The sequence below is a fragment of the Triticum dicoccoides genome, chromosome 6A, assembly GCF_002162155.2.
Source record: "Triticum dicoccoides isolate Atlit2015 ecotype Zavitan chromosome 6A, WEW_v2.0, whole genome shotgun sequence".
Taxonomy (NCBI): Eukaryota; Viridiplantae; Streptophyta; class Magnoliopsida; order Poales; family Poaceae; genus Triticum; species Triticum dicoccoides.
Window position 1 is genome coordinate 561,118,453 of NC_041390.1, and position 68,865 is coordinate 561,187,317.

At 48.6% G+C, this 68,865-nt stretch overlaps 2 protein-coding genes across 2 annotated transcripts; one reads left to right on the forward strand and one right to left on the reverse strand.

The window, feature by feature from the left end:
• The first annotated feature begins 31,323 nt into the window (after positions 1 to 31,323).
• Positions 31,324 to 39,148, forward strand: LOC119317917 (presequence protease 1, chloroplastic/mitochondrial-like). Its single transcript, XM_037592418.1, has 19 exons — positions 31,324 to 31,816; positions 32,077 to 32,257; positions 32,417 to 32,591; positions 32,686 to 32,818; positions 32,926 to 32,996; positions 33,571 to 33,654; positions 33,879 to 33,969; positions 34,095 to 34,615; positions 34,702 to 34,866; positions 34,948 to 35,166; positions 36,108 to 36,235; positions 36,358 to 36,547; positions 36,692 to 36,775; positions 36,855 to 36,952; positions 37,210 to 37,474; positions 37,584 to 37,746; positions 37,868 to 38,048; positions 38,423 to 38,494; positions 38,606 to 39,148. The coding sequence occupies exons 1-19, from the start codon at positions 31,519 to 31,521 to the stop codon at positions 38,745 to 38,747; spliced, it is 3,261 nt and encodes a 1,086-aa protein (XP_037448315.1). The 5' UTR covers positions 31,324 to 31,518; the 3' UTR covers positions 38,748 to 39,148.
• Positions 39,149 to 39,745: 597 nt separating this feature from the next.
• Positions 39,746 to 40,582, reverse strand: LOC119314200. The gene has a single exon (XM_037588968.1). The coding sequence runs from the start codon at positions 40,492 to 40,494 to the stop codon at positions 40,024 to 40,026; it is 471 nt and encodes a 156-aa protein (XP_037444865.1). The 5' UTR covers positions 40,495 to 40,582; the 3' UTR covers positions 39,746 to 40,023.
• Between the last annotated feature and the right edge of the window lie 28,283 nt (positions 40,583 to 68,865).

The window sequence follows — 68,865 nt, forward strand, 5'->3', positions numbered from 1 at the left end:
TTCAGCCGTACTATGTTGAGAAGAAACTGGCCAATGACAAGATGACGTAGGTGCTCAACCTGTTCCTTGACATCATGCATCCGATCTTCCACCATTCCCTTTTTCCACGCATTGGGGACAAGGACAAGGTGCATGCCTATCTTGTGGACATGTTGCTCATTTGTGAGGAGGCGCGCATTTCTCAGACACAACCACTTGATGTCTCACATATCATGTGGTGCGAGCTTCGGTTCGCGGTGTTCACCCGCAAGGTACCCATCTATGGTCCATACCTGTTCCTCCTGATATCAAAGACTTGGGAGAAGCTCTATCCCACTGAGGAGTTTTTGGCCCCTGACTGGATCTGTCATGACCCCATCAAACTCCGCATCAAGCCCTAGTGGGCTAACACCACTACCCGTGTCGAGGCTGAGGCTGCTAAGATGGCTGTTGATGAGGAGGAGATTGAGGAGGAGAATGTAGATGAGGACAGCTCTACTGGATATGCACCTCCCTCCACTGAGCCCTCATGGGCTAAGAAGCTGAAGGCCAAGATGAAGGCTTTGTTCTGCATGCAGGCCAAGGGGCAGTATCGGACTCACGTTGCCTCCAAGGAGAGTCGCCACCGCGACAAGAAGATCATGAGGGTTTTTGGAGAGGACATTTCAGGCGGCTCCGAAGAGCACATCACTCCAGAGGCCGAATGGATGGAAAAACAAGGCTACATGTGGACTGATTCTGAGGAGGAGCCCATCCCCGCTGCCAAGTCCGGAGAAGAGTGTGCGAGTGACTACTCCGCTTGAGCCACCCCTTGTGTTGTAGGTGTCCTCTCTGCCTTTTTGGCGTCTCGATGCCAAAGGGGGGGAGAGTGTAGGGAATTTCGAGTCGTGTGTCGTGTTTGTGTTTGCTTTGCGAGTCGTTTGGTCCGTTGAACCTTATTTGCTTTGGTTTGGTTTGAGCTTGTCTGAGCTTGTGAGTCTTATCTATCATATGGTGTAAGACATATGCACTCTATCTATCTCACCTTATTGAGCTTATGATATCTTGTGCCACTTATATTATGCTCATATTTACTATATTGCTTAGTGTTAGCCTTATTATTCAAGATGTGCCATGTCTATAAAATATAGGGGGAGTGTTGATCCTAGTATGTGTGTCGTGCAGTCCAAAGCACTTATCTAGATAACACGCAACTAGGGGGAGCTCGTCTATATTTTAGAGATGTGTGGTTTGCTCATGTTCTATATTTTCTCCCTTGTGCAAATCCCGTATTGTCATCAATCCACCAAAAAGGGGGAGATTGTAAGGGCATAATTATCCCTAAGGTGTTTTGGTGATTGATGACAATGCTTTTGTGGACTAATCGTGTGCCTTGAGTATTTCAGACATTTCATTACTAGGCACAAGAAGGTTTGGTGCCCCTCGAAGATTATTGAAGACGGCGTTTTTCTACGTTCCTTTTTTGGTGGATTTGAGTCGTAGGAAAGCCGTACTATTAAGAGGGGGTCCGCATTGGAAAGGTTTGGGTGGAATCATCACGTACACGTTTACTCCTTTTTGCACTGCCTTTCCCTTAGCACTATGGAGCATCCTCCGTTTCTTCGTGTTTATGCAAAAAGAAGAATTCTCAATGTTGCTGTTCTGGGGCATGCGGTAGTACTTCTCTTCGGAGCGGTAGTACCGCAGGCCCTGCAGTAGTACCGTAGGTGGTCACGGTAGTACCGCTCCTTGGGAGCCATAGTACCGTGAGTCCTGGCCCGGCACAGCACCATAAGCGGAAGTAGGGGCGGATGCAATTTTTTACATCCGCTCCCTGCGCGGTAGTATCGCGTGCCTTGTGCGATAGTACCGTGTCGGATTTTTGCACTATTTGAAAGTCAGCGGAAGTTGCCACGGACGTTTTTTATTTGTCCGCACCCTTCCCACGCTAGTCCAATCCTGCCTTTCGGTAGTACCGCAAGGGGCTGCGGTAGTACCGCGTGAGCGGCAGTACCGCCCCCAGCTTCTTTGCTGCAGGCCTGGGCTAGCTCCTGTCATGGCCACGGTAGTACTGCGGCTCGCTGCAGTAGTACCATGAGCCCTTGCGGTAGTACTGCAGGTCGCGGGCTGGTTAAGTGGATAACGGTTGGATTTGTCTCTCCACTATATAAGGGGTGTCTTCTTCTCCGATTTGACCACCTCTTCCAACCCTAAGCTCCATTGTTGCTCCAAGCTCCATTTTCGCCTGATCTCTCTCCCTAGCCAATCAAACTTGTTGATTTTCTAGGGATTGGTTGAGAAGGCCTCGATCTACACTTCCACCAAGAGAAATTTGATTCCCCCCACTAATCCCTTGCGGATCTTGTTACTCTTGGGTGTTTGAGCACCCTAGACGGTTGAGGTCACAGCGGAGCCATATTCCATTGTGGTGAAGCTTCGTGGTGTTGTTGGGAGCCTCCAATTAAGTTGTGGAGATTGCCCCAACCTTGTTTGTAAAGGTCCGGTCGCCGCCTCCAAGGGCACCAATAGTGGAACGGCATCTCGCATTGTGTGAGGGCGTGAGGAGAATACGGTGGCCCTAGTGGCTTCTTGGGGAGCAGTGTGCCTCCACACCGCTCCAACGGAGACGTACTTCCCCTCAAAAGGAAGGAACTTCGGTAACACATCCTCGTCTTCACCGGCTCCACTCTTGGTTATCTCATGCCTTTACTTGTGCAAGCTTATTTGTGTCATTTCCCTTGCTTGCTTGTGTGCTTGTTGTTGTTGCATCATATAGGTTGCTCACCTAGTTGTATATCCAGATAACCTACTTTGATGCAAAGTTTAATTTGGTAAAGAAAAGCTAAAAATTGTTAGTTGCCTATTCACCCCCCCTCTAGTCAACTATATCGATCCTTTCACCATTGTATTAGGTGTGTTGGAGACACAAGAGATTTCTTGTATTTGATTGCAGGGTTGTTGGAGAGAGACCATCTTCATCCTACGCCTCCCACAGATTGAGATAAACCTTAGGTCATCCACTTGAGGGAAAATTGCTACTGTCCTACAAAACTCTGTGCTTGGAGGCCCAACACGTGTCTACAAGAATAAAGTTGTGTAGTAGACATCAAGAGGCTATTCAACCAGTGGCGTGTTGGTCCCTTTAGCTTTAGGGGGAGGTATTTAATGGCGTGGAGATCGTCACCGTGAGCCATATGAATATGGAGAAGAAAATCTTCGATCCATACAGCGGGATCTGTCGTTCCATCGTATGCTTCAATGTTTACGGATTTGAACCCTTCTGGGAACTGGTGCTGCATTACCTCATCGGTAAAGCACAAGGGGTGTGCGGCGCCTCTATATCAGGTAATGTCGCGATGGAGTTCGGATGACATTCCAGTTCGGTGTTCGGCCCGAGTTTGGTTATGCTTATCGCGCCAAGCTTGATGGTCGTCGTCTCGTGTTAGAGCATGTCCCCTTGATCGTAGATTGATCTAGTCTGACCGGCTCTATTGTCCAGGTCCTGACGTAAGTCATAGGTATAGCCCAGAGCCGCTACCTCTTTGCCTCGACGGTGAGGTGACGCGGGCTGGTGTTCCACATAAGTAGCCGCTTTGTCTCGTCCACGTGGTGGTCGGTCTGTTTCGTCAGCATGATTATATCTTGACGGTATTGGCTCAATGGCCTCATCGTCGAATAGTGGTAGCAGCATGCGCTTCGGGTAGTGTCGGTGTCAAAATCGGCGGATCTCGGGTAGGGGGTCCCGAACTGTGCGTCTAGGCCGGATGGTAACAGGAGGCAAGGGACACGAAGTTTTACCCAGGTTCGGACCCTCTTGATGGAGGTAAAACCATACGTCCTGCTTGATTAATATTGATGATATGGGTACTACAAGAGTAGATCTACCATGAGATCGGAGAGGCTAAACCCTAGAAGCTAGCCTATGGTATGATTGTTGTTCTGTATGTTGTCCTACGGACTAAAACCCTCCAGTTTATATAGACACCGAAGAGGGTTAGGGTTACACAAAGTCGGTTACAATGGTAGGAGATCTATATATCCATATCGCCAAGCTTGCCTTCCACGCCAAGGAAAGTCCCTTCCGGACATGGGACGAAGTCTTCAATCTTGTATCTTCATAGTCCAGGAGTCCGGCTGAAGGTATAGTCCGGCCATCCGGACACCCCCTAATCCAGGACTCCCTCAGTAGCCCCTGAACCAGGCTTCAATGACGACGAGTCCGGCGCGCAGATTGTCTTCGGCATTGCAAGGCGGGTTCCTCCTCCAAGTACTTCATAGAAGATTTTGAACACAAAGACAGTGTCCGGCTCTGCAAAATAAGTTTCCACATATTGCCATAGAGAGAATAATATTTACACAAATCTAATTTGCTGATGTATTCCGTAGTGTGATGCACCACGGCCAAGCCTTTATTCGAATTGTTTTATTATCCCACCTCAACGCATCATGCGAGGCGGTTTCCTTGGCACGTCTTGTTAAAGCAGAGATCGTGTCCCCTTATTCCGGGATTCTCATCAATACGGGCGTGGGTAACCCAACCCCGCCATTGATTACGGCGCTTGGAGATAAGCGAGTTTTACCAGGCTGGTGGGGACACGTAGTTGCGTCCACCCATATAAGGGGATAAGGATCCACCTTTTCACCTACGCCTTCTTCCTCCTTTGCCTATCCATTTTCGCGCACTCGAGCTCCAGCGCCCAAGTCCGCACTCCCCACCTCAAGCTTCTCCATGCATGTCCGGAGCGGGAGGCAAGTGGATGGTCTCCTCTATCACGGAGGGACACATCAAAAAACTAAGGAAGGCCGGATACTTGTCTAACGACATTGCGCACCGGCTTCCCGAAGAGGGGCAGCTCATCCCCACCCCTAGGCCCCATGAGAGGGTGGTGTTCCTCCCCCATTTCCTCCGTGGACTGGGCTTTCCTATCCACCCATTCGTCCGGGGACTCATGTTCTACTACGGCCTGGATTTCCATGATCTGGCGCCGAACTTCATCCTCAACATCTCAGCGTTTATCGTCGTGTGCGAAGCTTTCCTCTGCATCTGCCCCCATTTCGGCCTATGGCTCAAGACTTTCAATGTCAAGCCGAAGGTGGTGCACGGCAACCAGGCAGAGTGCGGAGGCGCCATGGTGGGCAAGATGCCCAATGTCTTATGGCTCGAGGGCTCCTATGTGGAGACCCTGAAGGGGTGGCAATCGGGGTGGTTTTACATCACCGAGCCGCGCGACCCTGAGTGGGTCACAGCCCCCGAGTTCCGGTCCGGACCCCCAACGCGGCTCACGTCCTGGAAAGAGATGGGCTTGTCGTGGGGCAGCAAAGGAGAGGTGACTGGACTGCAAACATGCATCCAAACCCTGGTGGACAAGCAGCTCAAGCTTGTCAACGTAGTCCAGGTTATGCTCATCCGACTGATCCTCCCGTGTCAACAACGGGCCTTCAATCTGTGGGAGTTCAACCCCGCAGCACCAAACTCTGAGCAGGCTCTTCGACACGACGTACGGAGATGCCTGGAAGGTGCTTTTCAAGGGCGCCGAGGCTCCCGCATCCGCTACCGAGGATCGCGGATTTAGCGCGCAGCGTCACGCTAGCGCGGTAAGTTGTTTGTAACTTTTACAGGGTATTAGTTTTCCATAGTTTAACTCTATGCGGGATCTAAGCTCCCTTACCTTTGACAGGTTTGGCAGGCGAAGTCCGGACAGATCGACTGTCCGGCTCCTTTGCCCGAAGACCCAGCCGATGCCCGCTTGGCGAAGCTGCAGGTTCCGGCACCCCATGTGGCACCGGAGAAGAAGGCCACGAAGAAGGCCACGGGGACTCGAAAAAGTGCCCGGCACCGGGAGGTGTCGGGTTCATCATCCGACGGCTCCAAGGCGCATTCCTCCCGTGAAGACGAGGAGGAAGAAGAAGAGACCTCTCCCCCTCCAGCAGGGGGAGAGAATAAAAGGAAGGCCGCCCTCACTGGGGAGGCCGAAGGGTCCAAGAGGGGGAAAACCCTTCCTCCGGACTACTCCACCGACGCCAATGACGGCGGAGAGGAGTGGCCGCTCAGGGCCAAGCCCCTGGCGAAATCGTAAGTATCCGGATACCAGAGTAATTCATAATATTCCTTTATTGCACAGCTTTCCCTTATGTCGAATATGCTTATGCAGCCCACCCAAAGACCGGCTCGACGCGTCGTCGAGCGGTTCATTGGACTCGTCGGATGTGAATTCGCTTTCGACGGCTTCCTCCCCCGCCCTACGGACGATGCCGAAGTGTTGTCCCAACAGGTTCCAAGCCAGGAGGAGGTGGTCCTGGAGGCGCCACAAGGCGACCTCCCGACTCCGGGAGTAAAGGGGATAAAACCCCCCAGGGCTCCAAGTCCGGCTCTAGGCCGGACACCGCTCCGGAACCTTCAAAGGTTCCAGAGTCCGGCGGGCGACCTCCTTCCAAGAGGAGCAAGCCCACCATGCCGGTGACCCCCGTCCAACCAGAGGCGCCGGACAATCTGTTGGAGGTGCTCAAAGGCGCCTCCATCGAAGAGGAGCACCGCACCATTATGAGTGCGGTGGTCCAGAAGGTTCGGCCCGCCAAGAGCGGACTGACTGAAGCTTTTACTAGCCTTTTAACAGGCTTTGAGGTAAGTAAAGAATGTGTAAATAATATTACCGCATAGACAGTAGCCCCTGATGCTCTGTTTGGCGTTCGGGAAGAAAAGCCGAAGAGCGGATCAAATAAAATTCGCAGGACTCTAACAAAAAGGAGTCAATATGCGTATGCAGGCTTCTCTGCTGGCATCCACCGCACTGACTACCGAAGTGGACACGCTAAAGCGGAACCTCGAGCAGTCCGAGCAAGAGCTCGGGCGTGCCAAGAAGCAGCTTGAGGACAAGGAAGGTAAGAAATACCTTGTTTAAATATATATAAAAAAGGTGCAATTGCAAAAAAAATGACAGGATTATCGTGGCTATTGTAGGGGCCACGCCGGAGGTGGCGACCCTTAAGCAAGCGCTGGTCGAGGCCGAGAAGAGGGCGGCCATGGAGCACACCGAGCGGGAGAAGTATGAGGCCCAGGTTGGAAAGGTGCCGCAAGAGCTCCAGGATCTCATGAAAAAACATGAGAGTTTGGAGCTTGACTCAAAGACGCGAGCGTCCAAGCTCGTGATGGCTATTGAAAATGCCAAGTCTGCCAAGGCCGAATCCCAGAAGACCCTCCAGGAGTTGGATGCGGTGAAAAAGATAGCGGTGGGTAAGGCATTCTTTATGCAAAACAAACACATAAGCGTGAGTTACTTGTTACTTACCCGAATCCGGAGCTCTCCAGGAGCATTCGCAGATCTTCCCCGTAGCGTGTCCGATGCCGCCGCATTCTATCGAGCCGAGGAGGGCAGCTCGACAGAGAAGGTGTTCTGGTCTCAGTATGTTGAGGCCTGACACCTCGTGCCCCTGAGCGACCAGCTGAAGCAACTGGTCGAGCTCCACAAGGCGGCCGAACAGGCCATGAAGGGCCTCATAGTTCGGTTGTGGCCTGGAGAGGCTCTGCCTGGGAGCTATTTCGGGCTGGTGCGGCGGCTGGTGGGGGCCTGTCCAAGGCTCGAAGTCATCAAGCGCTCCGTCTGCATTGAAGGTGCCTGTAGGGCCTTTGCCCGTGCTAAGGTGCACTAGGGCAAGCTGGATGCTGAGAAGCTTGTGAAGGACGGGCCACCGCCGGGGAAAGAGCATCGCAAGCTCGAGAATTATTATACGGATGTTCTGAAGGGTGCCCGCCTTGTGGCGGATGAATGTTCCAGGGATGTAATTTTTGAGTAAAACTCGCTTGTTTTGTCCTGTGCACTGAAAAGTTGTTCATATGCGCTAAGCAATGCTGTTGGAATTTAAAATATTACCTTCTGTGCGGCTGTTTATCAATTCTGAGAGATGGCGAGTCGTCGGCTTCTGCCCCCGTGCCGCTAGTGCTGGGGTGTTCGGGGATAAACCTGAGTGCTCTTTTTCCCATGTTTGGGTCCTTCGAGGGAGGCGCTCAGCACAACGAACAAGGCAATCGGACTATAATGCGTGAACACTCTCACTTAGCCATAGAATTCTATAATTTTAAATTTCGGCGAAGCCCCTGGTATTCGGAAGACCGAGTTTGGGGTGCTATCCACGCCTTGGCCGGACAGAGCCGACTCCTCGCTCTAAGCGGCATAAGTCTTTAGGGACTCGAAAAACCTCTCGAACAGCGACCGGCTCTCGCTTCATCATGACAGTCAGTTTTAGCTTTCTCTACTGAGGTGCTCGACCCAGCTCAACTGGGGCACAATCGCAGTAGTTCTCCCAGTGCTACCTTAGCCGATATAGCGGAACGTAAGGCACCAAAACATAGGAGCCGGGCAAACCCAACTATTGACCCAAGACATGATTCGGAGCCGATGCATATAATGCTATAAGTTCGGGGTGCCGCACTTGTTAAAGTGTTCGGACTTCTCACACCATATTGAGGGGTACTAAAGCCCCTGGCACATTTTGGCCATACCAAAGTGTACGGGTGCAACATGTCGTTAAGGAACATATATTTGTAAAAAAAAAAGAGTAATGCAAAAATAGACAAAAGCTATGCATTATTTATTAAAAAGGGCTGCGATCAAAGCAGAATGATGCGAAATAATGCGATAAGCAAAAGGTTGGACTATTTAACATGTCCGTTCCAGGGGCAGGCTGCGGAATGGTATGCGAAACAGGTATACTGCTCGTGATAGAGACCACCTGGGAGTTCCGTAATGCGGCATGGCTTGTCTGCTTCCCTGGTTCTTGCATCGTTTGTGCGGCAATTGAACTGCCGAACAGGCCTTCCGAAGAATGGAGTCCTGAAAGTAAGAGAAAATTAAAAAATCGGCAGCCCCTGGTGCGGTTTAAGCCGTGTTTCGGGCGTGCCGTGATGGTGCCCCTCCCCCTGTACCCATGGTATTTCTAGAGCGTAGTTATGTACGCAAAGCACTGGCGTCGCATTTTTGCGAGGGCTGGGGTTGGGGCCGCATTGCTACGCCTGCTCGGAACGTGCCAGGCGGTCTTGTTGTAGGTTACTCCGGGCGCGCTTGATGGTGTCCGAACGTTTAATGGCTGGACTGGAGAACTGCCTGGAGAGGCTGCTTTGTACTTCCGCTGCAAGGGTCGCTGTGTGCTCCTCCGTTCAGAGAGAGCATTCGGTGTTTCCATTGACCGTAATTACTCCTCGAGGGCCTGCCGTCTTGAGCTTAAGGTATGCGTAGTGTGGTACCGCATTGAACTTGGCAAATGCGGTTCGCCCGAGCAGTGCGTGATAGCCACTGCGGAATGGGACTATGTCGAAGATTAACTCCTTGCTTCGGAAATTATCCGGAGATCCGAAGACCACTTCAAGTGTGACTGAGCCTGTACAGTTGGCCTCTACACCTGGTATTACGCCTTTAAATGTCGTTTTGGTGGGCTTAATCCTCGAGGGATCTATGCCCATTTTCCGCACTGTATCCTGGTAAAGCAGGTTCAGGATACTGCCGCCGTCCATAAGGACTCTAGTGAGATGAAATCCGTCAATAATTGGGTCTAGAACCAATGCGGTGAATCCTCCATGACGGGTGCTAGTGGGATGGTCCCTTCGATCAACGGTGATCGGGCAGGAGGACCATGGGTTGAACTTTGGGGCGACTGGCTCTACCGCGTATACGTCCCTTAACGCGCGCTTCCGCTCCCTCTTGGGGATGTGGGTTGCGTATATCATGTTCACCATCCGCACTTGTGGGGGAAAACCCTTCTGTCCACTGTTGTTCGGTGGCTGGGGCTCTTCGCCGTCATCGCTATGCAGCCCCGTCTCTCTATTTTCGGCATTTAACTTGCCTGCCTGCTTGAACACCCAACAATCCCTGTTGGTGTGTGTCGGTGTCAAAACCGGCAGATCTCGGGTAGGGGGTCCCGAACTATGCGTCTAGGCCGGATGGTAACAGGAGGCAAGGAACACGATGTTTTACCCAGGTTCGGGCCCTCTTGATGGAGGTAAAACCCTACGTCCTGCTTGATTAATATTGATGATATGGATAGTACAAGAGTAGATCTACCACGAGATCAAGGAGGCTAAACCCTAGAAGCTAGCCTATGGTATGATTGTTATATGATGAAGTTGTCCTACGGACTAAAACCCTCCGGTTTATATAGACACCGGAGAGGGTTAGGGTTACACAAAGTCAGTTACAATGGTAGGAGATCTTGAATATCCGCATCGCCAAGCTTGCCTTCCACGCCAAGGAAAGTCCCATCCGGACACGGGACGAAGTCTTCAATCTTGTATCTTCATAGTCCTGGAGTCCGGCTGAAGGTATAGTCCGGCTACCCGAACACCCCCCAATCCAGGACTCCCTCAGTAGCCCCTGAACCAGGCTTCAATGACGACGAGTCCGGCGCGTAGATTGTCTTCGGCATTGCAAGGCGGGTTCCTCCTCCAAATTCTTCATAAAAGTTTGTAAACACCAAGAGTAGTGTTCGGCTCTGCAAAATAAGTTTCCACGTATTGCCACAGAGAGAATAATATTAACACAAATCTAATCCGCTGACGTATTCCGCAGCGTGACATCACACTACGGCCAAGCCTTTATTCGAATCGTTTTCACTTTTCCACCTCAGCGTGTTTTGCGAGGCGGTTTCCTTGGCACGTCTTGTCAAAGCAGAGATCGTGTCCCCTTTATTTACGGGATTCTCATCAATACGGACGTGGGTAACCCAATCGTGCCCGTTAGCTTGTCTTCTCGATTAAAGGCGAGTCCCAAACGGTTACGGGGAGGGCTCCTGGTATTCAACCTCTTATAAAGAGACCAAGTCCTTACTCCTTTTCTCCAATCTCAAAACAAGTTCGCCCGTCGCCTCGAGTTCCAACACCCTAGGCTCCAGATTCCAGGCGCTTCGGACCTTCGACAATGTCCGGTTCCGACCTTCAAGGCCGATGGATGCCCTCCTCCGTCACGGAGGAGGACGTGCTAAAGTTGAGAGAGGCTAAGTTCTTGACCGCCGAAATTTTTCATAGGTTGCCTGCTCAAAGGCAGGCTATTCCCAGTCCCCAGCCCGGTGAGAGCGTAGTGTTCATGTCTCACTTCCTTCGGGGGTTAGGCTTCCCGATGGATCCCTTCGTGAGGGGGCTGATGTTCTATTATGGGCTGGAATTTCATGACTTAGCTCCGGAGTCCATCCTCCACATTTCCTCATTCATCGTTGTGTGTGAAGCGTTCCTCCGTGTTACTCCTCACTTCGGATTATGGCTCAAGACTTTTGGAGTGGAGCCGAAGATGATCGAGGGACGGCACGCAGAGTGCGGAGGCGCTGTCATAAGTAAGAATGCTGATGCTCTATGGCCCGAGGGCTCCTTTCAAGAGGAGCTCGGCTTGTGGAAACGAGAGTGGTTCTATATCACCGCTCCCAGGAGCACCAAGTGGGTGGCGCCTCCTGCCTTTCGCTCAGGTCCCCCACCAGGGCTAGCGTCATGCGTCAACAAAGGATTAGATTGGGGGTTATCCAAAGACGTGCCCTTGTTGCAGGGCCGCATTAGGGATCTCTTAGAAAGAGACCTCAACCTGGTCAAGGTGATGCAGGTCATGCTGATTCGCCGAACACTGCCCGACAAATGTCGCTCCCTTCGTCTATGGGAGTTTAATCCGGAGGGACCACGAGCTCTCCAGCATTTTATGGGCGCAACGCCCGTGGAGATGTATAAAATGTTCTTCGGATCATGAGCAATGTGTCCGGATTTGACCGAGGACGCAGGTTTAAGCTGCAATCGCCCGGATACTCAAGTAAGTAACCTCGTGCCCGGACTTGCTATCCGTAAAATTGTCATAAACTCGCCCCTAAAAGAGCTGTCCTTTTAAACAGGAGTGGATAGCGAAGGCAAAGCTGATCCGGTGTCCGGCTCCCCTTCCTGAGACCAGGTCGGATCCCGTGCTAGTCAGGATGTTGAAGATCGTGCCTTTGGAGGGAAGTGAGGGGGAGGACAAGGAAACTATGGCCTCCTCGAAGGAGGCTGCTCCGAAGGGAAGAACCGACAATTCCTCTCCTAAGGGGAAGAAGAGGGCTGCCTCTGACGACCCGGAGACCATGGCCTCAAAGCGGGGGGAAAAGTCCTCATCAGAGGGTCCGACGCCGGGGAGATCCTCGGCCGAACTACGCCCTCAAAGGGATTAGCCCTCCAGCGAGCCGTAAGTAGAGAAAGATTTTCCTTTAGAGGGATGAGAGAAATCCTTGCTTTTTATCTGAGAAGATTAACCAAAATTTTACTTTGTAGCTCGGACCTCAGCCCTTCTCAGCAGAGCTCGTCTTCGGGGGATCTACTTCTGGAGATGATGGAGAGTGGAATGCCTCCCCCCTGCCATCGCGGAGGGTTTCTCCGAATCCGGCAGGGGTGGAAGGTAGCCATATGTCCCCCCAACGTTCTCCGCGTCCGGCCTTCGATGGAGGTCATAGGACGAGTCCGGCACCGTCCGATGCGCGGTCGGAGGAGCTGATGATTCTGCTGGGGCGAGCTTCTATCTCAGAGGAGCACCGTGCATTGATGGGTACGGTGATTGGAAGGATTTCGTCCGCGGAAAGCGGATTGCATGAGGCCGTCAGAAGTTTACTGACGGGTTTTGAGGTACGTTTGATAATGTACTTCTTTGTCAGTTGCGCATAAACAAGATGCGCCCTGTGTAGATAGTAGCCCCTGAGACTCTGTGTGTTGTCAAAATTGACGGCGCTCAGAGGATCATAATCCCAGGTCTAAAATGTCGCCTTTGTATACAGGTGGCGAAGTGTCCGGAATCGAGTCGAACTGATGATTTTGCCGAACTAAAGCGGCAACTTGACATGGTAGATGCCGACATTGCGCTCGTCAATGAGCGGCTTGATGAGGCTCAGGGTATGCAATTTCTCGGGCGGCATCTGGTAAGAGGAACTTTATGCCAGTATCTTACAATGTGTGTGCTTGACGCAGATGGTGCGGCCGCCATGGAGAGTCTTCGGGCGGAACTTGCCCGAGCTAAGGAACAAGCCAGGAAAAGTGATGCGGATGCCGAGAAGGCCCTTGGAGAGCTGAGAGCCGAACAGGCTGCTCACTACCGAAGCAAGAAGGAGATGGCCGTGATGGCCGTGAAGTTAAAAAGTGCTGCTGACCGTTGCAAGTTTCTTGAGAAAGAAGACCGGGTGAGACAGACGGACTTAGAGAAGGCCGTTGCTGATGCCAAGGACGCTCGCTCTGCGATGAGAGCTGCGAAGGAGGAGCTGCATCAGGCCGAACAGATTGCGGCTGGAAAGCCCTTTATGCTACGGAGGAAGTTTTGCGATCCGAAGTTTGCTCCGTTGGACCGGATGTGGAGTGCGGAGGACACCTATCTGGATTTGGCAGCGAGTGCTGCTGATGCGACCGAATACTTTCGAGATCAAGAAGATCGCGAAGTGGAAAGGCTTTTCTGGTCGCAGTTCCAGAATCCAAAGCGTCCACTGGCAGTGGACAATCGTCTGGCTCAATGGGCCGAACTGAATAGATTGTGCGTACTTGCCATGAAGTACGTCATGGGTTATCTGTGGCCGGGGAGATCGGAGCCGAAGAGTTATTTCAGCTTGGTGCAACAATTCCTTGACGCGGTGCCACGTATCAATGCGATGAAGAAGTCAGCATGCATAGAGGGCGCACGGGTGGCTCTTGCCCGTATCAAGACATACTGGGCAGAGATGGAGACCACCGTTGTTGCATCCCAAGATTCAGACAAAAGTCGAGTACCCTCCGAGCACTATTTTCAGGAAGTCCTTGAAGGCGCTCGTGTAATAGAGACGCAGTGCTCGAAGGATGCTATGTTCTGATAGCATATGTAATTATAAAGCAATATTTTGATCAATTGTAGTAGCCTTTTATACTTGTGCCTTCAAGTATTTGGAACACCTCTTGTGCGGCCGTTTTAAGATATGTATACAAAATCTGAAAGATTGCAGTCATTGGCTTCAGCCCCCACGCACATAGTGCGGGGGTGCTCGCAGAAGGCGCATTTTCACACTTAATCCAACGTATTGGTCCTACAAAGGAGGTGATAGCGCAGCGAGCTAGGCAACCGGACTATAATGCTTTAACACTTTCACTTAGCCATAGGAGCTTGACAATGGGACTATTTAGGTAGCCCCTGGTGGCGACTACGCTCGCCCGAATTTGGGGCACGTATGTGCCTGGGCGGGAAACGGCCCATCATTAATGCGGAGGAATCCTACAGATTCCGGAGAGTCATCGAGTGGTTGACCAGTCTCACGCCATATCATGACAGTCGGTTTTCGGCTTTCTCTACTGAGGTGCTAGCCTGGCCGAACCAGGGCACAATCGCAGTAGTTCTCCTGGTGCCGCCTTAGCCGATAGAGCGGAAAGTAAGGTGGCCGAACACAGGAGCCGGGCAACCCAACATTTGACCAAAATCATGACTCGGAGCTGATGCATATAAGGCCAAACTCACGATGCCGAACACTCCCTAAGGTATTCGGTCTTTATGAGAGCGGGCGAGGTAACGCTCTGAGGTATAAGCCCCTAGTGTCCAGGTATGCGCAAGAATTCTGACGTGGCCACATGCCAAGACGCCAGCCTCCTCCTTGGTCATAGAACCAGGGGATGTGTATCAACAAGAGACGGTAAAAAAAGGTTTACGCAGGGTCTTAATCTGAAAAGAATCCTTGGAACGGGTCCCTACTGCATGTCTGCGCCTGTGTCTCCGTTGTGTTGTATCCTGGACGGGCGCAGCACGACGTTCATCTGTAAAAAGCGAGCAACTAAGTTGAAAAAAGGGGCGTGCCGAACAAAAGTTATATGAAATAAACAAAGTGTAAAGTAAAATATGAAAAATTGAGCTTTATTATCTCTTATTTTATACGTGTGAAGCCCCTAGTGTAGGGGTATATGGCCACTAAGCCTTTATCAACGATACTTTTATGCTGGACTCGTCTATCCGTGTCCGTGGTCTTAATGACCTGTTCCGATGTTCTGGCTGGTGAAGCCATTGTATTGTGGGGCTGTTAAAGTGGCCACACAATCCTCTGCTTGGGGGAGGTGTTCTCACTACTTCCCCTTTAAGGAGATGATGCCGCGTGGACCGGGCATCTTAAGCGTAAGAGATGCATAATGCGGTATTGCGTTAAAGCGGGCGAAAGCTTCGCGTCCCAGTAGTGCTTGATAGCGACTTGAGAATGGGACGATGTGGAAAGTCAGCTTTTCGCGACGGAAGTTATCGGCAGACCCGAAAATAACCTCGAGCCAGAGAAAACCCATGCAATGGGTGTCCGGACCTGGCGTTACTCCTTGAAAGGAAGTTTTGTTGTGGCGAATTCTTTTTGGGTCGATCCCCGTTCATAAGGACATTTGAAAACTGGAGTCCGCCAATTATTGGATCAAGTACCAGGGCAGTCCAGCCTGGGTTCCTGACACTTCTAGAATAATCCAGATGATCGAAGATGATTGGTTTTGACAACCAGTGGCGGGATTCCTTTGGGATAGGCCGTGGGGCGCGTACCTTTATGGGCACCGCATGTTTTGTTATGTGGAGTAAGTTTATTGTTTTTACTTCTTGTGGGAAATTCTTTTGTTTCCTGGTACTCTGCTTTTGGGGTTCGTCCTCGTCTTCGCTTGGTGTGTCGAGCCCCTTGTGTTCGACGTTGAGTCTGCCGGATTGTTTGAAAACCCAACAATCTCTGTGGGTATGGTTAGCAGGCTTTCCAGGAGTGCTGTGTATTTGACATATCCTATCCAAGATTTTGTTTAGGTTGGATAGGTCGTCCCTGTTATCTTGGAGGGGCGGCTTTTTCTGATTCTGTCATGAGCTTTTGAATCCGGCGTTGACTGCCGTGCTCTTCGGACTTTTTTCCTTAGTCCGGCAACGGTCCTTATTGCGTCACGGTTTTCCGTTTCCATCCCTAGTTTCGGATGTACTTGGGTCACTGGTGCTGCATCTTGCCAACCAGCTGTCCTCTCCTGCGCAAAAGCGGGTCATGAGACTTGTTAGTGCGGCCATTGTTCTTGGCTTTTCTTGGCCGAGGTGTCTGGCAAGCCATTCGTCTCGGACATTATGCCTGAAAGCCGCTAAGGCTTCAGCGTCCGGACAGTCGACTATCTGATTCTTTTTAGTAAGAAATCTATTCTAGAATTGTCGAGCTGACTCTCCGGGCTATTGAGTTATGTTATTAAGATCGTCTGCATCCGGAGGGCGGACATAGGTCCCTTGAAAATTTGCTCGGAAAGCGTCCTCGAGCTCTTCCCAACTTCCGATTGTGTTTTCAGGAAGGCTTTTGAGCCAATGTCGGGCTGGCCCTTTAAGCTTGAGGGGTAAGTATTTTATGGCGTGGAGGTCATCTCCTCTAGCCATATGTATGTGGAGGATATAATCCTCGATCCAGACTCCAGGGTCTGTTGTTCCATCATATGCCTCTATGTTTATGGGTTTGAATCCCGCTGGAAATTCATAATCCAGGACCTCATCGGTGAAACATAGGGGGTGTGCGGCACCCCTGTATTTGGGTGTGCCGGATTCTGATAATGGCTTTATTGCATTGCTTACGAGAGCTTGCTTTCTTGGCCCGTAAATGGACCTGGCTGGGCCATGATGTGAATCCTTAAGTGGGTCGCATGCCGGCTTAAGTGCAGCGCTGCTTGCCGCTTTATGCTGGCCATGGGGTCGTCTATCCGCCCGTGTGGCTTTCTCACTTTTGGAATGCGAGGGCTCTAAGCCCTCCTCATCGAATTCAGGCAGTAGCTTTCTCTTCGGATAGCTTTCAGTGCGGCGACTGTCGCCGTATTTGTCTGCGGTATTGATTACTTTACTCCATCTGATCCTGAGTGCATCTTTTGCAGTTTTTAGCTTCCGCTTCTGCTTTTTCAGGCTGCGTGCGGTTGCAACGAGCCGTTTGTGGAGGTTCTTCTGCTTCATGGGCTTGTCCGGCGTAGGGTCGTTCGGAATGCCATTTTCGCCGGGGGAGGGATGTTCGGTTTCTCTATCTAGGTTGTCCTGTTGGGACAGTTGCTCTAAGGCATGCTCGTCGTCTACCGGCTCATCCTGCTCTATGGCTGGGTCTTTATCGAGGCGGGGCTTGGGTCGGCGTTTATGCCGACGCTTTGATTGTTTTTCGAGAGATCGATTCCTCTTTCCATCCCCGTTTTCCTCGTTGTTGCTTCTTTAGGGGTATCCACCATGTACACATCATGAGATGAGGTGGCTGTCCAATGCCCTATAGGCGTTGGTTCTTGGTTGTCTCCTGCATCGTCGTCCATACCGTCGATGTCTTCGGAGTCGAAGTCGAGCATGTCGGTTAAGTCGTCGACAGTGGCTACGAAGTGGGTGGTGGGTGGGTTTTGAATTTCTTCATCATCCGAATCCCATCCTTGCTGACCGTAGTCCGGCCAGGGCTCTCCTGATAAAGAGAGAGACTTTAGCGAATTCAGGATGTCGCCGAAGGGCGAGTGCTGAAAGATGTCTGCGGCGGTGAACTCCATTATCGGCGCCCAATCGGATTCGATCGGCAGGGGCGCGGGGGGGCTCGGAGTTTGGAAAGGAATCCGGCTCCTCGGAGTCACAGGACATGCGGAGTGCGGGGCTGGAGTTCGGCTCGATCGCCTCTAAGATCGCAGCCCCTGAGGCAGCGTCCAACCACTGATCCTCGATCGGTGCAGTAGGCTCTGTATCAATGGTCGGAACCGACGTGTGTGCGGCCTCCAAGGCGCTGTTCGGCGGCAGAGCTATATCATGCCCATCGAGACAGTGCGGCGCGCTTGGCTGTGGCTCGAATCCGTCGAAGATCAAGCCCCCGCGGATGTCAGCTGTGTAGTTTAGGCTTCCAAACCTGACCTGATGGCCAGGAGCGTAGCTTTCGATCTGCTCAAGGTGGCCAAGCGACTTGGCCCGCAGTGCGAAGCCGCCGAAGACGAAGATTTGTCCAGGGAGAAAAGTCACACCCTGGACTGCATCGTTGTTGATGATCGAAGGAGCCATCGGGCCTAAAGGCGACGACACAAAGGAACTCTCAATGAAAGCACCAATGTCGGTGTCAAAACCGGCGGATCTCGGGTAGGGGGTCCCGAACTGTGCGTCTAGGCCGGATGGTAACAGGAGGCAAGGAACATGATGTTTTACCCAGGTTCGGGCCCTCTTGATGGAGGTAAAACCCTACGTCCTGCTTGATTAATATTGATGATATGGATAGTACAAGAGTAGATGTACCACAAGATCAAGGAGGCTAAACCCTAGAAGCTAGCCTATGGTATGATTGTTATATGATGAAGTTGTCCTACGACTAAAACCGTCCGGTTTATATAGACACGGAGAGGGTTAGGGTTACACAAAGTCGGTTACAATGGTAGGAGATCTTGAATATCCGCATCGCCAAGCTTGCCTTCCACGCCAAGGAAAGTCCCATCCGGACACGGGACGAAGTCTTCAATCTTGTATCTTCATAGTCCTGGAGTCCGGCTGAAGGTATAGTCCGGCTACCCGAACACCCCCCAATCCAGGACTCCCTTAGTGTGATTGGCCGGCTTTTCGGGGGTGCCATGTATCTGGCACAAGTGGTCGAGTATTCGGTCCAAACTGGATGGCCCCCTAGGATTTCTTTTGAATGGCTTTTTCCGCTGACCAGATTTATAGCCTCTGAATCCGGCATTAACTGCCGTATCCTCAGCATTGTCGCCGTTAATGCGGCGCTTCTGCTTGTTGTGACGCGACCTGCCACTACTGTCCCTGGTATCCGAATTACCAGGGTTCTTGGTCATATTGTTGCTACGAGCAAGCCAGCTGTCTTCTCCCGTGCAAAAGCGGATCATGAGTGTCGTGAGTGTTGCCATAGATTTCGGCTTTTCCTGTCCAAGGTGCCGGGCAAGCCACTCGTCACGAATATTGTGCTTGAAGGCTGCTAGGGCCTCTGCGTCCGGACAGTCGACTATTTGATTTTTCTTTGTTAGGAACCGTGTCCAGAATTGCCTGGCCGATTCCTCTGGCTGCTGAATTACATGGCTTAGGTCATCGGCTTCTGGTGGTCGCACATAGGTGCCCTGGAAATTGTCGAGGAATGCGGCTTCCAGGTCCTCCCAACAACCGATTGATCCTGCTGCCAAGCTATTAAGCCAATGCCGGGTTGGTCCTTTAAGCTTGAGTGGGAGGTATTTGATGGCGTGGAGATCATCGCTGCGGGCCATGTGGATATGAAGGAGATAATCCTCGTTCCATACCGCAGGATCTGTTGTGCCATCATATGATTCGATGTTTATGGGTTTGAAACCCTCGGGGATTTGATGACCCATTACTTCGTCTGTGAAGCATAGTGGGTGTGCGGCGCCTCTGTACTGGGCTATATCACGACGTAGCTCCAATGAGCTTTGTCTACTGTGTTCGGCCCTACTGGATTTGTGTCCGGCGTGACGGTTACCGTCTCGAGTCGTGAGGCGCCCACGCGATCCGTAGATCGATCTTGTTTGCCTTGCTTTGTCCTCCAACATATCTCGCAGGTCTGGCGCATTTTCCCGTGCCTTGGTACGGGGTGTGGCTTGAGTGGAGGGCCGAGAGGCCTCTCTATCGCAGCCATGAGGTGGCCGGTCAGCCGTATCAAGTGCTGGTGATGTAGGTTTAAGTGCTTCCTCCTCTAATCGGGGTAGCACCCTGCGCTTTGGGTAGCTCTTGGAGGGGCGTTCGAGTTTATGCTCTTCGGCCGCAAGGACTTCAGTCCACCTGTCGACTAGCAAATCTTGATCAGCTCTAAGTTGTTGCTGTTTTTTCTTGAGGCTTCTTGTCGTGGCCATAAGCCTGCGTTGAAAATGCTCTTGCTCGACGGGATCCTCTGGCACGACGAATTCGTCGTCGTCGAGGCTTGCCTCGTCTTCGGAGGGAGGCATACAATTATCGTCCTCGACCTCTCTGTCTGCCGCTCTCTCATGGGGGCTGGCTTCTCCATCCTCCTGTGCTGAATCTTGCTGGAGGTGGTTTTCTTCGGCACTCTCCGGAGTATTATTATCTCCCGTGCTGGAATCACCGTATTTGCTTTGGCGGGATTTTGAGCGGCGCCGCTGACGGCAGCGCTTAGGCTGTTTCTTGGAGGGGTCATCCTCCGTTGTTCCATCGCCATCTCCTTCTTTTGGGGTGTCCACCATGTATATGTCATATGACGAGGTGGCTTTACAGGGCCCGATAGGCACTGGTTCTTCATTGTCTCCTGCATCGGCGTCCATACCGTCTATGTCTTCGGAGTCGAAGTCGAGCATGTCGGTTAAATCGTCGACAGTGGCTACAAAGTGGGTGGTGGGTGGGCTTTGAATTTCTTCATCGTCCATATCCCAACCTTGCTGACCGTAGTCCGGCCAGGGCTCTCTTGATAAAGAGAGAGACTTTAGTGTCTTCAAAATATCACGGAAAGGCGAGTGCTGAAAGATGTCCGCGGCAGTAAACTCCATGATCGGCGCCCAATCGGATTCGATTGGCAGGGGCGCGGAGGGTTCGGAGTCCGGAGAGGAGTCCGGCTCCTTGGAGTCACGAGTCTCGCGGAGTGTGGGGCTGGTGTTCGGCTCGATCGCCGTTGGGATCGCAGCCCCCGAGGCGGCGTCCAACCACCCATCCTCGATCGGCGCAGTTGGCTCCGAATTAGGGGTCGAAGCCGATGCGGGTGCGGCCTCCAGGGCACTGTTCGGCGGCAGAGCTAGATCATGCTCGTCGTGACAGTGCGGCGCGCTCGGCAGTGGCTCGAATCCGTCGAAGATCAAGTCCCCGCGGATGTCAGCCGTGTAGTTTAAACTTCCAAATCTGACCTGACGGCCAGGGGCATAGCTTTCGATCTGCTCCAGATGGCCAAGTAAATTGGCCCGCAGTGCGAAGCCGCCGAAGACGAAGATCTGTCCGAGGAGGAGGGTCTCACCCTGGACTGCATCGCTATTGATGATCGTAGGAGCCATCAAGCCTAACGGCGACGACACAGAGGAACTCTCAATGAAAGCACCAATGTCGGTGTCAAAACCGGCGGATCTCGGGTAGGGAGTCCCGAACTGTGCGTCTAGGCCGGATGGTAACAGGAGGCAAGGGACACGAAGTTTTACCCAGGTTCGGGCCCTCTTGATGGAGGTAAAACCCTACGTCCTGCTTGATTAATATTGATGATATGGGTAGTACAAGAGTAGATCTACCACGAGATCGGAGAGGCTAAACCCTAGAAGCTAGCCTATGGTATGATTGTTGTTCTGTATGTTGCCCTATGGACTAAAACCCTCCGGTTTATATAGACACCGGAGAGGGTTAGGGTTACACAAAGTCGGTTACAATGGTAGGAGATCTATATATCCGTATCGCCAAGCTTGCCTTCCACGCCAAGGAAAGTCCCTTCCGGACACGGGATGAAGTCTTCAATCTTGTATCTTCATAGTCCAGGAGTCCGGCTGAAGGTATAGTCCGACCATCCGGACACCCCCTAATCCAGGACTCCCTCAGGTAGCTTTTTGTTGGGCACTCGAAGCTGTATTCTTCGGCAGCTAGGACCTTGGTCCATTTGTCATTGAGCGTATCCTGTTCAGCTTGAAACTGTTGATGTTTCTTTTTCAGGCTCCTCGCAATGGCGATAAGTTGTCGCTTGAAGCGTTCTTGCTCAATGGGTTCCTCTGGTATGATAAAATCTTTGTTACCGAGGCTAACATCTTCCTCAAAGATCTGTAGATAGTTACTATCTTCCAAATCCTCGTGATCGACAGGTTCGCCTGGGTTGACTTGTCCTTCTTCCCATTCATCCCGCTCGAGGGCAGGCTCGACGGGGTGGTCAGAGTCTTCAGTGTTGTCCGGGGTGTTATTGTCTCCGGTGCCGGTATTACTGTCCTTTTCCCGACGTGATCGTGAGCGGCGCTGCTGACGTCGGTGCTTTGGTGGTTCTTTGACGGGCTTGTCCTCGATCGGCTCCTGAGTGCCATCGTCGTCCTTCTTTTTGGGCGTATCCACCATGTACACGTCGTATGTAGAAGTGGTCGTCCAATGTCCAGTGATGGGTCGGTTTTGGCCTGATTCAACTCCGGCATCGTCCACCATGCCTTCGATGTCCTCGGAGGCGTAATCCAGCATGTCGGTTAGGTCCTCGATAGTGGATATCAAGTGGGTGGGACATAAAATTCCCCGCTCTCAGCCCCTAGTTCGGGCTAGGCGTAGTTCGGAGGTGATACTTCCGTAATGGCGAGAGATCGCATTAAGTCCAGAGCCTAGCGAAGCCTGGACGGGTGACTGAGGATCTACGGAGCTGGGCATGGCAAATGCCACCTGACTGTGCTCAATGGACGTAGACCTCGAGAGTTCGGAGTTAGCATTCGGAGGTGAGTCCGATTTCCTGATGACAGGGAGAGTCCTATTTGATTCCGGGCCTGCCGAAAATATGGTCACCTCTGGGTCTCCGACAAGGAGCTCCGTAGTACGAGAGGGTCCGGCGAGGTTCATACTCCCGTCTTCGGACAGGGTGGTCCGCTCTGGATCTAAGGCCAGGGCAGGAACCGTAGTTGATCCTTGAACGGAGCTTGATGGTGGATCCGACGGGTTTCCTTCTTGTAGATGAGGAATAGCGATCGAGGTCGAGAACCCTTTGAAGATCAAGTCTCCTCGGATATCAGCGATATAATTCAGGCTTCCGAACCTGATCTGATGACCAGGGCCATAGTTGTCGATATGTTCAAGGTGACCGGTTGAATTGGCACGCAGAGCAAAGCCGCCAAACACAAAGAGTTGATCAGGGAGAAAAGTTTCCCCAGAAACAACATCGTTGTCGATGATCAAACAAGCCATCTAACCTTCTGCCGATGACACAGTGGAACTCTCAATGAAAGCACCAATGTCGGTCTCAAAATCGGCCGATCTCGGGTAGGGGGTCCCGAACTATGCGTCTGAGGATCGAAGGTAACAAGGGAACACGATGTTTACTCAGGTTCAGGCCCTCTTAATGGAGGTAAAAACCCTATGTCCTGCTTGATTATATTTTATGAGTATAGGGGTTACAAGAGTTGATCTACCACGGGATCATAATGGCTAAACCCTAGATGTCTAGCCTATATGAATTCTGATAGCCTCCGCGGACTAAACCCTTCGGTTTATATACACATCGGAGGGGCCTAGGGTTGTATAGAGTTGGTTTGTAGAGGAAGGAAATTACATATCCGGACACCAATCTTGCCATCCACGCATAGGAGAGTCTTACCCGGATACGGGAAAAAGTCTTCCGCTTTGTATCTTCACGGTCCACCAATCCGGCCTATATCAAATAGCCCGGACACCCGAGGACCCCCTAATCTAGGACTCCCTCACATTGACATCAAATTGTCATGGTCCATTGTTCAGTGCATGCTTCCAGCCCCCCTCACTCCCAAAATGAACAACGAAGATGTTGCCTCCTATATCCTTGAATTAGGCTTTATTTGTGTAGTCCCCATGCTTTTTGCATCACTATCTCGAAAGCACAAATATTCAATGGGCAGAAATAGAAAACTTTCCATACAACAGACCACTCCTTCGCCATAGGCGTTGCGGGACCTGAATCCATGAACACCAACCATCAAGATCGGCCCTTCCGACCTTGTTGAGAGCATCACAACTTCCTCCGATTGTTTGCCTTCTACAGGAGATCTAGAAGGGGCCCTGTTGCAAGATCCAAACCCTTCAGGCCCTCTTTGATTCACGGGATTCTCAAAACACGGGAATAGAAAAAATAAAAGGGTTGGAGTGGCATGTCCACTTGAATCCCATAGGATTATCACAAAGTGTTTGATGCCAGAGGAAAAACAAAGAAAGTGAAAAAAGAGGTTGGAGTGGATGCTAGATTTCCAATGAAATGTAGTACACATGATTCTATAGGAAAAGTTCCTATAGGGTTCAATCTTATGAATCAAACGACCAATGTAGGAAAAATTCCTAAGGATTCTAACCCTCCAAACATCCTATGAAATTCCTTTAAATCAAAGGAGCCCTCAGTCTTTTCGGGTTTTCACTTGGGGAAATGCTGCATGGACCTGTCGGCAGACAAAATCCATGCGCAGCAGCAACCACCGTTCTGTTTTAGTCGGCAGGACAAGGATGGCGTTGAAAAAACCTCGGCCGTGAGACTAGCCACAATGGAGAGTAACATACACTAGTAACATACACATATCCCTAGACTATGTTACTACCTTCATATTGGATAGTAACATAAGTGTGGTAACATATAAAGCTTCATTTATTAGGTTATAGACTCATATTGCATTAGAATATGTGATGTTACAGTAACTAGCTAAGTTACTGAGACTATCTTTCTCCTCATTAACTCATTGCTACATAAACAAATTTGCTGAGTTGGACGCGATGTTACTGCTGAAGTTACTCTCATTGTGGCTACTGACTAGTCTGATGGAGAAGCAGCAACCTACCTCTCTACCTGGATCAGCTGCACCTTGTCCCTCCCTCCCCGTCCGACCACCCCGGACAACCACGACGTCGTGCATCCGAATCGAGCCGAATCCTCCCGATATGTAGCTCATCACATCCACATTATCTCGCTTCCTCGAGAAGATGCGGCGCACGTCGCGGCGCCGCGCGTGGAGGGAATGTCCGGCGGGTACGTCAGGGGAGGGAACACCTGTCGTGCATGGCATGGCTTGGCGTGGACTCGGAGGCAGGCATCATCGTCACGTTGACCGGCCTTTTGACCCAACTCCGTCGATCTCGTCAAACAATCCTTCGAATCTAGCGCTACCTTAACAACAAAACGATCGAGCACGACACCACCAGCTTTTAGTGCCAAGCAACGTACGGCACGTAGGACATGGTAAAAAAGTCACGGTGAAAAAACTTTCTTCTCAATCGCGTTCACGCGTTGTACAGTGTTTTCAAGGAAAATGGCGAAATGCTGGGAGGAAAAAAAACGATGTTTCTTGTTCTGCTAGGGCGGCGATCGCCGGGTTCGATGAGCATTTACCCGCTGTGCATGGCCGCCCTGGCGGTGCGGCGGCCGAAGTGCGACGTGGAGGACACGTTGAGGCCCTTGGCGAGCCGGTGCAGCCCGGGGTTCAGCCGGACGCACCCCATCAGGCTCAGCCCGGGCCGCGCTGCGCCGTCTTCTGCCCCGGCCGTTGCCCCGTACTTGCCCTGCTTCTTCTGCTTCCCGCCCGCCGAGGCGTCGCCATTGGCAGTGGCACCCACGGGTTCCGTCTTCTTGACCGGCGTGCCCAGATGTTGCACCGGCGAGTACTTGAACACCGGCTCCCTGCTGATGGTGCTGCCGCCGGCGCGTCCTTTGGCCGATAGCCTCCGGAACAGGAGCAGGTCGCTGAGCCGCCATTTCTTCCTGCCGCCATTGTTCGCGGTCGGTGGGACGGAGCGTGGCCACGCGACGGAGTCGGGATTCATCGGCGCGGTGTCTGCTGCGGTGTCGGGGGCTGCGTCCTTGACGCCGGGGCCGAGGGGGGATGGCGCGGCCGCCTTGGACGCGTTCGCCATGGCTGTGGCGAACGGGTCGAAGTCCGGACCGGGCCCGGCCAGGCCCCGAAGCCGGGGAGACCACATCGCGGACCTGGCCGACCGTGGCGACGAGCCGACGCTGCCACCGTCCAGCAGGCGAGGCGGCGGCTTCAGCGGGCGGATCTTGCCTTCGTCGAAGAGCTCGTCGGCCGTCGTCAGCTGATCCGGCTCCTGCGCGCTCCGGTCCAGCAGGACGCCGAAGTCGAAGTCTGCGTTCTCACCATCCCCGGTCGCCGTCGCCGTCGCACCAGAGCCGACCCCGGGCTTGGGTGTTCCCGGCTTCTCCTCCCAGTCGAACGGCACGGCGGATTCGACCGTGCGGCGCGTGGAGAATGACGCGCGGGGCTGGAAGCCGTCGCCACCGTCGCCCGCGCCGGAGAACTGCGCGTATATGGCGGCCGCGCGCTCCGGGCTGGCGGGGGCGCTGGCGAAGTGCTGGAAGAGGTCGAAGGGGTCGGCGCCGTCGGAGAGGCCGTCGCCGGAGACGTCGGGCGGGAGGAGCCCGAACGGGTTGGGCGACGGGGGCGCGGTCATCGCCGTGGTGGCCAGGAACGGGTTGCCGGTCTCCAGTTCATCGGCGGAGCCAAACGGGTTCCTGATGCTCGAGGAGCCCACGGGGTAGGCGTCGTCGTCGAGGACCGCGCCATCGAAGCGGAACTCCGGCGGCGGCGTGGCGATCTCCATCGATCACGTCCGGCCGGCTAGCTCTGGGTCCGGGCGTTTGCTGGTACGTGTGCGCGGCGTGGTGGCGAGGAGCGAGGTTGGGATCGAGAGACCGGCCGGGAAGTAAGTATAAGGAAGGAAGGGAGGGAAGGAGGGAGGGAGAGGAGGCGAGAAATGATGAAAATGACGAACGTGGCGGGGACTTAAAAGGAAGGACGGCGGGATCGTCGCCCGCCATGTTTTGGTTCAGCTCCCCGCAACCATCTCAACACTTGTCGCCTCGATCGGGGGGACAAAAATCAATTGCAAGTGGGTGGGGGCGGCACAATTCAGCGTGTTGCACTACTCGGTTCACGCGCTAATGATCTCCCATTTAAACGAGTTTACCCATCGAGGTGGATCTTGAATGCTGATCAGTATTTTTTTTCTGATGAACCAAACTTTATTGTTGGAAAAGTTCAGGGCCTCTTTGATTCACATGAGTATTTTGAAAGCGCGAGAATAGAAAAGGTATTTAGGATTGGAGTGGCATGTTAAATCCAATAGGATTAGCAAGGAGTATTTGATGCCACAGAAAAAACAAAAGAAAATTGTAAACAGAGGTTTGAGTGGATGTTAGATTTCCTACGAAACGTAGTACTCCAAGCATGCAAAAGATTCCACAGGAAAACCAAAAAAATTGTAAAAAAAGGTTTGAGTGGGGTGAAGAGTACAAAATATTTCATAGAAATAAATTCCTATGGGATCCAATCCTATAAATCAAAAGGCCAATGTAGGAAAAAAAATCCTATGAATATCAATCCTCCAAAAATCCTACATAATTCCTTTGAATCAAAGGAGCCCTCGGATGGTGTGGGATACAAAACGAATCATGGAGTTCGACCAACCAAACATGTCGACCCAGATCCAGAGAATGGGAAAACTTGCCTAAACTATCAACATCGCCATTAACAATTCTGCCTTCGAAACTAAAAATATATTTTAAAGAAGATCTCTGTCTAATCTCACTAATAATAGCTCCATGCCCTCCTTGACCAACTATTTCAATGTCATTGATCACCTGCTTGGAGTTCGAGGCAATGATAACGTTCCGAAGCATCAAATCCTCTGCAAGAGATAAACCTTCGCGGCAAGCTATTGCCTCGAGTGTCGTCACATCTATTATGCACATGCCACCAAAGCTGAGTTGCCCATATAATTTCCAGGAGCATCACGACAGACTGCAACAACAGATCCTCTTGCAAGCGATCATGAAATTCATGCATCAACGTGGATCTCAGCAAACCCGGGCGGGGCGCGCTTTAGGTCTAACTGTTACAACTTTGGGTACAACTAGAGCCTTACTCAACTTCGTCGACAGTACCTCGAGCATGCTGATCAGTAGAGGACATGTTTGATTACCTGCATCCCCAACCAGGCCCGAGATGTGTTTTGGCCCGCTTGTTTAGCTAAGCTGCATCCCGACCCTCCCGTTAAAGGAATTGCATCTTGACCCACATGAACCCCAAAGCACCTCACAGTCATGTCTGATAGAAACGTCCGAATCAACAGTTTTCACTCAATTCACTCGTCTTGTGAAGGCAGGGGAACGCGGCGCCGAGTTCGTGTGAGCAGCAAGATGTTGTGAGCTCGCACGTGTCCCAAAAAATTGGCGGGCGTAACCCAGTCACCTCCCGCCGACTGCCTCCACTTATTTAGCTCCCTTTAGGTCACCATCCAAACCCGTGCAATCACCCCCCTTTGAGCTCTCTGTGACCAGGTTGCTTCTTCACCAACAAGCATTTAAGCGATGACATCTCCCTGACTAGTTGTGGTTGGTGGCGGCGATCCTTCTTTCCCCTCTTCTCCAAGTTGTTTCCTGCCTCCTCCCTGCTACTCTGATGGTTGTAATTAACATCACTCCTATTCGTTTAGTTGTTGTCCTAATGCAACTTGCATTTTTTAGGCAACCAAACAAACATAAACAACATGGCCTATAACCTATATTAGCTCAAACAGGGCCTACTGGGTCACTGATGTAAGCAAGAAAAATATGTGCAGATAACCAAACATGCCCAGTGAGTACTACAAAAGGTGAAAGAATTCCCGTAATCACATACAGGAGGTCATATTGCCTAAAAAACATACAGGAGGTCATATACCTAGCTTTTAGCGATTCATAAGGGCACATACAATTGTGCTATCTTTAGAAGTGTCACATAGGATAAATGTTGAGGCGAAAGACAAAGAAGTCAGAATAAAAGACAACTTTTCTTATATAAGAGACGAACTTTAAAAAAAATCAAATATACTTCATTTCTCAGATAATAGCTAGATCATTTAAAAGGGGATGAGAAAAAAGTCAGGGAACATAGAGTCCTAGAAACCAGAATTTTTCTCACTACAAAGGTTCTTTGCTAACTCATTGGCTACTTCATTTGCTTTTCGGAGGCAGTGAGTGTATAAAACCTTTGCGAAGTCCAGGGCTTGCTCCTTATATTCAAGCACAATAGCCACATCAGAGCCCACATGATCTTCTGCGTGTTGCACTGCCTCCACTTCAAAGTTGATGTCTGATTCTATCAAGGTATTGCTCCCGATTCGTCCTTCTAGATATTCCCGATTCGTCCTTCTAGATATAGCCCGTTTAAGAGACGATCTCCTAGAAACAATACTATAATCACATATCTAGGGATATCTAGTTACCAGATATGACACTAAAAGATATCTCATCGTATACCATTTTTTGCTGCCACTTATACATTACGTGGCGACCTTATGATAAGACAGTCTTACCAAGGCAAGACCAACATCGATCAAACATGCACGCCTCCTTTCATTGACAAGCAACGAGCTTTGACAAAAGAAAAAAAAGAGCGGCAAGCAAAATGCATATTTTTTTTCTATTTCATCGTTTTCTACTTTTGTTTATATTTCAAAATTTAATTAATTTATCTTTAGCTCACATAATATTTATCAATGTTATGTAAAAACTTTGTTTGCGCTTTTTTTAAATCTTTGTACCATTCAAAATAATATCCGTGACATCTATAGATGTTCAGACATTTAATTATTTTTTGCATGACATTGTTTTAAAAATGTTTATGAAATCATATAAAAATCATGTAATTTAAAAAAAATGTTGATACGTTTACAAGTATGTTTTGTTTCATTTAAAACGAATGTGCCTGAATTGTAAAAAAATGTTCATAACATACAAAAAATGTTTGTGACATTTTAGAAAAATGTTCAATTTGTATACTGAAAATATTCAACGCGTGTTAAAAAAGTTAGCATGTATTTTTTAAAAAAAAAAAGAAAAGAAAAAAGTAGTCCGTCCCAAAGTTATTTTTCTTGAGGCGAGAGCAAATTTCATCTCAGGGATGTATGGCATCAGGATGAGACAGAAGGTCAATCCGCCTTCTAGTGGGCCGTAATGAGACAGGCAAGTCAGGCAGTCATTCCACAATAGGCTCGATGTATCCAAAAGTTCGACCCAAAGTGATTTTCATACTTTTCCCAAACCATTTCTTGGTGTTTTCACCAAGTGGCGCGCACCGCCAAAATGCTGCATTTACGCCACTTGCCGCAACTAGGAGTTTTTTTCCTCATAGATTCGTTTATTCAAAACATTTTATCTTTTAAACCATGCGTTCAAATCCGGAACTATTTTTATCATTGGATTTCTCGCGTTGGGCTTCAAAACTACATCTCATGTTAATAGGTTTCGACGAACCTTTTTTCTCATGGAAAAAAACTAAAAGAAAAAACCGGAGCCGGTAGCATATTTTTTCCTACATTTTCCCCTTTCCGAGAGGCACAACTACGCCTCTCGCGGAAGCAAATCTGCGCCTCTTGCGGAAGCAAAAAAACATATTTTCCCTTTGCGAGAGGTACAACTGTGTCTCTCGGGGAAGAAAATACGTGCCTCCACGAGAAGCAAATATATGCCTCTCACGAAAGCAAAATAATAATAAATTTTTTCCTTTTCTGAGAAGCACAACTCTGCGTCCATGAGAAGCAAATATGTGCCTCTCATTGAAAATAATAATAATAGAAAACATGTTTTTTTCCTTTTCTGTGCCTCTCAGGAAAGCAAACATGTGCCTCCACGAGAAGCAAATATGTTCTCCAAAAGTAAAATAAAACACATTTTTTCAATTTCCGATGCCTCTCGCAGAAGTAAATTTGTGCTTTTTCGCGCATTTTTTCCCCATTTTTTCATCAAAAACCTAGGGAAAACCAGGCAGAAACTGAAAATTCCCCGAAAACAACCCATCTAAAACCTAAAAACGCGTACATAAAAATAAAGCCCCGCAAGGGGTAACCATTGATTAGTTGCTCCGGGACACCCGTCCTACGCAAATGGGTCGTCCCATCTTATATCGCTAGTATGGCTGTAATGGCACCATAACATAATTTGTGGCACACTTCAGGTTTTATGAAGCTTCTAGAAGCTTTTGAACTGATTTTTTCTTTCTTATGCCATTTGTCGTTTTATGTTTGCGTTTTTTTTCCTTTTTCATTTTCCCTTGTTTTTATTTTTCTCCTTTCTAAATTAGAGATTTTTTTAAATTGGTGAACCTTTTGAATTGGTGAATATTATTCAAATGCGGGGTTTTTCAAATATATCAAAAAATGCCTAATTATTTTAAAAATCAGAATTTTTTTATTCTTTATATTTTTAAAATTAAGATCATTTTTCTGAAATTTGTGAACTTTTTTCAAGTCCATACACTTTCTCTAATTAATGAACAATTTTCAAATTTATGGCCTTTTTCCAAATTAGTGAACATTTTTGAATTCATGAACCTTTTCAAATTCACTTTTTACTTGTATTTTTCCAATTTCACATTTTTTAAAAATCCCCGATCATTTTCCAATTTTGTTATATATTTTTTTCAAAATTAAGTTTCCTTGTGGCCCGCTTTAGGCGCGTGTGAGCGCCAATTGTGTTTAGACCAGGAAACTTGAGTTTTGTAGTCTAGCATCTACAGAGTCGAGACTGGACTAGATATCGAATGGACACATTACAACGAGAATTCAACCAAGAGTTGCAAAGCTCCAGACTTCTCCAGTGTACACGCTACAAACACGTCCGTAAAACGCCAAAACTTCAAACGGGTGCACCATAGCTCACTCTCACACACCCCACGCCCTCCCAACCACACGATTTTCCCCCCGTCGAAAATCGATCCAGAGCTAAAAAAACCAAGGATTTTCCTCCTCGCCTCCCTTCTTCTTCCAGCCCAAGCAAGCAGGCAAAACCCCAGAGAAAAAGCCCAGCAGCAGGGAGAGCCTAGCCGCATCCATCGATCGAATCGAGCCGAGCTACCACGCACGCACGCACGCCGCCACGTCTGCCTTGTGCGGCCCTGCCCCCTCCCCCAATCCACCCCACCACAGGCAGAAGCAAACCCCAGCCAGAGCCGACGGCAAGCTGGACACCCACGCCATGGAGCGGGTGGCGCTGCTCCGCACCTCCGGCCGCCGCCTCCTCCAGCGCTGCGGCAGGCCCAGGCCCCTCGTGCCCGCCGCCTCCTCCTCCGCGCCGCGTCGCCGGTTGACCTCCTCCTCGTCGGCGGCGTCGTCCTGCTCCTCCTCGTCGCGCGGCGGCTCGTCCTGCCTCCTGGCCGCGGCCGCGCCGCTGCACCTGCACGCCGCGGGGCGGTACTGGCCGCTCACCGCGCCCGGCTTCGCGAGGCGCCTCTCCGTCCCCGCCGTCTCCACCTCGCCCTCCCCTGTGCCCAGTGGTGAGCTTTTGCCCCAACCCGTCTATCTGCTTATGGACTGTTTTACCTGCAGTTTCCATGTCTCTAGTAGCGTCTAGGTTGCATTGCGTTGAGTCTCGGATCTCTGCATCTGTATGCTGCTCTGCTCGTTTATTTGTTATGGGATAGCTGGAGATACACTGCTTGTTATTCAAGTAACCTCTGTTGGGAATATGATAAAAAGTTGTAGCTCGAGAATGAATGTGCCAGCGCATGACCTTTTTTCATTATTCCGTAAGCAGACACCGATGATGTCCATGAGTATGCGGCAAAGCTAGGCTTCGAAAAGGTATCTGAACAAGTCATAGACGAGTGCAAATCAGCTGCTGTTCTCTACAAGCACAAGAAGACAGGCGCAGAAGTGATGTCCGTGGCAAACGATGATGAGAATAAAGTGTTCGGCATTGTATTCCGTACCCCTCCGTAAGTGCATCTAGTCCTTGCCTCGTGGTGTCATTGATGTTATATTATCACGCAAAAAGCAAAGCAGGGAAACTTATTCACAGATAGGAAAGATGTAAACAGCATAACATTGCATGCAAGCTGTTATGTGGTTTCTGAATAAGTTTCCTTTATTACCAGGAAAAATTCGACTGGCATACCTCACATTCTTGAGCATAGTGTTCTCTGTGGATCAAGAAAGTACCCTTTGAAAGAGCCATTTGTTGAGCTCTTAAAGGGTAGTCTGCATACTTTCCTGAATGCGTTCACCTATCCGGATCGGACGTGTTATCCAGTTGCATCAACAAACACCAAGGTGACACCTATTCTATTAGTCACTGATTTGCTCCAGCCATTTATTCAGCACCACCTTTTGTAGCATTATCATAATTTCTGTTGTTGTTTTGCAGGATTTCTATAACTTGGTTGATGTATACCTTGATGCTGTATTTTTCCCTAAGTGTGTTGAGGACTTCCAAACATTTCAACAGGAAGGTTGGCATTATGAGCTTAACAGCCCCGAAGAAGAGATATCCTACAAAGGTTTGATTACTCAGGCTATTTTAGCGAAGCAAATACATTCGGATGTGAGCTAGGTCTGCTCATTCCTCAAAAGTCCCTGAATGCAATGCTTTAACATTTGACTGTAGGTGTTGTCTTCAACGAGATGAAAGGAGTCTACTCTCAACCTGATAACATAATGGGCCGTGTGTCTCAACAGGTTAGCGATTTGTTCGATTCTGTTTTTCAGTCTGTGACTTCTATTCAGTAGGAGAGTTTGCTTATGTGTTACTTTTATCATCCTTGGAATGATACTGCGTTAGAATCACCGTGCTGTTTATTCTAATGTGTTCAGAATCTTTTCAACACATTTATTCCAATGATTGTTTCACCGTATAGTTGATCGGATTTGGTCAATCCCTGTATAGTTTTATCAGTTAGGACTAAATTCAGGCTTTGCTGCTTGACAAACTGCACGCCTTTTTTATGAGGAGCTGCTTATCTAAGAACTGACATGCGGGTCCAGGCTGTTGCATTTCCACCTGCATTCATTCTGCTTTTCTGATTGCTGTTGCAGTTCCACCTGTACATTAGCAAGTTGTAGTTTCAACTGTCTCTAGTCTATACTTCTGTAGTTGATGCTTCCTTGTTTATTAGTTTGTGTTAATAGTCCCAGTGGTGAATATCCCTTTGCGCTGTTCTCATCAGATCCCAGTTCTTTTTGCCAGTTTCTCATATCATTATTTTAGATGCAGTTGCTACAAGAGTACCTAACATATTTGAGCTTTCTACAGGCACTTTCTCCTGATAACACGTATGGTGTGGATAGTGGTGGGGACCCAAATGATATCCCAAAGCTTACTTTCGAAGAATTCAAGGTTTCCTCGGTTCTAATTTTCTATTTTCATGAAATGATACTTAGTTTGTCATTTTGCTCCTCTAGAAAACTATAAGTTTCAGTGATTTTTTTACTGGAAAGTAAAAGAGGAATGCTTCTAGGACCATCGAGTCCATTTTTCTATAGTAGTGCACCAATAAGCTAACATTGGTTAATTATTTTCTTCAAATTTTGAATCCCAACCTTTTGATGTCATATGTTCAGGAGTTCCACAGTAAGTTTTACCATCCGAGCAATGCTAGGATCTGGTTCTACGGTGATGATGACACAAAAGAGCGACTACAAATTCTAAGTGGTAATGTGTCCATATAGTAGTTAGTCGTGCTTATTTACAGGGTTGTTTTTTGAGCCTTTGGCTGTATTTTCTTTTTCTTTTTTTGACACCATTGTTTTTTTTCTTGTCTTGCCTCCCTTCTGTAGAATACCTTGACCTGTTTGAAGCCAGCCCTGCTCGTAATGAATCAAAGGTTATGCCTCAGAAACTTTTCAAAGAGCCAGTGAGGATTGCAGAGAAGTATCCTGCTGGCCAAGAAGGTGATTTGAAAAAGAAATATATGGTTTGCACCAACTGGCTGTTGTCAGAGGAGCCACTGGACGTAGAGACAGAGCTTGCACTTGGTTTCCTGGATCACCTGTTGCTGGGCACTCCCGCTTCACCACTTAGAAGAATTCTTCTTGAAAGTGGTTTAGGAGAGGCTATTGTGGGAGGTGGTGTTGAGGATGAGCTTCTTCAACCCCAATTCAGTATAGGCTTGAAAGGTGTATCTGAGGATAACATTGAGAAAGTTGAAGAGCTGGTTATGCAAATTTTGAAGAATTTGGCAGAGGAGGGATTTGCACCAGAAGCAGTGGAAGCATCTATGAACACGATCGAATTCTCTCTCAGGGAGAATAACACGGGATCATTTCCTCGAGGGTTGTCATTAATGCTTCGTTCAATGGTATGAAATTCGTGATATGTAAAAAAAGAAACAGACACATATGTTTGGGCATATTAATATTTTCTTCAACTTCACAACAATTGCAGGGAAAATGGATATATGATATGGACCCTTTCGAGCCTCTGAAATATGAACAGCCATTGCAGCAACTCAAAGCACGCATTTCAGAGAAGGGATCCAAAGCAGTATTCTCCCCGCTCATCGAAAAATATATTTTAAACAATGTGCATCGTGTCACAGTTGAAATGCAGGTCTATAGAGAACCTTCCACCTAAGAGTTCTGTATGAAATGAGCCTTTTGTTGTTACCTCTAACAATAATTTGTTGTGCAGCCTGATCCAGAGAAAGCTTCACGTGATGAAGCCGCTGAGAAAGAAATTTTAAAACAAGTAAAGTCTAGCATGACTCAGGAGGATCTTGCCGAGTTGGCACGTGCTACAAAGGAGCTGAAGGACAAACAAGAGACTCCAGATCCTCCAGAAGCTCTGAAAGCTGTTCCTAGCCTGTCGCTACAAGATATCCCTAAAAAGCCTATTCATGTACCAATAGAGGTAATTTTTTGACTCACAATATCCTTACATCGGCTGAAAGTACTAGGCTAGGTTGGCTAAAAATTATCGGTCAAGTTGTGCTATAGTAAATATGAATTCTACTTCAATATGAAGTCGGACCGTATCAGTTCTTAGTTTTCCAAATCCTGATTGGGAAAGAAACCAGAGGCCTGCTCACATAGGTCAAAGTTCAGTGAAAATTTTCTGTCTCTGCATTACTTAGCAAGGTGCTTTGTTCTTTAGCTACTGATTTGGGTGATATGATGTTTCCCCCTCAAATAATCTAGCATTTGGAAGAGTTAAGATTACTGTTCAGAACTTGATTGCACTGTAATATATGTAACTACTAGTAGTGGCTGATAGAGTTGATATGTGGTGACACGGTGATGTGGTCTGTCAGCCTCCTTCCTCCTCTCCCAAACCTTGCTTGCAGAAAAATGGAAATTTGACTCTGTGTTGACACAAAATGTCCTTTGTTCAGCCTAGGTAACTTCCATAAACAATAATTTGTCACCACAGCAAAAGCTAACTAGAGACTAGCAAATAGCCTCCTTACCATACATGCTCATTGATTGCCTAACTGAACAAGACAACCGATGTTACAGATTCTGTCCTGTAAATAGGTCAGAAGCTACATGTTCTGCCATTTGTAGGCCAAAGTTCAAAGTTATCAATCTAAGATTCTAAATCTTTCAGGATTATACTCAATTTCTATATCCTAGAATTCAATCTGGAGTTCAGCCGAACTAGGCATTAGTATATAGAGAAGTTCCTTTCAAAAAGTAGAGAGGATGGTTTGACGATGTTGGATGCATGAACTATTTATTAGGAGGTTGCGTTACCATTTTGTTTCCCGAGGAGGCCTGTTTCTACCATCTCTTTACTTTATTGCTTTATCAGTTGAAATAGTATAATCTTCATTTCTAGAATTGTGTATTTAGGTGGGGGAGATAAACGGTGTCAAGGTCTTGCAACATGATCTCTTCACCAATGATGTAGTTTACTCCGAAGTTGTATTTGATATGGGTTCTATGAAGAAAGAACATCTACAACTGTTGCCTTTGTTCTGGTGAGATCCCCGAAGTCCGATCAATACATTATTTCTATTTACCATGAAATGCTGAATATATTTTGCTGTTCTCTCTGAAAATATACTACGTGGTATTTCAACTAATTGGATGTTCATTCTAGCCAATCCTTACTGGAGATGGGCACGAAAGACATGGACTTCGTGCAGCTTAATCAGTTGATTGGGAGAAAAACTGGAGGCATATCAGTTTACCCATTAACATCTTCAATAAAGGGAACAGATGATCCTCTTACTCGTATTGTCGTTCGGGGAAAAGCAATGTCAACGCGAGTAGAAGATTTGTTTCACCTGGTATGTTTATGATCTTTGTCTGTGTAGATCATACTACCAAAGGCAATGACAGGGTGGAGGACATGCTTAATCTGTTTAATGCTCATCCCAGTTACTGATCTTACATCTGCATCATGAAAATAAATCCTTGTTCTGTTCTTGCAGATGAACTGTCTTCTTCAAGATGTTCAGTTCACAGAACAACAGAGGTTCAAGCAGTTTGTTTCCCAAAGTAAAGCAAGAATGGAGGTACAAAACTAGTATATTTGTGATTCATATTACTATATGCATGCATGCATTTTGTTGTCTAATGATTTCTCGGACACAGAATCGATTGAGGGGTAGTGGCCACGGTATAGCAGCTGCCAGAATGGATGCCAAGTTAAATGCAGCTGGATGGATTTCAGAACAAATGGGTGGTGTTAGGTAAGATTCTTTATGTTATATACACTCCATTTGCAGATTGTTAAGTCAGCTGGTTATTGAAATGATTATGGCCTTGTGAGCATACTTACATGACTACATGTAGTGTACCATAGCTTGCGCTTTTGATACTCAGTCTTGGTTGCTTAATATTAATATGCTTCATTGTGGTCTTAGCAACCCACCATTAGCTATTATTTTGATCCACATGGCATTCTGTTTTTGATTTCACATGTTGATTTATTTGTTGCCATTGCCAGTTATCTTGAGTATTTACGAGACCTGGAGACGAGGATTGATCAAGATTGGGACAGAATATCTGCATCACTCGAGGAAATGAGGAAGTCTCTATTTTCTAAGGAAGGTTGCTTGATAAACATAACCAGCGACTCAAAAAATCTTGAAAAATCTGGTCAACATATTGCCAAATTTCTTGATGCACTGCCAAGTGCCCCATCCCTGGGAAGTGATCCATGGCTCTCTCGACTGCCTTCTGTTAATGAAGCCATTGTTATCCCTACACAGGTAAGGATAATTTGTCTGGTTCTCTGACATTAGCTTTGAGCAGCTATTGGAAGATGATTATTCCCTCTTTGACATACTGAATGATCCTCAATTTATCTGTTGCCTGAAGGTTAATTATGTTGGAAAAGCTGGAAACCTATACCAAAGTGGATACCAGCTTAATGGAAGTGCCTATGTCATATCCAAGCACATAAGCAACACATGGTTATGGGACCGCGTTCGAGTTAGTGGTGGCGCATATGGAGGGTTTTGTGAATTTGACACTCATTCAGGTACTTTGATCTTATACCTGTTCTTGCCCCACTTACATTCATGCCAATAGTTAAGTACCTTACACACTCTGTGCTGGCTCTACATTATCGTAAATATTTTGTCTCCTTTTGGCTTTTGCAGGGGTCTTTTCCTATTTGTCATACCGTGATCCGAACTTGCTGAAAACACTAGATGTCTATGATGGGACTGCAAAGTTCCTCAGAGAACTAGAGGTAGATGATGATGCTCTCACAAAAGCTATTATTGGAACCATAGGGGATGTTGATTCCTACCAGCTACCAGATGCTAAAGGTTACAGCAGGTACATAATCATCCTCTCTATTTTGCATAGTGCACAATAACCAACCCCCATTCGATGATGTGGATATGGGCTTATGAAAACCAGTGGCTTATTGCTGGTCCATATTGCTTGAAATTGTGCCCACAAAGATTCTTTTATAAGAATATCGGTGTTGATACCCAACCTAGAACATTTGTTATGCATGTCCTTACGTATTGATTGTTCTTTGTTGGAGATAACCCACCCTTTCTTAGTATTGTTTGCAACCAAGTTAAATCTTGACTTGGATCATGGTTGCAAACACATACATAAACAAGACAAAAATATGCATGCATATAATATCATAGGCCATGAAGGAATACATAGAGTAATAAATTGGATTTTGCTGTTTTCAGTCTGATGCGGTATTTGTTGGGAATCACTGAGGAGGAACGCCAGCAAAGGCGCGAAGAGATACTCGCAACCAGGTAGATATTTCTATGGTCTAAATTGCACATTCCTTGAGCACACTTTACAGAATCGTCCCAGGTATACGTATTTGTGCAAAATCTCTTATCATGTTGTTTCTTGTGTGGCAGCGTGAAGGATTTCAAGGAGTTTGCCGATGCTGTCGAAATGATCAATGACAATGGGGTTGTGGTGGCCGTAGCATCGCCTGACGACGTCGAGGCAGCAAACAAAGAGAAGTCGTTATTTTCAGACATCAAAAAGTGCCTGTGAGGCCTCTCCATTCCCACCCAGGCAGGGTTCAGTCGGGGGCCTGCGCCGAGCAGAGGTTCTTCAGCGTTTTGCTTCACTGATGAAGAATGGTCTGGCGCTGTAACATGAGTTTGCGTGGCGAGAGCACTGATCACCTTGTCTGTAGCCCGGTTACGGTTGTTTATTTTTCGCGCCCATTTTTAGGGGAAATAATTAGTTGAGGGTGTTGAGCGAAGCACAATAGTTAAACAGAGTTCCATTGCTGCCTTTCCCCCTCTGCAATCAGTGCTCAAACAAGCCGGTTGTACACCAAGTTGCTGATAGGAGATTAAGAGCTGATGAGAACCTGCTCAAAATTTAGCTGAATATTCTGTAACTTGTTATACCAAAGATATAAATGTTTTCGCAGCTGGGTTGATCAAGGTCCTTTCTGAACATAAATCCCTGGAAATGCTAGGGATCACACTACTTTCTCTAGAAATGCTAGGGATCACACTACTCTCTAGGAACCGCTAGGGAACACTACTGATCCTTATCAGACCTTCTCGACCGTAAGATTAGAAGCATCACAGTTGTTGGATGAGTACGGTGGGTCCTATGCACCTCTCGTGGGCCTTTTCTAAAACTGAGCGCTAATTAAGTGGGATTGCTATTAACAACCGACCGATTTAACATCTCCTTATGCTCAAAAAAAAAAGAGATTTAACATCTCCTGATTTCTGCAAGAATTGAGGGCTCCTTTAATTCAAAGGAATTCTTTAGGATTTTTGAAGGATTGAAATTCTTAAGAATTTTTCCTATGTCGGCCCTTTGATTCATAGGATTGGATTTCATAGAAATTTATCTTATGAAATCTTTTGTACTACATTTCATAGGAAATCTAACATCAACTCCAACCTTTTTTTATAATTTCTTTATTTTTCATGTGGCATCAAAACTCTTTGCTAATCCTATAGGATTCAAGTTGACATGCCACTGCAGTCCTATACTTTTTCTATTCCTACATTTTCAAAATCCTGTGAATCAAAGAGGCCCTGAATTGTAAAATTCCTGCCTCCGAAGACAGCCATCAAGGCAATAATAAACTTACAAAAGCGTCTGATCATTTATCTTATCTTCACTAGTATAACTCTCCAGGCAGCTATGGTTTACTATAGCGCTAATAATTACTTCTCCCAGTTAGTGACAACAATGATCGAATTTGAGGAAACAAGTTACATGTGTGACATACAACAGGGAACGAATTCGAGGAGAAACCAATCCTGCTGAGACGAACAGGCGAGTAGTACATATCGTCTCATTTCCTGCCGCTCTGCTGCTGAGCCTGGTGCTGCTGCCTGTGCAGCTGCGCGGACGCGATGGCCAGCATCGACCTCACCTTGGCGACCGCCGCGGCGTTCTCCGGCGGGCAGCTGGCCAGCGCCGCCCGCAGCGACCGCACGGCCGCGTCCGGCCGCCCGGCCCCGAGCGCCGCGCACGCCGCGCGGTACGCCTCGTCCGCGACCCGCGCGTCGTGGCAGGCGGCGGCAGGGGGAGGAGGCGCCCGCGCCGCGGGCGACGCCTCCTCCTCCTTCTCTCCCTTGCCGCGCGGAGGCCGCGAGGAGGTGGAGGCGGGGGCGGGGTCGAGGAGGGCGCAGGCGCGGGCGTACTCCGTGGAGGCGATGGCGGCGTCGATCTGGGACATGAGGGACTCGGGATTCGAAGGGAAGCTCCGGATCGCGTCGAACGGGCTCCAGCCCCGCCGCCCGCCGCCGGCGCTGCCCGACATGTCTGCAGCCGCGGTGCGGATTGGAATTGATGGGTAGTGGTAGTGGCGACTAGCGAGGAGGAAGAGGGATGAGGGGGGAGGTAGGTAGCTCGAGTCTAAAAAATAGTACTGCGTTATGGTGCCTGATGTGTGGCCAAGCCTAAAAAATACGTACAAAACATTCTAATAAACATAATAAAATTATATTCCCTCCGTCCCAAAATTCTTGTCATTTGTCTAGATACGGATGTATCTAATACTAAAATATACTCTCTTTTTTCCGAGAAGAAGATTATTTGATGTCCATGAACCAACCATTGACACTACCGCCACCAGCGCGGGCCGCTGACGTGTTATTGTTGTCCTTTCCCTATCAGAGTCGACCGTGGCAGATCTAGATTAGGACATTAGGCACGAGGCCCAAATCCTTCACATACTGTAGCAGGATCCGTCCATGAGAGTTGGCCTGCCATTATTGATGACAACCGGGAAATCACAGTGCACGTGTGCTAACAACCATTGCAGCCGAAGTTGTCACCGTTGAACCCTTGAATCAATCTAAAGCGTATAACATCAGATCTTGTCATCGCGCACACATGACAAAAACCCTAGCCTTATTGCTCCAAGGAGGCAGCAATAATCTACGACGAAGCTCCATTGACTCCGTCCCGAAAGACGAACTCAAGAAGGATCGAAGCCCATGAGACCAACTCAAAAGTGAATCGTTGACATTCGCCCGAGCGCTCTTCCTGCAAGGACTAAAATCTCCTAATCTAGACTACTAGCCAAAACAATAGCATCAGTACTCTCCTTCCGACCACCGCGGCCACAAAATGACAAATAAAGGAGAGGCGAATCCTAGGCTCGTTGATGAAGCTTAGAGGGGACAAGGTCTTTGCCCTAGCCACCACTGTCGTGACGGGAAAGGAAAACGAGTTTCGAACTATTGTATGTCTAAAAAATAATAATCTGACTAGGCTGAGCTGGGCCACTTTTATTTAATGAATATGTCAAAAATGTCAAGAAAAAGAAAAAGAAATAAAATGAATGTAGTCTCATGTAAATGAAAATCATCCGTTTGTTTAAATCTCATTTGAAATGTATGAGAACGGGTTAGACGTGGACAAATACAGTGTTGAAGATAAGCTAAGTTGCTCAAAGAAAATATCTACATTAGTGTAAAAAAAATGCCTTACGGATTGACACTTGTGCCCATCTCTCCCGTGCCGCTCCTGCGAGCGGCCCGGGCGGATCCCTAATCCCCGCCGCCGCCACCCCCCACCTCCCCTCCCCTCCCTCGCCGCTGCCAGCGGACGCCGTCGGGCAAAGCCCGTGCGTGCTTCGGCGGCGGTGGGGCCCCCCCTTCCCTCGAGGCTCTCCGGCGGTGCGGGACGCCTTCCTCTTGGGGTCAGGCAAATCGGCGGCGGCGCGCGTCTGGCCTGTGTCAGCGTGGTCTGATGGTGCTGGCTGGAGCGGGGCGGTGCTCCGGGATGGCGCGGCCTGGCGTGGTCCGGCCGGATCTGGCGGCCACGGATGGCGACGCTCGGAGGTTGGAGCTGGGCGCTGCTCGGGGGATGCGGCGCGCGGCGGCGGCCAGCGGTCGGTCCTACGGGAGCTGGCGGTGCAGGGACCGGTGGTGCCGCGGCGACTCGCCCCCGGCGGTGGTTGGCTAGGGGCGGGTCGGTGGTGCAGGCTGGCGGCGCGGGTCCGGGGATCTCGGCCCGGATCTGGTGTGCGTCGGTGCTGGCAGGCGTCCTTGGGGTGCTCACGGCAGGGAGTGCGGCAGTTGTCCCCGAAGCTTTACGTGGGGCGTAGCAGGATGGAGGATGCTGGTGGTACACCGACACTGGCGGTGGTGGCGGTGCGAGCGCAGCCATGGCGGCGGCGGCGCTGCGAGGCCTGGCCAGGAAGGGTCTTGGCGGGCGGGCGTTCGGCTGCTGCCGTGTGAGGCGTGCGGCGATGCCTCGGCGGTGTGGGTGCCGGAGTGTGGTCGGAGGTGCAGGTCAGATCCATTCTGGTGGCAGTCCCCTGGCGCGGGTGAAGGCCACCGTGGCGGATCTCGCTGTGCACCGCTCGGTGGTTGCTGCGGTTCCTAGTCGAGGTTGAAGGTGATGGCTTTAGTCGTGTTCCCTCAGCAGTGAGGGGGGCTTCGATGGCAAGTTGCTGCGGTGACGGCGGTGTGAGGCATCTGATCGGGACTGGCCGGGATCTTGGAGACGTAAATCAGTAAGAGACATCGTAGATCACAACATATCTAATAAAGTACGATTACGACGTTCGAACACACCATTACGCTGTAGTGTTCCAGGTGGCGTGAATTGCGAAATTATTCCACATTGTTTCAAATGAAGGCCAAACTCGCAACTCAAATATTCGCCTCCGCGATCAGATCGTAGAGACTTTATTTTCTTATTACGATGAGTCTTAACTTCACTCTGAAATTCTTTGAACTTTTCAAACGTTTCAGACTTGTGTTTCATTAAGTAGATATACTCATATCTGCTCAAATCATCTGTGAAGGTCAGAAAATAACGATACCTGCCGCGAGCCTCAACACTCATCGGACCGCATACATCGGTATGTATTATTTCCAATAAGTTAGTGGCTCGCTCCATTGTTCCGGAGAACGGAGTCTTAGTCATCTTGCCCATGAGGCATGGTTCGCAAGCATCAAATGATTCATAATCAAGTGATTCCAAAAGTCCATTCGCATGGAGTTTCTTCATGCGCTTTACACCAATATGACCTAAACGGCAGTGCCACAAGTATGTTGCACTATCATTATTAACTTTGCATTTTTTGGCATTAATATTATGAATATGTGTATCATTGCGATCGAGATTCAATAAACCATTTATATTAAGTGTATGATCATAGAAGGTTTTATTCATGTAAACAGAACAACAATTTTTCTTTGACCTAAATGAATAACCGTATTGAAATAAACATGATCCAATCATATTCATGTTGAAAGTGCGTTAAGTCGACTAGAGGGGGGGTGAATAGGCGGTTTTTATAAATTCTTCACTAAGGAATTTCAGGGTGAGGAAATTCTTAAGCGAAGAACTACTTACAGCGGAATGAGTACTCAGATGCAGACATGACATAACATAAGCATGGACATCATGATGAATTGAAAACAAAACACAGAGTATAGAAAGCGTAAGCACAGGATAAAACAGAACGAAGACAAATAGACTGAAGAAATTAAACTGTGGAAATAGAGAATGTCTTCAGTCAAAGTCTTCAAACAGATATGAACAGGTACACAACACAGTAATGAAGAAATAAAAGGGTTGAGGACATAGAACGAGTAATCTTGGTGAAGACAATGGTTTGGTAGACCAGTTCCAACTGCTGTGACAGTTGTACGTCTGGTTAGAGCAGCTAGGTATTTAAGTCTGAGAACACACAGTCCCGGACACATAGTCCTCACCGTATTCTCCTTGAACTAAGGTCACACAGACCTTGTCCAATGACTCGTGGTAAGTCTTCAGGTGACTTCCAAACCTTCACATACTCGGTCACTCGGTGATCCACAATTCCTCTTGGATGCTTTAGACCATGACGCCTAACCGTCTAGAGGATGCACAGTCCTCAAAGGTAACAAGCATCGGTTCCACACATGAACAATCTCTTCGGTGATGCTCAATCACCTTGGGTTTGTAGGTGTTTGGTTTGGGGTTTTGGGTTCATCCTCACTTGATGATTTTCGCTCAAAGTCCTTGGAGGATGGAATGCTCTCAATGACAAGTATATGTTTCTCGCGGAGCAGCCAACCATCTAGTGGTTGTAGGGGGCGGCTATTTATAGCCTAGGGAGCAGCCCGACATGATAAGACATAAATGCCATTCAATGATATGACCGTTAGGTGGGTAGATATTTTTGGGACAGCTGGCGCATAGCACAGCAACGATCGGAAATTTGACTATCAAATTCCTTAGGGCTATCATGTTCGTCACTTGTAGGCAATCTATGTTGGGGAACGTAGCAATAATTCAAAATTTTCCTACGTGTCACCAAGATCAATCTAGGAGATACTAGCAACAAGAGAGAGGGAGTGCATCTTCATACCCTTGAAGATCGCTAAGCGGAAGCGTTCAAGAGAACGGGGTTGATAGAGTCGTACTCATCGTGATCCAAATCACCGATGATCCTAGCGCCGAACGGACGACACCTCCGCGTTCAACACATGTATGGAACGGAGACGTCTCCCGCGCCTTGATCCAGCAAGGAGGAGGGAGAGGTTGAGGAAGAGAGCTCCAACAGCAGCACGACGACGTGGTGGTGATGGAGTGGCAGTTCTCCGGCAGGGCTTCGCCAAGCTCATGCGGAGGAGGAGAGGTGTTGGGAAGGGGAGGGGCTGCGCCTTGGATGTGATGGTGCAGCCCTCCCCTTGCCCCTCTATTTATAGGGGAAGGGGGAAGGGGGCCGTCCCCCTCTAGATGAGATCTAGAGGGGAAGGGGGCGGCCAAGGGGGAGGGGGCTTGCCCCCCAAGCCAAGGGGGGCGCCCCCTTTAGGGTTCCCCCAACCCTAGGCGCATGGGCCCTTGGGGGGTTGGCGCCCCAGCCCACTTGGGGCTGGTTCCCTTCCCCTTACAGCCCATAAGGCCCTCCGGGAGAGGTGGACCCTCCCGGTGGACCCCCGGAACCCCTCCGGTGGCCCCGGTACAATACCAATATGCCCCGAACCTTTCCGTTGACCGTATGACAACTTCCCACATATAAATCTTCACCTCCGGACCATTCCGGAACTCCTCGTGATGTCCGGGATCTCATCCGGGACTCCGAACAACATTCGGTAATCACATACAAGTCTTCCTAATAACCCTAGCGTCATCGAACCTTAAGTGTGTAGACCCTACGGGTTCGGGAACCATGCAGACATGACCGAGACAACTCTCCGGCCAATAACCAACAGCGGGATCTGGATACCCATGTTGGCTCCCACATGTTCCACGATGATCTCATCGGATGAACCACGATGTCGAGGATTCAAGCAACCCCGTATACAATTCCCTTTGTCAATCGGTACGTTACTTGCCCGAGATTCGATCGTCGGTATCCCAATACCTCGTTCAATCTCGTTACCGGCAAGTCACTTTACTCATTCCATAACACATCATCCTGTGACTAACCCTTAGTCACATTGAGCTCATTACGATGATGTCTTACCGAGTGGGCCCAGTGATACCTCTCCGTCATACGGAGTGACAAATCCTAGTCTCGATTCGTGCCAACCCAACAGACACTTTCGGAGATACCCGTAGTGCACCTTTATAGTCACCCAGTTACGTTGTGACGTTTGGCACACCCAAAGTATTCCTACAGTATCCGGGAGTTGCACAATCTCATGGTCTAAGGAAAAGATACTTGACACTAGAAAAGCTTTAGCATATGAAGTACACGATCTTGCGCTATGCTTAGGATTGTATCTTGTCCATCACATCATTCTCCTAATGATGTGATCCCATTATCAATGACATCCAATGTCCATGGTCAGGAAACCATGACCATCTAGTGATCAACGAGCTAGTCAACTAGAGGCTTACTAGGGACATGTTGTGGTCTATGTATTCACACATGTATTACGGTTTCCGGTTAATACAATTATATCATGAATAATAGACAATTATCATGAACAAGGAAATACAATAATAACCATTTTATTATTGCCTCTAGGGCATATTTCCAACAGTCTCCCACTTGCACTAGAATCAATAATCTAGTTCACATCACTATGTGATTGTAATGAATCCAACACCCATAGGGTTTGTTCATATCTTGCTTGTGAGAGAGGTTTATTAGTCAATGGGTCTGAACCTTTCAGATCCATGTGTGCTTGCAAATCTCTATGTCATCTTGTAGATGCAGCTACCACGCGCTACTTTGAGCTATTCCAAATAACTGCTCTACTATACAAATCCGGTTTACTACCCAGAGTCATCCGGATTAGTGTCAAAGTTTGTATCGACGTAACCCTTTACGAAGAACTCTTTTACCACCTCCATAATCAAGAAAATTCCTTAGTCCACTAGTTACTAAGGATAAGTTCGACCGCTGTCATACGATCCATTCCTGGATCACTCTTGTACCCCTTGACTAACTCATGGCAAGGCACACTTCAGGTGCAGTACACAGCATAGCATACTATAGAGCCTACGTCTAAAGCATAGGGGATGACCTTCGTCCTTTCTCTCTCTTCTGCCGTGGTCAGGTCTTGAGTCTTACTCAATACTCACACCTTGTAACACAGCCAAGAACTCCTTCTTTGCTGATCTATTTTGAACTCCTTCAAAATCTTGTCACGGTATGTATTCATTTGAAAGTACTATTAAGCGTTTTTGATCTATTCTTATAGATCTTGATGCTCAATGTTCAAGTAGCTTAATCCAGGTTTTCCATTGAAAAACACTTTTCAAATAACCCTGCATGCTTTCCAGAAATTCTACATCATTTCTGATCAACAATATGTTAACAACATATACTCATCAAAAATTCTATAGTGCTCCCTCTCACTTCTTTGGAAATACAAGTTTCTCATAAACTTTGTATAAACCCAAAATCTTTGATCATCTCATCAAAGCGTACATTCCAATTCTGAGATGCTTACTCCAGTCCTTAGAAGGATTGCTGGAGCTTTGCATACTTGTTAGCATCTTTCAGGATTGACAAAACCTTCTGGTTGTATCACATACAACCTTTCCTCAAGAAAATCGTCGAGGAAACAATGTTTTGACATCCTATCTGCAAGATTTCATAAATAATGCAGTAACTGCTAACATAATTCCAACAGACTCTTGGCATCGCTACGAGTGAAAAAGTCTCATCGTAGTCAACTCCTTGAACTTGTCGGGAAACATCTTAATGACAGGTCGAGCTTTCTTAATGGTGACACTTACCATCATTGTCCGTCTTCCTTTTAAAATCCATCTGCACCTAACAGCCTTACGACCATCAAGTAGTTCTTTCAAAGTCTATACTTTGTTTTATACATGGATCCTCTCTCGGATTTTATGCCCTCGAGCCATTCGTCGGAATCCGGGCCCACCATCGCTTCTCCATAGCTCGTAGGTTCATTGTTGTCTAGAAACATGACTTCCAAGACAGGATTACGTACCACTCTGAAGTAGTACACATCCTTGTCGACCTATGAGGTTTGGTAGTGACTTGATCTGAAGTTTCATGATCACTATCATAAACTTCCACTTCAATTGGTGTAGGTGACACAGGAACAACTTCTTGTGCCCTGCTACACACTAGTTGAAGTGACGGTTCAGTAACCTCATCAAGTCTCCACCATCCTCCCACTCAATTCTTTCGAGAGAAACTTTTCCTCGAGAAAGGACCCGTTTCTAGAAACAATCACTTTTGCTTCCGGATCTGAAATAGGAGGTATACCCAACTATTTTTGGGTATTCTATGAAGATGCATTTATCCGCTTTGGGTTCGAGCTTATCAGCCTGAAACTTTTTCACATAAGCATCGCAGCCCCAAACTTTTAAGAAATGACAGCTTAGGTTTATCTAAACCATAGTTCATATGGTGTCATCTCAACGGAATTGTGTGGTGCCCTATTTAAAGTGAATGCGGTTGTCTCTAATGCCTAACCCATAAACGATAGTGGTAATTTGATAAGAGACATCATGGTATGCACCATATCCAATAGGGTGCAGTTATGATGTTCGGACACACCATCACACTATGGTGGTCCAGGCGGTATTAGTTGTGAAACAATTTCCACAATGTCTTAATTGTGTACCAAACTTGTAACTCAGATATTCATCTCTATGATCATATCATAGACATTTTATCATCTTGTCACGACAATCTTCAACTTCACTCTGAAATTACTTGAACCTTTCAAAAATTCTGACTTGTGTTTCATCAAGTAAATATACCCAGCATCTACTCAAATCATCTGTGAAGTAAGAACATAACAATATCCACTGCGCGCCTCAACACTCATTGGACTGTACACATCAAAATGTATTACTTCCAACAAGTTGCTTTCTTGTTCCATCTTACTGAAAACGAGGTCTTTCAGTCATCTTGCCCATGTGGTATGATTTGCATGTCTCAAGTGATTCAAAATCAAGTGAGTCCAAACGATCCATCTGTATGGAGTTTCTTCATGCATGTCTACCAATAGACATGGTTCACATGTCTCATTCTTTTCAAAAACGAGTGAGTCCAAAGATCCATCAACATGGAGCTTCTTCATGCGTTTTATACCAACATGACTCAAATGGCAGTGCCACAAGTATGTGGTACTATCATTACTATCTTATATCTTTTGGCATAAACATGTGTATCACTACGATCGAGATTCAATTAACCATTCATTTTAGGTGTAAGACCATTGAAGGTATTATTCAAATAAACAGAGTAACCATTATTCTCCTTAAATGAATAACCATATGGCGATAAACATAATCCAATCATGTCTATGCTCAACGCAAACACCAAATAACAATTATTTCAGTTTAACACCAATCCCGATGGTAGAGGGAGCGTGCGATGTTTGATCACATCAACCTTGGAAACACTTCCATAATATCATCATCTCACCTTTAGCTAGTCTCCGCAACCTTTTGTTTCGAGTTGCTAACACTTAGCAACCGAATCGGAATTTATTACCCTGGTGCTACTAGGAGTACTAGTAAAGTACACAATAATATAACGTATATTCAAAATACTTCTGTCGACCTTGCCAGCCTTCTCATCTACCAAGTATCTAGGGTAGTTCTGCTTCAGTGACCGTTCCCCTCATTACAGAAGCACTTAGTCTCGGGTTTGGGTTCAACCTTGGGTTTCTTCACTAGAGCAGCAACTGATTTGCCGTTTCATGAAGTATCCCTTCTTTCCCTTGCCCTTCTTGAAACTAGTGGTTTAACCATCAACAATTGATCCTCCTACTCGATTTCTACTTTCGCGGTGTCAAACATCGCTAGTTGCTCAAGGATCATCATGTCTATCCCTGATATGTTATAGTTCATCACTAAGCTCTAATAGCTCGGTGGCAGTGACTATGGAGAACCATCACTATCTCATCTGGAAGATTAACTCCCACTCGATTCAAGCGATTGTTGTACTCAGACAATCTGAGCACATGCTCAACGATTGAGCTTTTCTCCCTTAGTTTGCAGGATTCAGAAACTTGTCAGAGGTCTCACACCTCTTGATGTGGGCACTAGTCTGAAATCCCAATTTCAGTCTTTGGAACATCTCATATGTTCTGCGACATTTCAAAAAAACGTCTTTGGTGCCACAATTCTAAACCGTTAGCATTACGCACTGAACTATCACGTAGTCATCAAAACGTATATGTCAGATGTTTCCCAACATCTACAGACGACGCTCGAGGTTCAGCACACTGAGCGGTGCATTAAGGACATAATCCTTCTGTGAAGCAATGAGGACAATCCTCAGTTTACGGACCCAGCCCGCATAATTGCTGTCGGTGTTCTGGGAACGGGGGTCCCCAGACTTGCCTACCCGCGGCCTGCGGCGTGGCTCGAAAGGGGGCCCAGCGCGGCCCATCTTCACCAACACCAACCCAAGACCCTCGCGAGGGGCCAAGCCTCGCGGGGCGGACGACGCGGAGCTTCCTCAGGCGCGGCCTCGTCAGGCTGGCTCACGCGGAGAAATCAAGGCGGGGTACCTCATGAGGTGCCCGTGACGCAAGCCATGACGACCGGGGGCACCAGGCGGGTGCCAGCCCGCGCAATGTCCTCCCTACCTCTTTGGTGCAAAGGGGGCAAGCGCAGCCGCGGAGTACCGAGGCATCAGGCAAAGGTTGCCATTTCGGTGCAACGAGACCAAGACCAGGAGGACTACGAGACGGAGGTCACCGTGGAGCCCAAGACGGCGTCATCACCAGAGCTTTGCGCAGGCGAAGACTACTTTTGTCAGGGTAGCTAATACTAGCTGTCCCCCTTCAAATTAGCCCGCCATTGTTGGCTCCCTTCCCGCTCGATATTTGGGAAGAGGACTAGGGCCTCTATAAATAGAACCAGCCACCCACAGAGCAAAGGGGCTGAGAGAGAGAGAGGAAGAGAGAGAGGCAGAGGGAGAGAGAGAGAGAGAAGGGTGACTGAACTCCTCCCAGCAGTTCATCGCCCCAGCCAAGAACAGACCCTCGCGAGGCTGTTCTTCCTTGTATTGTTCATCATCATCAGCCCAAGAGGCAATCCACCACACCACACACTGGAGTAGGGTATTACACCACAACGATGGCCCGAACCAGTATAAACTCTGTGTCTCTTGTGTTGTTCTTTCCATAGTTTAGATCCTAGCAAGGCAGAGGAGTGCAGGTAGGTAGGAGGCGAAATCTCCGCGCGCACCCCAGTGTTCGAACCTCAAGGGTCTGCCGGAACCCGAAATGCGACATTTGGCGCGCTAGGTAGGGGTGCGCCGGGATTCGTCTTCCACCACCCCATTCTCCTCCGACCATCACGCCCATGTCTGACGCTCGTCGGGCCCGCGCTGAGTGCCGGGCCGCGCTCGCTTCCCGCGTCGCCCAGACGGCCCCTGTCGGCGGGCGTCCTCGCCGTTCCCCGTCGCCTACCGTCAACGTCGCCACCGGCCCGGCGGGGGACGAGCAGCAAGCATCGTCCCAGCATCCGTCCGTGCGGCAAGACGGCCGCACTGCAACTCCCTCGCTCACCCCAGCTGGTTCTTCGTCCCGCGCGCTTCGCACGCCCATGGAGGCTCGGGCTACACTCATCGCAGCGAACAAGCTCCTGCGCTACCGTCCCGTCGACGACGTCTACGAAGAATGGCTCGACCGCGTCACCGAGATCGTCCGCGCCGCAGGGGGCTCTCCTGCGCCGTCCATTCCGCTGCACCGCACCCCGCCCCGCGTGGGCAATGAAGCTCCGGCGACGCCCCGGCCGCCTCCTCCTCAGGAAGGCGCCATGGCTCCAAGGCGCGTGGCCCCTGGGCGGAACCCGCTCCGTCAGGCGCCAGCGCAGCAAGAGCAGAGCTGTCAAGAAGTCCCTCACCCGCAAGAAGCTGCCCGGGCGCTCCCTGCTCCAGCATGTTGCGACCATGCTCCTGCTCCCGCGCGTCAAGACCCCGCGCTGCTCCCAGCTGCAGTGCGTGGGGACATGCAAAACCAAGCTCCCCGCCATCCAAGGCCTCCCATGGCCACGGCAGGCTGCCGCGCCTTCACCGCCGAGCTACGCAGTGTCGCGTGGCCCGGCAAGTTCAAGCCAGACTTGCCTCCTCGCTACGACGGCAAGGCTGACCCTGCGGAGTTCCTCCAGCTCTACGAGATAGGCATCGAAGCTGCCAACGGAGACGAGAAGGTCATGGCGAACTGGTTCCCCATGGCACTCAAGGACGGGGCCCGCACCTGCTCCTGAACCTGGCTCCAGGCACAATCTCCTCCTGGGACGAGATGCGCACCCGCTTCATCGCCAACTTCCAAGGCACTCGCGACCGGCCACCCGCCGTGAGCGACATGCGCCGCATCAAGCAACAGCCCGGGGAGACCCTGCAGAAGTACATCCAGCGCTTCAACAACGCGCGCCTCAAGATTCCCAAGGTGACTGAGGAGGCCATCATCTCGGCCTTCTCCGACGGCGTGCGCGACGTCAAGATGAAGGAGGAGCTGGCGATGCATGAAGACCTGTGCACTTCCTTGGAACTGTTCAACCTGGCAACCAAGTGCGCCAGGGCCGAGGAAGGGCGTCTCTCCCTCCTCGAGCTGCCTGCAGCAGACCCAGAAGAGAAGAAGCCCAAGGCCAAGGATGTGAAGCGCAAGGGGGCTGCCGTGCTCCCGGCAGAACCAGACACCAAGCGGGGCAGAGATCAGCCCGAACCTTCCAAGGGCAGCCGGTACTGTGTGTACCACGACCTCCACACCCACAACACCAACGAATGTCAAGAGCTCCGAGCCGTGCGAGAAGGAAGGATCGACCGTCGCCCTGACCGCAGTGACCGGGGCTACGACCGAGGAGGAGGAAGGAACGCAGGACGCTAGGAAGACCGTGGCCTGCGCCAAGGGTGGCGCGATCAACCTCGCGAGGATCGCTGGCAAGACCATCCTCGCGAGGGAGGCTGGAGGGATCAGCCTCGCGAGGGAGACTGGAGGGATCAGCCTCGCGAGGATCGCCTGCAAGGCAACGCAGGCCTCCCACCGCTGCCGCCGCAGCCAAGGAGAAATGAGGACCGCCACCAGGACGAGGGGGCTGGGGGCTTCCAGGAGCCGCGCGCGATCGCCTGCATCCTGGGCGGGGCGCAAGCCCCAGCCTCTCAGCGCATCTTCAAGCAGTTCGCCCGAGAAGTGAACGCAGTCCTCCCCAGGCTCGAAGCCACGCGCCCTCTCAGGTGGTCGGCGTGCGCCATCACGTTCAGCTCAGCAGATCAGCTCAAGTGTGCGGCTACAGCCGGAGTCCTCCCGATGCTTTGTTCCTCAATCATCAGCAACGTGGTGGTCACCAAGACCCTCGTCGATGGCGGGGAAGGGCTCAACATCCTGTCCGTGGAAACATTCAACAACCTCCAAGTGCCCTACAGCCAGCTTCAGCCAACCAAGCCTTTCTCCGGTATCACCGACGACTCCACAGTCTCGATTGGGCAGGTCCGCCTCCCTGTCACCTTCGGGGCACGCGACAACTACCGCACCGAGCTCATCGACTTCGACGTCGCTCACATTCGCCTTCCGTACAACGCCATCCTTGGGTACCCAGCGCTGGTCAAGTTCATGGCCGTAACTCACCACGGCTACAACGTCCTCAAGATGCCAGGAAGCGGCGGAGTCATCACGGTGCCCTGTGAAGAGAAGGACGCAGTGTGTTCCCTCGAATGAGCCTTTCAGGCCGCGTCACTGGAAGACCCGGATCGTGGAAGCAGGAGGCCTCCCGAGACCGCCCCTAAGAAGAAGAAGACATCGTCCGGCCTGACCACTCAGGAGGCAGGCCCCTCTGGGCCCGCGCCTGCCCAGGGGGAACCTCCTTCCATCACAAAGGAAAGCGCGCCCGGCACCCTCCTCAGGCAGGGCTCGGGGGCTCTCCCCTGGAGGGCCACCGACCTAGCCAGGGTCATGAGGGAGGCGCTTGGGCACCACATGGAGGCGTGTTTCGAAGCACGTTTCCCTCAAGAAGGAGCAAGGCAAGGAGACCCAGACCCTCAGGAGTTCGTCGACAAGGCCATTCAGGAGCATCAGGAGTCAAGAGTCATGAAAGACGGCTGCCGCCTACCAACAATGGATCCCCATCCAGGCAAGGATGGTGGGCTGCGTGTCTGCATCGACATACCAGGGCTCAACCGAGTCGCCTCTCTGGAGCGCCTCTGGCCCTCGCGAGTGGGGCGCTGCGGAGGCCCACCCCACAGCTAAGTTCGCATGCCTTACGGCTTGCCGAACGCGGCTGACACGTACCAGCGCCTCATGAGGGGCATCACGGAGACATGAGAGGCCAGGCGTTCCACAGCCCTGGCAGGGATGGAGATGGCCCGTGAGGAGTCGCCAGCGCCTCCGGAGCCTCCCGAGGCCCCTGGGCTGGGGGCTCGTGAGGATCGGCTTCCGCAGCCCACCAAACCTGCTACATCAACGCCCCTTTGTCCTCAACATCATCAGGTGACATCTTTCGAGTTTTATTTCTAGCTGGGAGCGCCCCCCGGGGCTGCATTATTCCCAGGCCGCGTGGGTCCGTCCCTGTGGCGTGTATCCCTTTTTATTCCATGTTGTTAGCTTACCTTGTTGGGGGCGCCCCTCGGGCTGCATGACCCCCCAAGTCGCTTGGGCCTGACCCAGTGATGTCCGCATTCCCAGCATCTATTTGAACGAATCCACTCCTTCGCGGCTAATGTGTTTTACCTAGTTGCCTGCTCAGCTGACGCCAACTAACGGAGCTGCTCCCAAACGGCACGACGCTTGCGCATGGGTCTGTCCCTACAACGCTGACAAACCTGGATGGCTGAGCTCTAGCCGCGGCAGCCCCGCATAGCGTCACCTCGTCAAGCCTTCAGTGCCTCACTACCCCTCGGAAGCAACCAACGGCTGACTGTCAATTGTCATGGCAACCCCTTGTTTTTTCTATGATGGACCTGCAGGACCTCCTGAAAGGCGCTGCGTCAGGCGAGGCCCTCGCGGTGTCACCTGCGCTCTCGTCCGCGCGAACCGCTTGCACGTGAAAGGGGGGTGCCTGAGCATCGCGACTCAGGGCTCCTACTGGCTCTCCAGCCCCCACCCTCTGGCCTTGACCACGGCATCGCGACCTGGCATACCAGCGATGGCTGAGACTCGCTCGAGGGCCGGGACCTGAGGACGTAGAGCAGAAAGGGGAGCAAAGGCGAGAGGGGAGAGACACACGAGGACCTCGCCAAGCAACCTCGCGCCTGCCGATGCACGGACCCGGCGACACACTAGAGAGCGGCCCCTGATCCTCGAGATAAGTCATCACCCGGAAGTGCCAGCTGCCGTGGCACCATCCCCGCACCTAATGCTATCCCGTGTTAGCGACGCCGCTCTCCTTTCTCACCAAACGACGGCTGCTTGGGCGCCAAAGGGGACCTCCTGAGCATCGCGACTCAGGGGCTCTTACCGGACTCTGGGTCGCTCACCTCCTGGCCTTGACCACGACATCGCGACCTGACATACCAGCAACGGCTAAAGCCGCCTTGGGACTGGGACCTGTCGGCGCAAAGCACCAAGCCCTCATGAGATTCGAAAGGGAGGACTGAGCTGAGGCGGAATGAGCAACTCGCGCAATTCTACGACAAGGGTTATATTAACAAACAGGATCACAGGCACCTTACAAGCCCCCACGGGACGCGTTTTTGATTCCTCGCAGGGAACATATCCTAAAGGGACACAAACTACGCACGACCCTACAAAAGACGCCATCATCAATAGTGGGCCGTCAAGCACCGAAGCCAACCCCATCCAGATCAGAGTCGGCGGCGGCCTGACGAGCCCGCCCTGCTCCAGGAGCGGCGCCGGCTCGGGGGCTCGTAGCTGTCGTCGCTCGTCTCCGGAGTCGCGAAGAGCTCGCCGGAGTCGCTGGAACCTCCGATGCCTCCACCGCCTGAGGAGCCGCCAAGGGAGCGGTTGGCGGGCCCAGTCCTCGTCGTGGCAGGGTCCTGGCCACCTTCCCCGGGGCAGCACTCCAGCCGGCGCCCGCTCGCATCGAAGACCTTGAAGAGCATCATCGAAGCACCGTCGTAATCCAAGTGGACCGCGAAGACGCCCCTTACCCTGCAAACCCGGGCGATCTCTCTCCAGCCCTGAGTCATGAAGACCTCGCCCGGGGCAACGACCGCGACCTCTGCCTCGGTCGCGAGGGTGCTGCAGCCGGCGTGCTGCAGCCAGAGCACCAGGGGCTCCCCCTGCGGGATGATGGAGGCGAAGAAGGGAGGAAGGCGGATCCAAGACTGAAGAGGAATGGTGACGTGGAGCACGAAATCTTGGGAGGAGCCCTCGGTGTGGACCCCAGGGGGACGACCCACACCTTTGTGACCCGCCGGCGCCGACGGGGGCGCTGCCCGTGGCGGTCAGCATCAGCTCCTCCAGGGCCCTTGACGTGGGCGTACAATGGCAGCGGGAACCCCGACGGCACCCGCTCGCACCAAGGCCTCGACACCACCTGAAGGCCCCCTCGTCCGGGCCACGGGGGGCGAGCCGTTTCTTCGGCGGGAGTGGGTCTGGTTCCTCTCGGGGAGCCTTTCCCTTCTCTGCTGTCAAGAACCGGCGGATCGGAGCCATTGCAGCAAGACGGAGCAAGGATCAGGAAGAAGGAGAAGCAAGGAGGGATGGACTGGAAGGGCGCGCGCTGTTCCGTACTTATGGCCGGTGAAGGCCAACCGCCGACCTCCACGATTGCAGGTAATCATGACCCACTTTGCATGCAGGGACTTGTCCAATCCGTGCAGTTGCCGAGGCGCCATGGGGAAGTGGAGGCGCCCACGTCCAACCAACCGCCATGCGGCGCCCAAGGCCGCAGGCTGTTAGGGCCCGCGGCGCTTCGCTCTTGCCCTTCCGCCTCCCTGCACGGCCCAAGTCCGGGTGTGCCTTGGGCCCGGGGGCTACTGTCGGCGTTCTGGGAGCGGGTGTCCCCAGACTTGCCTGCCTGCGGCGTGGCTCGAAAGGGGGCCCAGCGTGGCCCATCTTCACCAACACCAACCCAAGACCCTCGCGAGGGGCCAAGCCTCGCGGGGCGGTGACGCGGAGCTTCCTTAGGCGCGGCCTCGTCAGGCTGGCTCACGAGGAGGCAGAGAAATCAAGGCGGGGTACCTCACGAGGTGCCCGTGACGCAAGCCATGACGACCGGGGGCGCCAGGCGGGTGCCAGCCCGCGCGGTGTCCTCCCTACCTCTTTGGTGCAAAGGGGGCAAGCGCAGCCGCGGAGTACCGAGGCATCAGGCAAAGGTTGCCATTTCGGTGCAACGAGACCAAGACCAGGAGGACTACAAGATGAAGGTCACCGTGGAGCCCAAGATGGCGTCATCACCAGAGCTTTGCGCAAGCGAATACTACTTTTGTCAGGGTACCTGATACTAGCTGTCCCCCTTCAAATTAGCCCGCCATTGTTGGCTCCCTTCCCGCTCGATATTTGGGAAGAGGACTAGGGCCTCTATAAATAGAACCAGCCACCCACAGAGCAAAGGGGGCTGAGAGAGAGAGGCAGAGAGAGAGGCAGAGGGAGAGAGAGAGAGAAGGGTGACTGAACTCCTCCTAGCAGTTCATCGCCCCAGCCAAGAACAGACCCTCGCGAGGCTGTTCTTCCTTGTATTGTTCATCATCATCAGCCCAAGAGGCAATCCACCACACCACACACTGGAGTAGGGTATTACACCACAACGGTGCCCCGAACCAGTATAAACCCCGTGTCTCTTGTGTTGTTCTTTCCATAGTTTAGATCCTAGCAAGGCGGAGGAGTGCAGGTAGGTAGGAGGCGAAATCTCCGCGCGCACCCCAGTGTTCGAACCTCAAGGGTCTCCCGGAACCCGAAATCTGACAATTGCTACTGTCAACTCTCAATTAAATTTTCTCTAGGAACATATCTAAAACAGTAGAACCAAAGCGTGAACTACGACATAATTTGCAAAGACCTTTTGACTATGTTCATGATATTTAAGTTCATCTAATCAAATTATTCAATGAACTCCCACTTAGATAGACATCCCTCTAGTCATCTAAGCGATACATGCTCCGAGCCAACTAGGCCGTGTCCGATCATCACGTGAGACGGACTAGTCATCATCGGTGAACATCTTCATGTTGATCGTATCCACTAAACAACTCATGTTCGACCTTTCGGTCTTCCGTGTTCTGAGGCCATGTCTGTAAATGCTAGGCTCGTCAAGTTAACCTAAGTGTAATGCGTGTGTAAATCTGGCTTACACCCGTTGTATGCGAACATTAGAACCTATCACACCCGATCATCACGTGGTGCTTCGGAACAACGGACCTTAGCAATGGTGCACAGTTAGGGGGAACACAATTCTTTATATTTTAATGAGGGATCATCTTATTTATGCTACCGTCGTTCTAAGCAAATAAGATGTGAAAACATGACAAACATCACATGCAAATCATAAAGTGACATGATATGGCCAATATCATCTTGCGCCTTTGATCTCCATCTTCGAGGCGCGGCATGAACACCATCGTCACCGGCATGACACCATGATCTCCATCATCATGATCTCCATCATCATGATCTCCATCATCGTGTCTTCATGAAGTTGCCTCGCCAACTATTACTTCTACTACTATGGCTAATGGTTAGCAATAAAGTAAAGTAATTACATGGCGTTTTCATTGACATACAGGTCATAAATAAATTAAGACAACTCCTATGGCTCCTGCCGGTTGTCATACTCATCGACATGCAAGTCGTGATTCCTATTACAAGAACATGATCAATCTCATACATCACATATATCATTCATCACATCCTTTTGGCCATATCACATCACAAAGCAAACCCTCCAAAAACAAGTTAGACGTCCTCTAATTGTTGTTGCATGTTTTACGTGGCTGCTATGGGTTTCTAGCAAGAACGTTTCTTACCTACGCAAAACCACAACGGTGATATGCCAATTGCTATTTACCCTTCATAAGGACCCTTTTCATCGAATCCGATCCGACTAAAGTGGGAGAGACAGACACCCGCCAGCCACCTTATGCATCAAGTGCATGTCAGTCGGTGGAACCAGCCTCACGTAAGCGTACGTGTAAGGTCGGTCTGGGCCTCTTCATCCCACAATGCCGCCGGATCAAGATAAGACTAGTAACGTTAAGAAAATTGAACAAATCATCGCCCACAACTTCTTTGTGTTCTACTCGTGCATGGAATCTATGCATAGACCTATCTCATGATGCCACTGTTGGGGAACGTAGCAATAATTCAAAATTTTCCTACGTGTCACCAAGATCAATCTAGGAGATACTAGCAACGAGAGAGAGGGAGTGCATCTTCATACCCTTGAAGATCGCTAAGCGGAAGCGTTCAAGAGAACGGGGTTGATGGAGTCGTACTCGTCGTGATCCAAATCATCGATGATCCTAGCGCCGAACGGATGACACCTCCGCATTCAACACACGTACGGAACGGAGACGTCTCCCGCGCCTTGATCCAGCAAGGAGGAGGGAGAGGTTGAGGAAGAGAGCTCCAACAGCAGCACGGCGGCATGGTGGTGATGGAGTGGCAGTTCTCTGGCAGGGCTTCGCCAAGCTCACGCGGAGGAGGAGAGGTGTTGGGGAGGGGAGGGGCTGCGCCTTGGATGTGGTGGTGCAGCCCTCCCTTTTCCCCTCTATTTATAAGGGAAGGGGGATGGGGGCCGGCCCCCTCTAGATGAGATCTAGAGGGAGGGGCAAGGGGGAGGGGGCTTGCCCCCCAAGCCAAGGGGGGGCGGGCGCCCCCTTTAGGGTTCCCCCCAACCCTAGGCGCATGGGCCCTTGGGGGGTTGGCGCCCCATCCCACTTGGGGCTGGTTCCCTTCCCCTTACAGCCCATAAGGCCCTCCAGGAGAGGTGGCCCCTCCCGGTGGACCCCCGAAACCCCTCCGGTGGTCCCGGTACAATACCAATATGCCCCCGAACCTTTTCGGTGACCGTATGACAACTTCCCACATATAAATCTTCACCTTCGGACCATTCCGGAACTCCTCATGACGTCCGGGATCTCATCCGAGACTCCGAACAACATTCGGTAATCACATACAAGTCTTCCTAATAACCCTAGCATCATCGAACCTTAAGTGTGTAGACCCTACGGGTTCGGGAACCATGCAGACATGACCGAGACAACTCTCCGGCCAATAACCAACAGCGAGATCTGGATACCCATGTTGGCTCCCACATGTTCCACGATGATCTCATAGGATGAAACACGATGTCGAGGATTCAAGCAATCCCGTATACAATTCCCTTTGTCAATCGGTACGTTACTTGCCCGAGATTCGATCGTCGGTATCCCAATACCTCGTTCAATCTCGTTACCGGCAAGTCACTTTACTCGTTCTGTAACACATCATCCCGTGACTAACCCTTAGTCACATTGAGCTCATTACGATGATGTCTTACCGAGTGGGCCCAGTGATATCTCTCCGTCATACGGAGTGACAATTCCCAGTCTCGATTCGTGCCAACCCAACAGACACTTTCGGAGATACCCATAGTGCACCTTTATAGTCACCCAGTTACGTTATGACGTTTGGCACACCCAAAGTATTCCTACAGTATCCGGGAGTTGCAAAATCTCATGGTCTAAGGAAAAGATACTTGACATTAGAAAAGCTTTAGCAGACGAACTACACGATCTTGCGCTATGCTTAGGATTGGGTCTTGTCCATCACATCATTCTCCTAATGATGTGATCCCGTTATCAATGACATCCAATGTCCATGGTCAGGAAACCATGACCATCTATTGACCAACGAGCTAGTCAACTAGAGGCTTACTAGGGACATGTTGTGGTCTATGTATTCACACATGTATTACGGTTTCCGGTTAATACAATTATAGCTTGAACAATAAACAATTATCATGAACAAGGAAATACAATAATAACCATTTTATTATTACCTCTAGGGCATATTTCCAACAATCTGCACTGGCGAATTCCTAACTCCTCAGTCAGAACAAATTCCCCAGAGACCAGAAGAACTTCGTCTCTGTCACTGAAGAAAATGACTGAACTGCATGAGATTTCCAATGGCTTCACTCGAAGGGATTAGTAGGTGTAGGATTTTGAGATGAGCATCACTTGGAAACTTTTCCTTAGTTTTACCTCGACCCCTGATGACCCACAAGTATAGGGGATCTATCGTAGTCCTTTTGATAAGTAAGAGTGTCGAACCCAATGAGGAGCAGAAGGAAATGATAATCGGTTTCCAGCAAGGTATTCTCTGCAAGTTCTAAAATAAGTGGTAACAGATAGTTTTGTGATAGGATAATTTGTAACAAGCAACAAGTAACAAAAGTTAATAAGGTGCGGCAAGGTGGCCCAATCCTTTTTGTAGCAAAGGACAAGCCTGGACAAACTCTTATATGATGTAAAGCGCTCCCGAGGACACATGGGAATATCGTCAATCTAGTTTTCATCATGCTCATATGATTCGCGTTCGGTACTTTGATAATTTGGTATGCGGGTGGACCGATGCTTGGGTACTGCCCTTACTTGGACAAACATCCCACTTATGTTAACCTCTATTGCAAGCATCCGCAAATACAACAAAAGTATTAAGGTAAACCTAACCATAGCATGAAACATATGGATCCAAATCTGCCCCTTATGAAGCAACACATAAACTAGGGTTTAAGCTTCTGTCACTCTAGCAACCCATCATCTACTTATTACTTCCCAATGCCTTCCTCTAGGCCCAAACAATGGTGAAGTGTTATATAGTCGACGTTCACATAACACCACTAGAGGAGAGACAACATACATCTCATCAAAATATCGAACGAATACCAAATTCACATGACTACTAATAGCAAGACTTCGCCCATGTCCTTAGGAACAAAAGTAACTACTCACAAAGCATAAACATGTTCATAATCAGAGGGGTGTTAATATGCATATAGGATCTGAACATATGATCTTCCACCAATTAAACCAACTAGCATCAACTACAAGGAGTAATGAACACTACTAGCACCAATCCCGAATTTGGAGACAAGAATTGGATACAAGAGATGAACTAGGGTTTTGAGATGAGATGGTGCTGATGAAGATGTTGATGGAGATTACCCTCTCCCTATGAGAGGAGCGTTGGTGATGACGATGGCGATGATTTCCCCCTCCGGGAGGGAAGTTTCCCGGCAGAACAGCCCCGCCAGAACCCTAGATTGGCTCCGCCAAGGTTCCGCCTCGTGGCGGCGGAGTTTCGTCCGAGAAGATGGCTTATGATTTTTTTTCCCATCGAAAGAGTCCATATAGCAGAAGATGGTCACCGGAGAGCCGTCAGGGGGCCCACGAGGTAGGGGGGCATGCCCAGGGGGGTAGGGCGTCCCCCACGCTCGTGGGCAGGGTGTGGCCCCCCTGGTGAAGTTCTTGCGCTCAATGTTTTTATATATTTGGAAAACATCATCCATGAAGTTTCAGGACTTTTGGAGCTGTGCAGAATAGGTCTCTAATATTTGCTCCTTTTCCAGCCAGAATCCCAGCTCCCGGCATTCTCCCTCTTTATGTAAACCTTGTAAAATAAGATAGAATAGGCATAAGTATTGTGACATAATGTGTAATAACAGCCCATAATGCAATAAATATTGATATAAAAGCATGATGCAAAATGGACGTATCAACTCCCCCAAGCTTAGACCTCGCTAGTCCTCAAGCGAAAAGCCGAAATCGAAAAATATGTCCACATGTTTAGAGATGAAGGTGTTGATAAAAATAAAATACGGACATGAGGGCATCATGATCATTCTTAGAACAACAACTTATATAATTCTTGTCATATGACATCTTATGCTAGAGTAATAATTCAATCACAATATCAAGTATGAATCATAGACTTCATTGAAAACTGGTAAACTATAATCTCAGTCATTGAGGCAATTGCAATTTATCATAACATAGGAAAGAGTCAATGTATAAGAGCTTTTCAGCAAGTCCACATACTCAACTATCATATAGTCTTTCACAATTGCTGACACTCACGCAATACTTATGGGTATGGAGTTTTAATCGGACACAGAGAAAGATGGGGGCTTATAGTTTTGCCTCCCAACGTTTTACCTCAAGGGTAATGTCAACAGTAATAGTTCATGAAAACCCACATCCAATTAGCCATATATACCAGGATCTTTCCAACATATTGTGCTTGCCAAAGGATAAAATGTAAAAAGGGAAGGGTGAAGATCACCATGACTCTTTTGCAGTAAAGGAGATAAAAGTAAAAGATAGGCCCTTCGCAGAGGGAAGCAGAGGTTGTCATGCGCTTTTATGGTTGGATGCACAAAATCCTAATGTGAAAGAACATCACTTTATATTGCCACTTGTGATATGGACCTTTATTATGCAGTCTGTCGCTTTTATTACTTCCAAATCACATGATCGAATAAAGCTTATTTCTTCCACACCAATCAATCATACATATTTAGAGAGAAATTTTTATTGCTTGCATCGATGACAACTTACTTGATGGATATTACTCAATCCCTAGGTAGGTATGGTGGACTCTCATGGCAAAACTGGTTTAAGGGTATTTGGAAGCACAAGTAGTATCTCTACTTGGTGCAATGAATTTGGCTAGCATGAGGGAGAAAGGAAAGCTCAACATGTTGGAGGATCCAAGACAATATAATTTATCTCAGATGTAAGAAAACATAACCCATTATGTTGTCTTCCTTGTCCAATGTCAACTCTTTAGCATGTCATATTTTAATGAGTGCTCACAATCATAAAAGATGTCCAAGATAGTATATTTATATGTGAAGACCTCTCTTCCTTTATTACTTCCTATTAATTGCAATGATGACCAAAACTATGTTTGTCAACCCTCAATAACTTTTATTCATCGTACTCTTTCTATGTGAGCTCATTACTCTCCATAAGAGTCACATGATCTCTTTGTTTCTTTTTATTTCTTTCTCTTTTCCTTTATTCACTTAGGATCATGGCAAAATAATCAAGCCCTTGACTCAACACTAACCTTTATTATATAGCTCACGGACTCAATTACATAGAAGGATAATAAAGCAAAACTCACAACTAGATCATACTAAGAACTTTTATTCTACTAGATCAAAATATTACCAAGAGGATCGAACTAAGAAAAACGGTAAAGATAAAAATGATGGTGATACGATACCGGGGCACTCCCCCAAGCATGGCGGTTGCCAAGTGGAGTGCCCATACCCATGTGATTATGTCTCTCTTTTCGGGGATGGTGATGTGATGTCCTTGGCGATGATGCCCTTCAAAATACGATTCTCCTCCTCAAGCTTGTTGACTTGATGCTTGAGATACATTATTTCCTTTCGGAGTTTTCCTGTAACAGCCAAAGCTCCCTACACCCAAGGGTGCTGCATAGGTGTGGGAGAACCAATGACACTCTTTTTCATATTCTCATAAGAAAGAAATCTAACATTGGAAGGGATAACCGAGTTTGGAATAGCTGAGCTCCGCAGTTCTCCGATTGTGAATCCAGCTTGGAGGCAGGAAGTGACTTCTTGATCCTCCATGGCATCTATCCTCATCAAGTCAGCCTCCATCTCTTCCTTCGTTGCTGGTCCAAAGGGGTCAACATGATTGTTTGTCGTTGATCCTAGTGCCGGATGAGACACCCGGCTCTCCCCGACTGACTCTTGCGAAGGCATCCTGCTCTAATATGCAACAGCAATAGCTCGAAACACAAACATGAGATTTTTGCGTGATACGGGAGTCAAAACCCTGGGGAGGTTATATAATGAATTTTTACCGACCAAATTACATGTTCTGTAAGAAAACAGAGTCCGGAGAGCACACGAGGTGCCCACGAGGTAGGGGGGCGCGCCCAGGGGGTAGGGCGCGCCCTTTCCGGACTGCTACTTATTTTTCTATTTTTCTAAATATCCCAAAACGAAGAAATATTGCCTTAAAAACTATTTTGGAGTCGGTTCACTTACTGTACCACATACCTATTCCTTTTCGGAGTCTGAAACGTTCCGGAAAGTGTCCTTTATGTACTCCTCCGGGGTTATGGTTTCAATAACATTGTTTTCAACATTTATGGGATTACCTTAGATATAATGTTTGATTCTTTGACCATTTACTACCTTCGGATTTGTGCCTTCGAAGTTGTTGATTTTTATGGCACCGGAACGGTAGACCTCCTCGATAATGTAGGGACCTTCCCATTTAGAGAGAAGTATTCCTGCAAAAAATCTTAAATGAGAGTTGTATAGCAATACATAATCACCTACATTAAACTCACGTCTTTGTATTCTTTTATCATGCCACCTTTTAACCTTTTCTTTAAACAACTTGGCATTTTCGTAGGCTTGGGTTCTCCATTCATCAAGTGAGTTAATATCAAATAACCTCTTCTCACCAGCAAGTTTAAAATCATAATTTAGTTCTTTAATAGCCCAATAAGCCTTGTGTTCTAGTTCGAGAGGTAAGTGACATGCTTTTCCATAGACCATTTTATACGGAGACATACCCATAGGATTTTTATATGCAGTTCTATAGGCCCATAATGCATCATCAAGTTTCTTGGACCAATTCTTTCTATACCTATTAACAGTCTTTTGCAAAATTAATTTGAGTTCTCTATTACTCAATTCTACTTGACCACTAGACTGAGGATGATAAGGAGATGCAATTCTATGATTAACATCATATTTAGCAAGCATTTTACGGAAAGCACCATGAATAAAATGTGAACCACCATCAGTCATTAAATATCTAGGGACTCCAAACCTTGGAAAGATAACTTCTTTAAGAATTTTAATAGAAGTGTTATGATCAGCACTACTAGTTGGAATAGCTTCTACCCACTTAGTAACGTAATCAACAACAACTAAAATATGTGTATAACCATTAGAGGAAGGGAAAGCTCCCATATAGTCAAAGCCCCAAACATCAAATGGTTCAATAACAAGTGAATACTTCATAGGCATTTCTTGACGTCTACTAATATTACCAATTCTTTGACATTCATCACAAGATAAGACAAACTTACGGGCATCCTTGAAGAGAGTAGGCCAATAAAAACCAGATTGTAGTACCTTATGTGCAGTTCTATCTCCAGCATGGTGCCCTCCATAAGCTTTGGAGTGACACTTGCGTAGGATCTGTTCCTGTTCAAGATCAGGTACACAACGTCTAATAACACCATCTACTCCTTCTTTATAAAGATGTGGGTCATCCCAAAAGTAATGCCTCAAATCATAAAAGAACTTTTTCTTTTGCTGGTATGTGAAACTAGGTGGTATAAACTTAGCAACAATGTAATTAGCATAATCAGCATACCATGGAGCAGTATGAGAAGCATTTATGACATTTAATTGCTCATCAGGAAAGCTATCATCAATAGGTAGTGGGTCATCAAGCACATTTTCTAACCTAGACAAGTTGTCTGCAATGGGGTTCTCAGCTCCTTTTCTATCAACAATATGTAAATCAAATTCTTGAAGCAAGAGAACCCATCTAATAAGTCTAGGTTTAGCATCTTTCTTTTCCATAAGATATTTAATAGCAGCATGATCAGTGTGAATAGTTACTTTAGAATCAAAAATATAGGGTCTAAACTTATCACAAGCAAATACAACTTCTAAGAATTCTTTTTCAGTAGTAGCATAATTTCTTTGAGCATTGTCTTGAGTTTTACTAGAATATTGAATAAAATTTAGTTTCTTATCAACTCTTTGTCCTAGAACAACACCTACAACATAATCACTAGCATCACACATAATTTCAAAGGGTAAATTCCAATCAGGTGGCTGAACAATAGGTGCAGAGATCAATGCTTTCTTAAGTATTTCAAATGCTTCTACACAATCATCATCAAAGACAAATGGTATATCTTTTTGTAATAAATTAGTCAGGGGCCGAGAAATTTTCGAGAAGTCCTTAATGAACCTCCTATAAAACCTAGCATGACCAAGGAAAATTCCTATACCTTTGATGTCCTTGGGACATGGCATATTTTCAATAGCACCAACCTTGGCTTTATCAACTTCAATACCTCTTTCAGAAACTTTATGCCCCAAGACAATATCTTCATTGACCATAAAGTGGCACTTTTCCCAATTCAAGACAAGATTAGTTTCTTCACATCTCTGCAAAACTCGATCAAGGTTTCTCAAGCAATCATCAAAAGAAGATCCATAGACGGAAAAGTCATCCATGAAAACCTCACAAATCTTTTCACAAAAGTCAGAGAATATAGCCATCATGCATCTTTGAAAGGTAGCAGGTGCATTACATAAACCAAAAGGCATACGTCTATAAGCAAAAGTACCAAAAGGGCATGTAAAAGTAGTCTTTGATTGATCTTTGGCTGACACAGGTATTTGAGAGAAACCAGTATAACCATCTAGAAAGCAAAGTTGTGTATGTTTGGATAATCTTTCTAGCATTTGATCGATAAAAGGTAAGGGGTAATGATCCTTTTTAGTAGCCTTATTTAATTTGCGGAAATCAATTACCATCCTATAACCAATAATAATTCTTTGAGGAATCAATTCATCTTTATCATTAGGAACAACAGTAATACCTCCCTCCTTAGGGACACAATGGATAGGACTTACCCACTTACTATCAGCAACGGGGTAAATTATACCTGCCTCAAGGAGCTTTAGTATCTCCTTTCTTACCACTTCTTTCATTTTAGGATTCAGTCGGCGTTGATGATCACGAACTGGTTTAGCATCTTCTTCCAAATTAATTTTATTTTTTGCATAGAGTGGGACTAATGACCTTAAGATCATCGAGAGTATACCCAATAGCAGCACAGTGCTTCTTCAGAATTTTCAATAATCTCTCTTCTTCATGTTCTGAAAGGTTAGCACTAATAATAACAGGGTATATCTTTTTCTCATCAAGATAAGCATATTTAAGAGTATCCGGTAAAGGTTTAAGCTCAAACACGGGATCACCCTTGGGTGGAGGAGGATCTCCTAGGATTTCAACAGGTAAATTATGTTTCAGAATAGGTTCCTGTTTAAAGAATACTTCATCTAATTCCCTTCGTTCATTCATAAACATATCATTTTCATGGTCTAGCAAATATTGTTCTAAAGGATCACTAGGAGGTACAGCAATAGAGGCAAGACCAATAATTTCATCTTTACTAGGTAATTCTTCTTCACGATGTTGTCTACTAAATTTAGAAAAATTAAATTCATGAGTCATATCATCTAAACCGATAGTAACAACATCTCTTTTACAATCTATGGTAGCATTAACAGTATTTAAGAAGGGTCTACCAAATATAATGGGACAGAAGCTATCTTGTAGGGAACCAAGAACAAGAAAATCAGCAGGATATTTAGTTTTCCCACACAAGACTTCAACATCTCTAACAATTCCCATTGGTGAAATAGTATCTCTATTAGCAAGTTTAGTTGTGACATCAATATCTTCTAACTCAATAGGTGCAATGTCATGCATAATTTCATTGTATAAGTCAATAGGTATTGCACTAGCACTAGCACCCATATCACATAAGCCATGATAACAATGATCTCCTATTTTAACAGAAATAACAGGCATGCCTATCACAGGTCTAGGTTTATCTGTATCGCGGGGTTTAGCAATTCTAGCAGTTTCATCATAGAAATAAATAACATGCCCATCTATATTATCAGACAAGAGATCTTTAACGATAGCAATATTAGGTTCAACTTTAACTTGCTCAGGAGATGTATATGTTTTAATATTGCTTTTACGAACCACAGTTGAAGCTTTAGCATGATCCTTTATCCTAACAGGGAAAGGTGGTTTCTCAACATAAGAAGTAGGAACAATAGGATCATTATAAGTAATGTCTTTTATTCAACTTTAATAGGTGCAGCTACTTTTACTTCTATGGGAGGATGATATTTAAACCACTTCTCCTTGGGGAGATCAACATAAGCAGCAAAAGATTCACAGAAAGAAGCTACTATCTCAGAGTCAAGTCCATATTTAGTGCTAAATTATGAAAAATATCAGTATCCATAAAAGATTTAACACAATCAAAACTAGGTGTCATACCTGACTCCTTACCATTGTCGAGGTCCCAATCTTCGGAGTTGCGTTCAATTCTTTCCAATAAATCCCATTTGAATTCAATAGTCTTCATCATAAAAGAGCCAGCACAAGAAGTATCAAGCATGGTGCGATTGTTATCAGAAAGCCGAGCATAAAAAATTTGAATAATCATTTCTCTTGAGAGCTCATGATTGGGGAATGAATATAAGATTAATTTAAGCCTCCCCCAATCTTGAGCGATGCTTTCTCCTTCGC

Excerpts from the sequence above, each read along its gene's own strand:
- LOC119314200 (XM_037588968.1), bottom strand. The coding sequence starts at position 40,494 with ATGTCGGGCAGCGCCGGCGGCGGGCGGCGGGGCTGGAGCCCGTTCGAC.
- LOC119317917 (XM_037592418.1), top strand. The coding sequence starts at position 31,519 with ATGGAGCGGGTGGCGCTGCTCCGCACCTCCGGCCGCCGCCTCCTCCAG. Across the intron at positions 32,819-32,925 it reads AGAAGAGATATCCTACAAAG|GTGTTGTCTTCAACGAGATG; the intron begins GTTTGATTACTC and ends ATTTGACTGTAG. Across the intron at positions 35,167-36,107 it reads CTATTCATGTACCAATAGAG|GTGGGGGAGATAAACGGTGT; the intron begins GTAATTTTTTGA and ends TTGTGTATTTAG.